General features: G+C 35.9%; 4 protein-coding genes across 4 annotated transcripts; 1 reads left to right on the top strand and 3 right to left on the bottom strand.

The window, feature by feature from the left end:
• Positions 1-8,037: 8,037 nt before the first annotated feature.
• LOC110826422 (uncharacterized) lies at positions 8,038-9,039 on the bottom strand. Its single transcript, XM_022057062.2, has one exon. The coding sequence runs from the start codon at positions 8,870-8,872 to the stop codon at positions 8,408-8,410; it is 465 nt and encodes a 154-aa protein (XP_021912754.1). The 5' UTR covers positions 8,873-9,039; the 3' UTR covers positions 8,038-8,407.
• A 25,395-nt stretch (positions 9,040-34,434) lies between these two features.
• On the top strand, positions 34,435-35,567 carry LOC148253346 (uncharacterized). Its single transcript, XM_088223332.1, has 3 exons — positions 34,435-34,525; positions 35,061-35,173; positions 35,289-35,567. The coding sequence occupies exons 1-3, from the start codon at positions 34,435-34,437 to the stop codon at positions 35,565-35,567; spliced, it is 483 nt and encodes a 160-aa protein (XP_088079458.1).
• Positions 35,568-40,661: 5,094 nt separating this feature from the next.
• On the bottom strand, positions 40,662-45,527 carry CSLD4 (cellulose synthase like D4). The gene is made up of 6 exons (XM_022053966.2): positions 44,666-45,527; positions 44,171-44,563; positions 43,240-44,044; positions 42,761-43,165; positions 42,258-42,595; positions 40,662-41,920 (listed from the first exon to the last, which is right to left on the bottom strand). Exons 1-6 carry the CDS (start codon positions 45,124-45,126, stop codon positions 40,948-40,950), a joined length of 3,375 nt encoding a protein of 1,124 aa, XP_021909658.2. The 5' UTR covers positions 45,127-45,527; the 3' UTR covers positions 40,662-40,947.
• A 9,493-nt stretch (positions 45,528-55,020) lies between these two features.
• On the bottom strand, positions 55,021-56,258 carry LOC110823555 (AT-hook motif nuclear-localized protein 25-like). Its single transcript, XM_022053957.2, has 2 exons — positions 56,125-56,258; positions 55,021-55,953 (listed from the first exon to the last, which is right to left on the bottom strand). Exon 2 carries the CDS (start codon positions 55,918-55,920, stop codon positions 55,153-55,155), a length of 768 nt encoding a protein of 255 aa, XP_021909649.1. The 5' UTR covers positions 55,921-55,953; positions 56,125-56,258; the 3' UTR covers positions 55,021-55,152.
• Between the last annotated feature and the right edge of the window lie 15,831 nt (positions 56,259-72,089).

Here is a 72,089-nt window from a genome sequence, read left to right as displayed (position 1 = left end):
CTTTGGGAATCAAAGTCATACGGGTTTTGTTTAGACCTTTTTTTAACTCAATATTCTAGAAAGCCTTCATCACCATATCATCAATAGAGTTCCCTACCACCTCCCAATGTTGTTAGAAGAAGGCCACAGGTAACCCGTCAGCATCGAGGGCTGTGAGAGGCTTCATGGCAAATAAAGTGGTCTAAATTTCATCTCTGAAAATAGGTTGACTAAGTCTATCAAGTATGGTGGAATTCAAAATAGAAAAATGCCCCCCACCATATATCTAGGAAGCAAGTGATTTTCTCTAGAGTTGAATGCTTTAAAAAAGCTAACTGCCATATGCCTTAACTGTGATCGTCTATAGTCCACTTGCCGATATTATCATAGAGCATTATAACCTTATTCCTATGTCTTTGTTCCATGGTACGAGCATGAAAATATGCGGTGTTCTTATCCCCAAGAGATATGTAGTCATATCGGGACTTTCGCATCTAGAGGAGCTCTTTTTACAAGAAGATATCCTTAAGTTCTTTACGAAGATATGTCTCCAAACTAATGAGGCGCTCAGGTTGTGATCTCTCAAGAGCTTTTTGGATATTGGCAATTCTAGCCAATAGATGTTTTTCTTTTTGAAGATGTGCCCAAAAATAATAGCATTCCATTTACAAGCCTGACGAGAAAAATTTTCAAGTATGTTTTGGAAGGAGTCATATTTATGTCAGCTCTGTTCAACCATATTAACGAAGTCCATATGGGTAAGCTAGGCCGCAAGGAATCTAAAAGATGAAGGGGTCCTTTTGTGAATGGGATTGGTATTAATTTTAATAAGGAGTGGGCAATGGTCAGACTGAAGTTTGGGAAGGTGTTAAATAAATGTTTCTAGGAAGTGATTATGCCAACCTTGCACTCAAAGTGCTTTATCCAGTCTTTGAAGAAGAGCACCTCTCCGCTAAGTGAATTCCTGGCCCACGTAGTTAATTTGGAGGAGGTAGTTATCATGTCTGAAGCTATTAAAGGGAGGGCATCCATTGCTTCTTCCACTCACCATGCCGCTTCTATCAGATCACTCAAGGATGGAATTAAAGTCACCCGCAAGTAGCCACAGAGCCGTGAAGTTTGGTTTGAGTTGAGATAATGCCTCCTATAAGTAATTACTTCCTTGACATTGAGGACTGCTGTAGATAGCAGTAAAAAAGATACTACGCTCCTTAACACCCCAAAGATTCTAATGTGGATAAATTGGTGGTTGTTACCCAGAACCTCTATCTCGATAGAGTTGGTCTAGAGAAGCCAAATACCCTAGAGAACTCGTTACCTTCTACTCTATGAGAGTACTCAAAATCCAAGCCTTTGATAATATTGTCAGCGCGATCACCAGTAACTCTTGGTTCCATCAGTGCAATGAGAGATGGTTTAATTTGTTTAACAAAAGCCTGATGAACACATTTGAAGTATGGGTTAGCCACACCTTGATAGTTCCAAATGAGGAAGTTGGAATCAATAAAAATATACAGAAAAAAAGTTACATATCTGCAAAGAAGAAAAATCTATGAAAAATAGAGAAGACAACACTGACAAACACTTTATTGGTCACTACTTATAGCAACATCCACTAAGAAGGTCTTTACCTCATCCTCGTCCAAAAAATGACTTTTTAGTTCCTCCATAAGGGTTTGGATTGGCACGGGCGACTTACCAGCAAACTCCTATTGACGCTTCTTAAATTTAATATCCTTGCAGGAGGACTTGTGCACTTTGATACCCAAAGAACATTTATTAGCAGCCTTAGGGGCGTTCTGGTTTTTCCCCCTGAGAAGAGATAGTTCCACATCGGCCATTAGCTTCAAATGCAGAGAGTTCTCAGTAGTTTGCCCTTCTCTTTTGTTGATGGAGAGGACAATATGTTTTTGTGATGTTTAAGTTAATGTGAGCTTGAATAATTATTTCATTAGTGAGGCAGGATTGGAGTGGGGTGTTTTTATAAACTTGGGTTTAGCTAGTCAAGGCGTTTAGACCTTTCTTTTTAGAGTCATCAATCGAGCCTTGGGCATTATTCGAAATAAAGCCTTTATTTTGGACTATCCCAATAGATCCAATATTACAAGCAGGCCCAGTGTGCCTTATTTGGTCCTCATGGGTATTAAGCTGATTTGCCCTCTCAATAGCTTTATTATTCCGTCTTTAGTGACCCGAAATCCTCCCTAAATTCATAGAATCTAAATCAGACAGCTCAAGGATTTGACCGTTGTTTCCCATATCCCCTGCCCTAGAATCAGCAATTACGTTAAAACGAGATCTTGTGATTGCCTTTCCTTGGTTAAAAGTAGTTTCCTTAGGAATCAAGCTATTTCTTTTTCTGTTAGGCTTCCTTTCCCAGCAAACCACTTGCATCTAGGGGTCAAACTTTTCTTCTAGTGTCGTCGGCGATGGAGCTTGATTCTCTGTTGCATGTATGTCCTCACCATCCGGCCTTAATTTGTTGCAGGTCTTGTTCAAATAACTTTTTCGAAGGTGGTCGTAGCACCCACATTCAAAATAAATGAGAGGTAATCCCTCATACTCCACTTTCTGTAGTTTTTCGTCAACCCACAATTTTGGCACGAGCGGCTTAGTGAGGTCCAAAGCTATGGCCAGACGAGCAAATTTTCCTCTCTTAAAAACTTTAGTGTTATAGTCAACTTTCATCACTATTCCGACCACCTTAACGATGGCATGCAAGATGCTTTTGTGATAATATTGGATCGGGAGACCCGAAAATCTGACCCAAGCTACCACCGAATTCACCATTATATTATTGATTGAGAAATCTAATGTCCATGGCTGAACTGTGAGGTAATGCTTGTAAATAATCATCAGGATTGTTAAATTTAACAAGCTAATTGTCGTTGTTGAGATTGATTAGCTAGAAGGTTCCGGTCTGCCTCCAAAGGTTTTAGAACCGGTCAGGTAAGGTACGGTAGCTTATGGTCCTTCCCAAGAGTCGGATGATTACGCAGTTCTTCATGGTCTAAGAGATATAATTTTGTATTATGTCAAAAAAAGAAACCATAGGGACACCATCCTTTGTTTTGAGGAAGATATCCTCCCCCTTCACTTAGAAATCCTTGGTCATATTAGCAGAGTTTATGGTGTTGGTAAGTTTGTCCCTAAATGAAATCTTCCCTATCCCTGAGATGTCGGGTTTCTTTTCCCCCCTCTCCTTCTGCATCCATGCTTGTTCCTTTCCAGGGTTAGAGCTCTCCAAATTAATCAAGTTGACCATGTCCTCGTCCCTAGGTAGTTCGTTTCCTCTGCCTTTGTCCTCCGCTAAAAGAGGATCCCCTATCCGTATCTTAATCTTTGTAGTTGACCTGTTATCCTTTGGGAACAACGAAGCTTCACCTTTTTTATATAGCACGATGTCACCAGAAATACTCATGTTTTGACCTGTTATCGCATCAAAATGATAGCTGCTCTATTCACTATTTTTCTTAACTTTACATTAAGGAATTGTTTTCAAAACATGTTTATATGCCTCTAATATTGCTTATCTTATTGAGTATTAGAACTCACCTAAATCTAGCCCCCACAGACATAGATTTTGATGATTTGTTAAGGACCCTTGCTTAGATTCATTCCAGGAGGACTTGTTTGGGAGCAGACCTATGTATTTTGTTTAAACACTTAAGAGGCTAGTATATTTTATATAAGTTATCTCTTTTGATTTGCGTATAAGCATAGATAGCTTAATGCTTCATTGTACAGAGTTTGTATATTGTATTGGGATAAATAGTTATATTGCTACGTATATATTTTACTTTATGTCTGTTCTATTAAATGTTGGTGCCCCGTTGGGCGTTGAGACATCACATAGAGCAAAATAATTAAATTAAAAAAAATTAATCAACGAAGATGCACAAGAGGAATTGATTCCACTTGAATTTTTGGTATATTTAAGTTTTAATTTTACAATCAATTTAATCTAATTAACAATGGTCGAACTATTCTAATATGTTTTCGGTTTCCCTCACAGTATTATCTAGATCTATCAATTAACAACTACCAACGTTTTATAGCAATTACTAATTTGATTCAACTAAATCTATAATAATTTGGTTTCTTCATGTCAACTCGATTATATTACCCCCCGTCTAAATCACAATTAATGTTTAACAATATCTGTTTAATTAATTAAATTTTACTCTCACTACTGTAAAATTATCATCACAAGTCAAACCATGAGTTGACCAATTTCTCAAGAGAATTAAGTTTAATATTTTTAAATTGCAACAAGAAAAAGAATAAAAGTTAAACCTTAAACATACATTCGATTAAGAAAATTTAGCTGGACATGGTAGATTGAGTAACAGTGATTATATTTAAGAGAAATATAATCATGTAATAATCAAGAATAAATTTATAAAACATTTCAAACACTAGCCATCAGGTTTTATCCTAAAAAATCCCTAAAAATTTCTATCCCAAAAATATGCTAATTGAAAAGTTAAATAAATATATTAATTGATTAATTCTTTTTTAGCTCTCTCCTAAAAACTTTTTACCTTCTCGCTTTAGCTTCCGCATCTACTCCTGCGAATTTGCTTTCTTCTTCTTTTCTTCTCTACTTCGATCTCAAAGTCTGGACCTGCTTCCTTTTCAAGTCTATCTCTATTTTGTGCTCGAAGCTTGTTGTATTCTCCACTAGTTCTACAATCTTTTCTACTTCACCCTCTTGCTACTATTTTTTGTCAGTTTTTATCTCTATGTCTGTCTCTCTTTATTAATTTTTACTTCTTTTTGTAGGTGATGAGAGGTAGGTTTTTCGTACAGCTCTTCTCATTTCCTTTTTTCACCTCCCTTTTTCTTTTTAACTGCCTCATTTTTCCTCTTTAAAGGCGTAAATGCCTTTTTCTTTTTTGTAATTTTTGTTTCTTCAAAACAATTTTTAGCTCTCAAACGACATTGTTTTGAATGTTGGTGCTGGCTACTGCTGCGGGTTTGGGCCTGAATGCTCCAAGTTTGGCTTTTAGCCTTCTTCCTCTTTTCTTCTTCTCTTTCTCAGCTTCTTTTTCCTTTTTTCTTTAACAATTCAACGTGCTTAATTATTTAACTCATAAATTGATTTTTAATTCAAAATTCATTTAAATTTATTATAAATTTAAGTAATAAGAATGTGACATCCTAGGTGCAAGTTAAGGTAATTGGGTGTAAGATATATATTCAGAATAACGAGTGCATGATAATATTTACGCAGCGGAATCAAGACCTTAACAAATTCCTTCCAGATACATATATATATATAATTCCAAATAGATATATCACTAAGGCAAGATGTAACGACCCTAGAAATACTCAAAGAAAATATATAATAACTTAAGTGCGGAAGCGAAATAAAAGGTTAAGGTTTACATTCCTTACACAATAACTTAAAAGTACTAAACAACATTATAGAATTCATTCTTTGAAAGAAATACGAGAAATAAGGAAAAAACAGAAAATAGAAAATATCTAGCATCTACTCGCAATCTTTTTGTAGATTAGGTTCTACAACCTAGTCCTCTTGATCTGAAATGGTTAAATAAAAGATGAGTTATACTAGTCCAGTAAGGATATCACACTATATCACCGACACAGAAGTAAAGGTTGATATAAGATCGAAAAATCACTAATGGAGCATTAAATTTACCAAATTCATTTATCAATCATAAAATCATTTCTCGTTCACTTACCATAGTAGAATTTATGAAAACAATCTGTAAGAACAATAATATCATACAAACTAACATTTCATGCATAATCAACCATTATGGTACATATTATAAATCTATACACATCGTCAAATAACCAAACAATAACTGTCACCTTTTCACCAGTCTACTAGTATTCGTGGGGGTTCATAGGACTGCCCCCACTACACGTGAACCCTTTCATTTATTATTCACAATTATGGGCTGTTCCCATACCCCCTCTAGTATGAACGCCAATTTACCAAATCTCAATACCCCATCCGGTATGAGGGTGAAGCAAGTCGTCCCCATGTCCCGTTCGGTATGAGCGCCAAATTATTAAATTTTCATACTCCGTTTGGTATGAGACAATGTTCATGGTAGGATTTTCTATGTATTCGGTCCGTTCATCATCTCTCATAATATCCAATAAGACTACCGTTTTATCTAATCATTTAATCACATAATTTATTTACCGTTTAAACTTCTTCTTTTTTATTCTGTAGTAAACACGTAAAATAAACATTACATGCATTTAAATATATAAAATGAATAAATAAGAGGTTATGTGAGAAAAGAGAGAGAGAGAGAGAGAGAGAGAGAGAGAGAGAGAGAGAGAAGAAAAAGAAGAGAAAAAGAAAAAGAAATAAAGAAAAAAAAGAGGGGCAAAAGCCTTTAAATATATATACACACACACTTAAGTTGAGCGGCAACCAAGAAACTAAAAAAAGGTATGGCCTTCCTTTCTCTCTCATCATCATCATCACATGACATCATCAATATTGTTTCCCTCTTTCTCCTCATGTGTTCGACAGTAAGGAAAAGATAATGTTCTGTTTTTTTTTTTTTTTTTTTTTTTTTTTTTGTTTTGATTTAGGTATCAATAGATTAATCACCTTTCATTTATTTATTTTCGTTAATAATAAATTTTATTCAAAATTTGATCCATAATTTTTCGCCCTATATTAGATGGTTTTTCATGTAAAATATTATCTTTTTTATTTTACAGTTGTTTCTTTACTTATTTTTTTTTGGTCGTGCGTTAATTAGATTAGTATTATTATTATTATTGGTTTTTATTAATTAATTTGAGATTATTTTAATTTATATAATTAATTATAATCTCCTTTGGATCCAACAAAATAAAAATTCAAATAATTGTTGATTAAATATCATTTTGTATTTAAACCTTCACATATCTAGGTAACCCTAAAGTTTAATTAATGAGACTAAAAGTAAGATGATCAACTTAATTGAAGAGTTTAATCAGTTTAACCAGTAAAGTGTTTAATCGATTACTTTAAATTTATAGTAAAATAATTAATAGTTAAATTTGTTATTACTACCAGCTAGAGTTTAAATAAATGTAATTTAAGTCTAAATACTGATAATAAAACAATCATCATCCAACACCTTTTCTCCATCATTCTTACATAGAACATTAAGTCAAATTTTATATTCGTATCATGAGAACGAATTAAACACTATGCACGAATATCTTATCACAATTGTAGTTATAAGTTTTTCATAAATTAATTACCTCCAATCTATTCAAGAAGTAAATAGGGTTTTTTTTGGGGGTCATGTCGGATGCAATAGTGTCTGAGTAGCTCAAATCAATCTAGGATACCATACAAATTCCAAATTATTATTAGGACTAAACGAACCATGTTACAATGTATAATTATAAAAATATGTTTTATCACATTTGCACCGACATTTTGTGAAGTGGGTATCGATGTATAGATGCCAAATTCCACCTTTCAATTATTTTTTAATTTAATTTTTTAAAAAAATTTAAGAAGACCATGATACAATGTGTATAAGAGAAATATATTAAAATGATTAAAAAGGTGGTACAGATTCACTGACAAAAACGCCAATGAGTTGGGATGGTTTAGTCATACATATATATATATATATATATTCATATTTTTAAGCTTAGAGAATTGGCATCACATGGCATCCTGGCTGGCAATGACTGGATTTGCACTTTCCTATTCACCGACGCTTTTTTTAGGAATCCAATTCCCACTAAAATTATTAGCCATCCATTTCTTTGAAAAACAAGTCTCATTGTCATTATTATTATTTGTTACGCTTAATTTATTTCTATTTTGTTTTATTTCTTTGAGAAATTTCTATTTTCTTTTATGAGTTTTTTTTTATTTTTCTTTCTCATTTGAATTCCAATGTGAGCAAGTGGAATATTTATTGTCAATAGGAATTTTCATTCATTTATCATTGCAAAAATATGAAAATGAACAAAGAAAAAGGGTTTTCTATCACCCAATAATAATAAGAAACAAAGATTACTAAATTATTACTAATTTAATTAATTAAAAAAAAATAGAATAATACCATAAGAATGCATTGGCACTTAATGACGTCATCAATATACAAAAAATGAAAATAAATAAACAAATAATTACTTAAAATTCTGATTAATAACAATTCGTAATATATACTAACAAGAGAATCGAGCAGCAAGTAAGCTCGTCTGCAATGATTCAGTTTTATCAACAACACGATCTTTGCCCGTACTTCCTTCATATAGCAGTGGCAGAAATTGCGATATTCAAACATGCATCCAGATCTCCATGAACCACAAATAAACAATTACTTTCACCAAATTACAGAAAAAGAAAACCCCATACACAAAATTTGAATTGCGCCCGCTCTGCTTCATGATTTTTATTCCCATGAGAGGGATATGATAATCAGCCATTGAAGTTCTTGGCGTAATTGAAAGAATCGTACCTGTAAGTTTGAGGAAGACCCACTTGATCAGATCGCATCAGTCTTCTGATCTCAGACCTGACTTTGTAGAACACATGTCTCCAGCTCCCTTTGTTATGGCAGCCAAGAACCCTAGTTTCCTCCTCATTCATCTCGATATCTTTGGCGAAAACAGGTTTTCTAGATAAGATCCAAGACCAACCCAAATCCCACCATTTTCTAATAGAGCTTCCGGCGTACTCTCCCATGGATGAGACAGACTTAGATCTGCGAAATGCCCATGATGCAGCGGGTGAAGAAGAGATGTTTTGGATTCTGAGCGAGAGAGAAGACGGCCTCCTGCGAAGACTTTGTTGATCGGCTGCGTCGTTGTTGGAAACAGGGAGCTGAACGCGGGTAGATGACAAGAAACTTCTCTTCTGAATACTCTCTACAATGGAGCTCATGATTGTAATAACCCAAACAAGAAGAAGAAGAAGAGAGGAGAGGAATTAATGTGAAGGGTTTGGTTGGGTTGAGGAAGAAGAATAAAGAGAAGAAAAAGAAGCAAGAGGTGGAGGTGAGGTGAAATGTAGTGTTCCCAGGCTGTTTTCTTTGTTGATTCATGTTCGATGGCAGGTGGGGCCCATATTTTTCATTTTTCTTTTTCTAGTTTTTATTACAACAAATTTTTAAATAGTAATAATAATACAAATTGCACTTCAAGTAGAAAACAATTAACCGGTGTGGGACCACTTCGTAGCTGTCGGTTGTGAAATGTGTGTCTATTTTATATGGCTCAAAACTTCGAACTCTCTCCCTCATATAATATATATATATATATATATGTTGTTTTTCTAAGTGGTAAAACTAGTCCACCCTCAGCCATGTGTTTTTCGTTGGAGAAGATAAACATTGAGCAATCTCTATAGTCTACACTTCGTATTCATTTTAAACAAGATAAAGAATTATCGAAAAATTTTAAGTTATATTTGAATTGGGTTTGAAAATGACATAAGATGTATTTACAATTTATATATTGTTCAACTATAAAAAGTTATAAATTATGTTGAAATGATATAACTTGAGTATATGTAAAACTTTATGAAAGAATTAGAACTCCCGTCGTACCTAAGTCAATCCAAGAGATAGGGTAAATTAATTTTTTCAAGACAAACATCTTCAAATAAATAAAATAAGCATACAAGAGCAAATTATTCAAATAAAACAAAATTAATTCTTTATAACACTCTGCTCATTATTATGCTAAAATGATTTAAAAATTCTATTTATTTGTTCTAAATTTAAATTAATTTACGTCATTCTTGAAATCTGTAATTTTAATATATTTTTATTTATTTTAATAATTTTACTATTTTTTTAGTTTAATTTATTTTACATTATTTTATTTTATTTCAAAAGGAAAAATTAGAAAAAAATTGAAAAACAGCAAAATGGCAGAAAACCGGCCTGCGGAAAAAAATCCCACAGGAAAATAGGTTTCCCTGCGCGAGTGCTGGGCATTATGCGCGCATATGCGCGCGCAGTTGACGCGGGCCGTGCGCACAACGCCCACGACTCATCCGCACACCAGCACGCATGGGACATGCGCACAGCGCACACGTCCCCTCCATACGCACGCATGCACAGGACGCGCCCACAGCGCGTGCGTCCCATTTGCATGCACGGCGGGGGATTAGGACCAGCGCACGCATCCTGTTACGCTCAGGCAAGCCGCCCGCACGTCACTTCGCACATAGACTGGCGCCGCACAATGTGCACACACTGCCCGCATTACAGGCCTGCACAGACAGGCCCTGTGTGTCTGGGGCCTGTGCGCAGTAGGCCTGTGTGCGCGGCGCCCAGTGCGCCTAGGCCCTACGCGCGTGGCAGTAGGCTTGTGTGCCTGCAGGCTAGCCTGTAGCGCACCGGCTAGGCTCTACCACCTTGGCCAAAGCTTTGCCACTACCTTGGGCAGCATGCTGTTGCCGCCGATGGAGGAAATTTGTGCCCTTGTTTTTCGTGCCAAAAATCTTTTACTTCTCTCTCTTTACCAGATTTCACCACTTGGTGCGAATCCAACGGTTATGAAATTTTACAAATTACCATTCCCCTTCCCATCCTCTTCACACTTCTATTTCTTTCATTTTTCAAAGATTTAGAGAGAAAGGAGAGAGATAGTAAAATAGTGAGAGAAGAAAAAAAAGAAAGAAAAACGGTGAAGGATAAAACATCGAGGTTTTGGTAAGAAATCTAGTATTATTTTCAACGTCTTAAGGAGTATTTTTAGATAAGTAAATTTAATATGATAATTATTTTGTCTCTTTGCATGCCTCTGTATTCAAATGAGTCGAATTGTATGATTTTCAAGCATGCTGTGTGATTTACTGACACTTGGTGAATTTGCATATGATAAATGTAATATGTAGCCTGTTGTTATAAAAAAATAAAAGAAAAGAAAAAAGAAAGGGAAAAGTGGAATGAAGCTTGTATGGTTCGAAGTGTATCTGTATTGACATGCATATTGCATCAAGTGTCTCGTTAGACTTTTTATCTCCAAGGAGTATATGTTTCCCTTGCCCTTCAGGTATCTATTTTTCTATCCCCTATCTGGTTTGGAAAGACGTAAGCGGACTGCTCCCAGTGGATGACGGCATGCCCTCTGACGAGAGTGGTATCGCACTATCTGTAAAGATCAACCGTGGCTAAGTAATATTGTGACTATAGATTATCTGTTAGGACCACTATAGTTGGTACAGTCGTGGTCATAGATCGTACCATGGTTTGGCCAGTCGAAAGTGGGCCCGAGCAAATTGTCGTATCTGTATCTGATCTGATTATTTCACTTGGGCAATTGAAAATCTGTATCTGTATATGTCATCAGAGATGGAAGTTTGTAACGACTTCGCGAAGCATGACATGAAAAATTTGAGTATTTCATGATTTATTTGATTTTCTCTATTATTTGGCATGATATATGTATATTTGATTTTCTATGCTAACGTACTAATTTGATATCCAAATAAATATTTTTTCTAATGATGAATTAGGTAACGAAGACACTAAATGGTAAGATAAAATAATAAACTTTTGAAATTTTACGATGTTAATTTAATACTGTTTTCCTTACTGAACATATGAAACTTACTCTTTCCATCCTCTCCCTTTCAGATGAGGAAGCAAATGAAGAATCACATGCAGACCTACCCTTGAAAGTTTATGAGGATCCCATGGATCCACAAGTATGAGTACATATCTGTTCCTGCACTCTGATGAATTCTAGTAGCATAGTAAAAGAAGTGGCCCTTATGTTTGGTATTTTGTAGCCACTTCTTGTGTAACGCCCAAATTAATTTAATCTTAAATTAAATTAATTATAAATATAATTTTTTAAATTTTTTAATTTTAATTTAATGTAAAAATGAAGGAAATGTGATGGAGGATTTAATTGAAAATAATTTTAGGAAAAATGATAAAAATTTGGGTTCTAGGGGTATTTTTGAAAGAAAAATTAGAAAAAAGGAGTCGAAATATAATTTTGGGAAGTTTTACCACGTCAGACACCGGTCAGAAGCCCTGACCAACCAGGACGCGTCAAGTGGCAGAGACGTTGACGTGGGAGGCCATGCGGGAGGCCACGTGGACGATCTATATGCCCACGACCGAACGATTGAGTTCCGTTCCTACGCGCATGGATGGCCTGGATGCGCTCCTTCCCAAATGCGATCGAACGACCTGATTCACATACGATCGGACGGTCCATATTAGATCCCGATGGATGGCCCAGATTGGATCGTGATGAACGGCCAATGGTTTACTCCCTATTTAATCATAATTGGACAGTCCAGATCAAACGCGATTAATGACCCAGATCAAAAGCGAACGGATATAGATAACCCCCATCCGCACCAAACCCTAACCCTATCCACTAGAACCCCTTACCGGAGAAGATGACCCAGCCACCGGGGAGCCGACTGCCACCACCCGCCGCCGCATTAGAACCCTTTCTGACTGCAAAAAAGGGTAAAAACTTTCTCTTCTGCACGAAATCCAATTTTAAGCTCACCCATACCCAAATTAGAGCAAAAAGACCAGATAATTGGTCGAAAAATACCAGTAAAGCCCGGAGCTGTCGCCGCAGGGAATTTCACAAAACACCTCCGATGAGGCCCTTCTCGATCCCCGTTTTGCGTAATTTTTCCACCGTTTTCTTCTCTACAGGTTGACCAAAGCAAAACACCCAATTTCAACATGAATCGAAGGAGCCGCCGCACTGGAGAGCCCTGCCACCGGTGAGTTTTGATTTTTTGTATTTTTTTTGCCAATCGAGGCCCTTTAACATATTTTCTCGCAGAGATCGATGCAAAATCGGTCAAAAATGGCCGACCTAAGGCGAATCGCCGACGCGGGCGGTGGCGCCGATGCCGAAGCATGGTAGAGCCGCTGTGCTGGAATTCTAAAATTGGTCAAGTGGGCCCTTGGACTGATTTTGGATTTATTTAGAATATTTATAGGTATTATTAACACGTTTTAGTTGTCGAAAAAAATTCAAGGAATCGAGGAACCGTCTGTAGGCACAGTAAACAGTTTAGCTTTTCAAACATCAAATCAAGTAGGGATCTCTCACCCTATTCTCTATCATAGAACTGAAGTTTAAATAAATAATAATGTAGTAGTTTGTGCGATTTTAGTTACGAGTTGCTAATGGAGACGGAACCGAAAATTATCTACTACTGTAATTGTTTTTTTTTATAGTTTACCTGCATGATGGTATCTTATTTATTTATTTTATAACTTTGAACGCATGTATGGTTTATTTTACGTGTTTACTACTGAATCGGAAAAAATAAAGTTTAAACGGTAAAGAAATTGTGTGATTAAATGATTAGATGAAACGACAGTCTTACTGAATATCCTGGGAGATGGTGAACGGATCGGGTACATAGGGAACCCTACCATAAACGTTGTCTCATACCGGACGGGGTACAGAGACTTGATAATTTGGCACTCATACCGGATGAGATATGGGGACGGCCCGCTTCACCCTTATACCGGACTTGGTATTAAGGTTTAGTAAATTGGCGCTCATATCGGACGGGGGTATGGGGACGATCCATAATTGAGAATGATAAATGAAAGGGTTCACATGTAGCAGGGGCATTCCTATGAACCCCCATGGATACTAGTAGGTTGGTGAAAAGGTGACAGTTATTGTTTGGTTATTTGACGATGTGTATAGATTTATAATATGTACCATGATGGCTGATTATGCATGAAATATTGGTCTGTATGATATTATTGTTCTTACATATTATTTTCATAAATTCCACTATGGTAAGTGAACGAGAAATGATTTTATGATTGATAAATAAATTTGCTAAATTTAATGCTTCATTAGTGATTTTTCAATTTTATACCGACCTTTACTTCTGTGTTTGTGATATAGTGTGATATCCTTACTTGGCTAGTGCAACTCATCCTTTATTTAACCATTTCAGATCAAGAGAACCAAGTTTTAGAGCACGATCTGCAAGAAGATTGCAAGTAGATGCTATATATTTTCTATTTTCTGTTTGTTTCCTTATTTCTCGTGTTTCTTTCAAAGAATGAATTTTGTAATGCTGTTTAGTAATTTTAAGTTATTATATAAGGAATGTAACTCTTAACCTTTTATTTCACTTCTGCACTTAAGTTATTATATATTTTCTTTGGGTATTCTCGAGGTCGTTATAGTTGGTATCAGAGCCAGGTTCCTCAGACCCATTCCTTACATCCTTAAAAAATATCAAAAATAATGAATTATTACTCAACCATTTCTTGTAAAATGCAAGTACCGAGAGATGAGGAGAGGTAGACCCCCACTAAATTAAATAGCCCGGGAGGGTTCGCATTGAGAGGATATGGACCAATTATTTGGAATGTTGGAGAGACTTATCGCTGCCCAGCAGGCCCGGGGGGGAAATGGAGGGAGCTACCTGACCCTCATCCGCTGCCACAATTTGAGCCACCCCTGCAGTGGGAGGATCCTGAGCACTTCGGCACGATCTTGCTCCTCCACAGTACCATCTAACACCACCACAGTACAGTCCGGTGCCCTAACCACATCACCGAGCACTACCATAGCATAATCTGGTGCCTCTACCGTATCATCCATTACCACCGTAGGGCCATCTGGTCATGTCGTTTAGACTAACCAATGCTCCAGCCATATTTATGGACTTGATGAACTGAGTTTTCAGATAATTTCTGGATCAGTTTGTCATCGTGTTCATCGATGATATCTTGGTCTATTCAAAGAGTAGAGAGGAACACGCTCACCATATGACTCATGTTTTGCAGGTTATCAGGGAGAAGAATCTGTATGCAAAATTGAGTAAGTGTGGGTTCTGGCTTGAGCAGACTACCTTCTTAGGACACATCATATCAAAGGATAGAGTGTCAGTGAACCTGAAAAAGTTGAAGTAGTGCTCGGATGGGAAAAATTGACATCAGTTAAGGAGATTCGTAGTTTTCTGGGGATGGCGGGTTATTACAGTAGGTTTGTGGAAGAGTTTTCTAGTCTAGCTACTCCCCTGACTCGGCTCACAAAGAAGAATGTCAAGTTTGAGTGGAATGAGAACTGTGAAAGAAGTTTTTTAGATCTAAAGAAGCGGCTGACTACTGCACCTATGTTGGCCTTGCCGAGTGGATCGGGGGATTATACAGTTTACAGTGATGCCTTCTACCTAGGACTGGGTTGTGTTTCGATGCAGCATGGGAAGGTCATGGCCTATGGGTCCAGACAGTTGAAGAGTCATGAGAAAAACTATCCCACCCATGACTTAGAGCTTGCCGCAATCATACACGCCTTGAAGATTTGACGCCATTATTTGTATGGGGAGACCTTTCAGATCTATACCGATCACAAGAGTTTGAAATATATATTCACTCAAAAGGATCTCAACATACGTTAGAGAATGTGGATAAAACTTCTTAAGGACTATGATTGAGACATCTTGTATCACCTGAGTAAGGGCAATGTAGTGGCCGATGCACTCAGTAGAAAAAATGCAAGTACATTAGCCCATTTGATGATTTTAAAATACAGACAGATTGGGGCCACACAAACAGTACAGCTTCAGGACTTGAGGAGAGTCACATGTTTGGCTCACCTAACCGTTCAGCTTGAGTTAATCTAGAGAATAAGAGAAGTTCAGTCTGCCAATTCCACCCTAGTAGCCCTCAAGAGAGATGCAGAACAGGGAGTTAGCTCAAAATTTTGAGTCTCCACCGATGAGTTGCTTAGATTCTAGGACAAGGTGTGTATTTCAGATGATAGTGAGTTAAAGAGGCACATTATGATAGAGACCCATAGCTTAAAGTTTGTCATGCATCCTAGAAGAACTAAAATGTACCAAAGTATGCGACCCCGATTTTGGTAGAACGGGATGAAAAGAAATATAGTTGACTCTATTTCTAAGTGTTTGGTATGTCAGCAGGTCAAGGTAGAGCATCAACGCCCAAACGGGCTACTTCAGCCATTACCGATCCCGGAATGGAAGTGGGAATATATCACCATGGACTTCGTGACAAGATTACCTAAAGCACGCTCAGGACATGATGTCATCTGGGTGATTGTTGACCGGCTCATCAAGTCTTCCTACTTCTTGGCCACCAGGATGACCGATTCCTTAAACAAGTTAGCAAGAATGTATATCCAAAAAATAGTCAGACTACATGGACTTTTCAAGGTCCATAATGTGTTTCATGTGTCCATGCTACGCAAGTACAACCCAGACCCTCTCACATCTTGGCCTATAAGCCTCTTTCACTCTAGGAGGATCTGTCCTACGAAGAAGTATCAGTCGACATTGTGGGCCGAAAGAGCAAATTACTCCGCAACTGGAAAATTCTCTTCGTTAAGGTCATGTGGCAAAATCACACACCGAGAGAGGCCACATAAGTGCTAGAATCAGATTTTATAGCTCAATATCCCAAGCTGTTTGATTGAAAATGAGAGAGACAAATTTGAGGGACCAAATTTCTTTTAAGGGAAAAAAGTTATAACACCCAAATTAATTTAATCTTAAACTAAATTAATTATAAATATAATTTTTTTATTTTTTTATTTTAATTTAGTATAAAAATGAAGAAAATGTGATGGAGGATTTAATTGAAAATAATTTTTGGAAAAAATGTAAAAATTTGGGTTGTGAAAGTATTTTTGAAAAAAATTCGAAAAATAGGGGCAAAAATATAATTTTGGAAAGTTTTACTACGTCAGATGCTCGGTAAGTAGCCCTGACCAACCAGGACGCGCTAAGTGGTAGAGATGCTGACACAGGAGGCCACGCGGGAGGCCGCGTGGGCGATCTGCGTGCCTGCGATCTAACAGCATAGGTCCGTTCCTGCGCACACGAACGGTCTGGATGCGCTCCCTCCCAAACGCGATCGAACGATCAGATTCAAACATGATCAGACGGTCCAAATTAGAACACGATGGACGGCCCATATCGGATCACGATAAACGGTCTAGATTCACTTCTTATTAGTCGCAATCGGACGGTACAGATCAAAAGCGATGGACGACCTAGATAAAAAAAAGATAGATATAAATAACCTCCATCCGCACTAAATCCTTACCCTAGCCGCTAGAACCCCTCACCGGAGAAGACGACCCAGCCACCAGAGAGCCGACTGCCGCAACTCTCTGCCGCACCGGAACCCTTTACAACTGCCAAAAAATGTAAAAACTTCTCTTTTTGCACGAAATTCAATTTTAAACTCACCCATGACCAAATTAGAGTAAAACGACTAGGCAATTGGCTGAAAAACACCGTCGAAGCTCGGCGGCAGCGCCACAGAAAATTTCACAAAATGTCTCTGATAAGGCTCTTCCCGATTCCTGTTTTGCCTAATTTTTACATCGTTGTGATCACCGTTTTCTTCTCTACAGGTTGACCGAAACAAAACATCCAATTGCAACGTGAGCCAGAGGAGCCGCCACACCAGAGAGCCTTGTCGCCGGTGAGTTTTAGTGTTTCGTATTTTTTTGGCCAACCGAGACCTTTTAACGTGTTTTCTTGCAGGGATCGATGCAAAATCAGCCAAATTTGGCCAAAAACGGCTGACTCGAGGCGGACCGCATTCACGGGCGGTGGCACCGTTGCCGAAGCACAACAGAGCCGCTGTACAGGAATTTCAAAATTGGTCGAGTGGGCCCTGAGACTGATTTTGGATTTATTTGGAGTGTTTGTAGGTACCATTAGCGCGTTTCAGTTCTCAGATAAAAATTTAGAGAACCTAAGGACCATCCGTAGGCGTAGTAAACAGTTTAGCTTTTCAGACGTCAAATCAAGTAAGGATCCCTCATCTTATTCTCTATGATAGAAGTGAAGTTTAAATAAATAATAATGTGGTATTTTGTGCGATTTTAGTAAACATGCATAATTAATTACGAGTTGCTAATGGAGCTGGAACCAGAAATTATCTACTGCTGTAATTGATTATTTTTACAGTTTACCTGCATGATGGTATCTTATTTATTCATTTTATGGCTTTAAATGTATGTAATGTTTATTTTACGTGTTTACTGCTGAATAAAAAAAAAGAAGTTTAAACGGTAAATAAATTATGTGATTAAATGATTAGATAAAACAGCAGTCTTATTGGATATTTTGGAAGATGATGGACGGACCGGGTACATAGGGAATCCTACCATGAACATTGTCTCATACCAGACGGGGTATGAAAATTTGATAATTTGGCGCTCATACCGGATGGGGTATGGGGACGGCCCGCTTCACCCTTATACCGGATGGGGACGGCCTGCTCCCACGACATAATTATCCGTAAGTCTACAGCTGCACAGGAAAGAGGCCATGCGTACACAGCACGAAGGGACAAGCCCCCGTGCATTGTGCGCACGAGAAAAAGAAAGGTCCTACAGGTCCCATCATAAACAAGCAAACAGTTCTATTATCCTTTTGTTTCCTAAACGGGATCGTCTCAAATGGGAAAGTGAGTCTATGTTTTCTAAATTGGAACAACCCAAAGAAGAAAGTAACTAGATCCCTAACTACTTTCCTAAATAGAATATTCTAAAGAATGGGTCAAGTTTGTTCAAAAAAAGCTTAAAGCCTAAGTGATACTTTATGGGTTTAAGGAACCACATGTCAAGGAGCAAGGCCGAGCCTTGGTCCAAGAGAAGGGCCAAGTAAGATCAAACGACCCTGAAGAGTAGCAGACATTATGTGCCGCACATGTGAACCTCCTTAAGGCCTAAGTAAACTTCCTTAAGAGTGGTAGACATCATGGGATTATTTTAAAGAATATGTCAAGTTTGTTCAAAGAAAGCTTAAGACCCAAGTGATATTTCATGGGCTTAAGGAACCACATGTCAAGGAGTAAGGCTGAGCCTTAGCCCAAGAGAAGGTCCAAGAAAGGTTGAACGACCTTAAAGAGTGGCAGACATCATGTGTTGCACATTTGAACTTACTTGTTCACGTGTGCAGGCAATTGTATATGCAGGAAGAGGACTTCCCACCTGCGGAATCCTTTCCCATATAAGAGACAAGCTATATAACCCATGGAACAACCTTTGTCACACGTTTGGAGGTACCCTTGTATGGAAGAAGTAGAACACACACACGGAGCTGCACGCATGGAAGCTGCACATGTGCAGAAGGCGTCGCACGTGAGGAGCCACACATGCGGACACATGCACATATGCGAGAAATCTTGGCCGTGTAGGCAAAGCATGTAGACAGACTTAGATGCCGAGAAGGAGTCTTCTTCTTCCTATTTCCACATGTGATTTTTGATAACTAGTTTTCCAACAGAATTTTGCAGCAAATAAAATTCTTAAGGGAGATTAAAACACATGTGAAATATGGTAAAAATGAGGAGTTTTATCTACTAAATATTATATTAATATTCAATTGTTACTTCTTATTCTTAAGATTATTTAAATATTATCTTAGGATTAAAATTTAGAAGAGTATAGATTTAAGTAAGAATTTTAATTAAATTATAATATTTGTATTTAATTAAAACTATTCCGATGAATTTTTTTTATAAAGGTCTCACCTTAGGTTGTAATTGACAATTTAATTCAGTTGATCAATAAAATTTCAGTTTTGTTTCTAAATTAGTTTTACTAATTTTTGAGTGAGGGTTTTTCAAGGAAGGTTTCTTCAACCATCGTTGAGTTAGAGAATCTTGAATTGACTTATCATGTAAGTCGTGATTCCTTTTCAATTCTTTTTTTTTATTGTTCCAGCTACCGTAATAACATTCACTTTATTGATTGTGATTCAAGTAGGAGGATTTAATTTAAGGAATTAAGTTTATGCATGCTAATTGTAATGGGTTAATGATCAAAGTGCTTTTGATTTTGGAGCTTACTTCTTTATTGTTCCAGGCTCTTCCATTTATAGGCGAGGGAAGTCATGAAGATTAGTATCACCGCTAAGAAAATCTCCCAAAAAATCATACAGTTTATTATCTTCATCATCGTGTTAAAAATCCTTTAAAAATCTGAAGCTTATATTCTTATATGTTTCCTTTTTTTTAATGGGATAGAATTACCAATCTTCCCCTCTAGCCCATGGGAAAATATCCACACATCTGCTACTTAATTGCTAATCAATCATACCTTTTTGGTGCAAGATTGATTCTTTTCACAAATCATCACCTTCGTCAATATGTCAGCTGAATTTTCATCAGTATGAATCTTATTCAAAGAACTCATCTCTTACTGCATTGTGTTAATCCACTAAGTTTTTTCTTTGTGAATATAAACATATTGGAAGTTCTCTGGCTCTTTTTTTTTTAGTAATCATGATATACTTAGAATTGGGATATAAGAATGGATGATGTGTTCTAATTGATCTTTTAACAAGTATAGGAAGATGAATATATTTACTTCTTGTAGTCTTCTCTAATGTCTCAAAGTTCAACAAGGACTTGTGTTCATCAAAGATCACATTTATGGACCTAATGACTTTCTTTTTATTGGATCCCATAACTTGTACCCAAACTGATGTGAGCATGGACGCGGACCATAAAGAAAAAGTCCAATCCAAAAAAAAAGGAGGGAAGAGGTCAAAAAAGAGATCTTATGTAACGCCCCATTTTTTTTTCATATTGGACGTACTTAACAAGCAACCAATTCCATAACAAAACGGTCATGCACAAGGAACCACTAACATAATCCATTATCCAATGATCAAGATAGTCCTACAATCATGGGCAAGACATCGCACACAATACAACCATACTCAATATCTATACTACCATCAATTCTACATATTCCATTCAGTCAAAATAAAATGAAACTCTTTATTCTGTACTCTACACACTAGGTTCGGAATCCAACAACTTCGATCCAGACTCCGTCCCTACATCATCTGTAAAAAGGAAACACTAGCACTATCCAATGATCAAGATAATCCTACAATCATAGACAATATATCGCACACAATACAACCATACTCAATATCTATACTACCATCAATTCTACATATTCCATTCAGTCAAAACAAAACGAAACTCTTCACCTTGTACTCTACACATTAGGTTCGGAATCCAACAACTTCGATCCAGACTCCATCCCTACATCATCTGTAAAAAGAGAAAGAGTGAGTTCATTTAACTCAGTACGGTAAAACTCAAAATACATGCGTGAGGTGCAACAATATAAAACCCTATGCCTCTACCAATAGTTCACTACGGAACTCCAATTTTTCCTCCTGCACCTACAACTCTACCTACCCTAGGTGTCCGTTCCCTGACGGCACTCCAGGCGTACCAGTGGTACCATTCACCGCCAAGATTTGGCAACCATTAACACCTATTGACCCCTAGTGGCCACACACGCACACGAGTTTCAATCATTTTCGTCACTAACAACGGCGACCATCATTCACCTATCGACCCCCTGTCAGGCCACATATACACACTCTAATCCTTCTCTCCCGTCACCACCATCGGCGACCGTTCGCCATCTCACGACCTATACCAGGTCACTCACACACACTCTGACCATTCCCTCTCGTCACCGATATCGGCGACCACTAACCATCTCTCGACCTATACCAGGCCACGCACGCACACCATTTTTATTCATTTGATTTTCGTCACCAACATCGGCGACCGTTAGCCATCTCTCGACCCATACCAGGCCACTCACACACACTCTGATCATTCCCTCTCGTCACCGATATCGGCGACCACTAACCATCTCTCGACCTAGACCAGGCCACGCACGCACACCATTTTCATTCACTTGCGTTGCCAACCTCGGCAACCATCGTCTACCTATCGACCCCCGTCGGCCACACACACACACCACTCCTTCTCGTCCATTGTCTCTCTCTCCGCCCGCTGTCTACGACATGTCCTAATTGCCCCAACTCACCCTGTCATTCTTCCCCCAAGGCTCCAGCTACCCCACTCTATTTCCCCAAGCATCTCACTCACCCGGCAGATCCTTCCCTTCTCCAACATTCACTCCCTATCTCTCCCTAACTCTCTCTCTGGCTACAACCTCCCGCCACACCATCATGCCACACCATTCTTCTCACCTCACTCACCCCGCGGGTTCTACCCTTCCGCAGCGTTTCCCCACTGCCTCTACCTATCTCTCTCTCAGACTACGTCCTCACACCACAACATCTCCCTATCTCCTTCTGCGTTGCTCATACAGTCCACTCTCTCCCACACTGTTTTCCCACCCGTACCGTCACCTTCTCTCTCTCTCCTCCCGCGATTCTCACGCGGTCACTTCCTTCGTTCGCGCACCTCTTTTCTCTCTCCCGACCTCCACTCACTCCGCACTCCTATCTCTCTCCCGACCTCCGCCCGTACTGTCACCTTCTCCCTCTCTCCTCCTGCGATCTTCACTCGGTCTGCTTCCTTCCACCTGCCTCACCACATATCCTTACCCAGCCTCTTCCGTATACCCCTACCTCCGTAAGCCGTGGTCACGCACGCCACACATCCAATCATTTCAAATCAAATCAACACACACATTTAGAGTTTGGTACCGTACCTCCCATTTTCATTTTTCCCTCTTTCGGCTGAATCTGCTATCACCGTCCGCAATCTCCTCTTCTCTCCGCTCTGCTTCCTTTCTCCCTCCTTCTGGAACCTTCCTTCCTCTTCTCTCTCTCTCCCGCTCCCTTTCTTCCTCTGCTCTCTTTCTTCCCTCTTTTTTTTCTTTTCTTTTCTTTTCTCCTCTCCTCTCTTCCTTCCCCCGCCCCCTACTTAAATCATCCCAGTTTTTCCTCAAAACGGCGTCGTTTTCCCCCTTGCAAAATGACGTCATTTTTCCTTTTCCAAAATGACACCGTTTTCTCCCCTCTTTTTCTAGTTATTACATCTTATGTCCAGTCCTAAATTTCCACATGTCTCGCTATTAATTTGACCATAATCTCTTTTAATTAAAGAAGAAAACTAAATATATCTTAGTTAGAAAATTAACTTTTAATTTTTAATTTATTTCTATACATCTTCCCTCTTAATTGGCCACAATCTCTTTTAATTAAAAGGAAAGAGTAAATCTATCTTACTTAAGAAATTTATCTTTAATTCTTAATTTTAAATTTATTTCCTATGTAATTGCAAATTAAATTAAGAGATTTTATTTTTCTTTTTATTTACTTGGCTTAGCTTATAAATAGGCCACGAAGTCTTCATTGTAAGGGTTCAGAAATTATCTCAATAATATTAAGAGTGTTTCTTTTCAAGAGAGATTCTTCTACCATTTTTGTTGGGTAAGGAATGGATTTATTTATCAAGGTATGACCTTGTAGCATTTTTCCATTCTATTTATTTCATTTTCAATGACCTTAATTCCTATCATTCGTGATAACGGGTTCAATAGGAAGAATTTTTATAGGATCAATTCTTTTGATGCATTTAAATGAAATTATGTAAGTTTTTTATCACGTTGGTTGATCTTGGATTCCATATCATTTGGTATCAGAGCTTTGCTTCCATCTAAACCTACTATTTTTTACTTTTGCACTTTTAAATTCTTACATTATTTATTTATTATTTAATTTTTATTGTTCATCTATTAAATAAAAAAAGATTATCTCATACATCGATCCAAGCAAGACATAGCGTTAATTAACACTTTCTTGGCTTGATAAAATCGTTGTTGAGTACTGATATTTTTTTTAATCTATTTTTCTTGTAAATTTATTTCCTGTGTACAAAAAAAAAGAAAAGAAGAGGAAAAAAAAAGAAGAGAAAAGAAAAAGGAAAGAAAAGAAGAGAGAAAAGAAAGGAAACAAAAGAAAGAAATCACATCGGGAAAGTACTTACCTTTTTGGTACTCAACCATCCTTTTTTGAAACGATGTAAGAACCACCTCTTCATAAGGCAAAAACTCCTTTTATTATACAATTTATTTTACAACAATGTGTATTCACACTTACATAGTTCATTAAAGGTTACATTTTTTTACATAAAACGTAACCTACATTGGGAAAAGATTGGTAGAAATATCTTTCGGATTTCCCTTTGGGATAATACCGAATCCCTATATCTTCTATAAATCGTCAATTTTTTTTTTACTCTCAGTTTCTTTTATTATTCTAAGCTTTAGTTCTCTGATACATCTAAGCATATAAATTGCATCTTAGAGGTTAGTGTAATTGATAACACACTACATCTTCCTCTATGTGTTATACTCTTACTTCTAGTATTGGTGCAGTATTTTTTCTATAGGACTTCTTGCGATGTCTTAAAATAATACTTGAGAATACTTTGATTCAAAAGGATCTATTCGACACTTACCTTGAGGGTAGGAGATAGAAAGGTAAAAGGCAAAAGTGTGTGAGATTATTAGAGGATAAAAGTCAAGTGAGTGAAATACGAGAAAGATGGTGAAGAAATTATTCTTTTTATAATCCTTTTGCAAGAAATCTTCTTAAAATGTCAAGTGAGCATCAAAGCTTTGCCAACATAATGCTCCTTATGGAGGCTATGCATGTAGAATTGGCACGACTTAGTCAAAAAATAGATAACTTGATTAGTGGTTGAAGTGAAGCAAAACACAGAACCCCTAATACAAGGCGACCTAGAACTTAACATCCTGAAAATAAGGTCGGGTCCTGTAATGATGAGGAAGAAGATAGAATGGAAAGAAAAGAAAAAAAGAGGGATAGTAATATCAGCTCCATCAAGATGAGAATACTGCCTTTCAAGGGTAGGAATGATGCTGAAGCATACTTGGAGTAGGAGAGAAAAGTAAAACTAGTCTTTGATTGTCATAACTACTACGAAGAAAAGAAGACCAAACTAGCAGCAGTAGCATTTGCATCCCATCGCACGTAGACGGGTGTAGTCCGCACGCATCCCATCCTGCGCAGACAGGTGCAGTTCATGCGCATCCCATCCTGAACAAACAGTCGTGGCTCCGTGCGCGCTATGCGCGCGTCGCCTGTGTAGTAGGCTTACGCATTAGGCTTGTGCACATGGGCCTATGGGCAGTAGGCCTGTACGCAGCACCCTGTGAGCTATAGGTCTTGCGCGTGTGGCGGCTAGGCCTACAGCATGTGGCTGACTGGGTCAACGTGCTCCTGCCTCGAGTAGTGCACGCTGCCCCCTTGGGCGCTGTGTGCCGCTTTGGGAGTCATGCACCGCCAGTTAGGCGGCGAGCCGCCATCAGCTTGGGCTGTGTGTCATCGTCACTTGGGCGACATGCCATCGTCATTTGGGTGGCATGCCTCTATTTTTTGCACCGCCATCACGTCACATGTTCGTCCGTCAGTTACATCTGTCAATTGTCACATCACTTCTTTTTTCATTGACTTTCTCTCTCCTCACCAGATTTTGCCACTCGGTGCAAATCTTACGGTCTCTATTTTTTATAAATAGGACCCTTCCTTCACCATTTCTTCATCACTTCCATTCCATTCTTCCATCCTCCAAGAGCTTAGAGAAAGAGTGAGTGATCTAGATAGAGAGGGAAAGGAGAAAAAAAAGAAAAGGTGTAGGAAATTTTAAAGTTTTGGTAAGGAATTTAGTATTTACTTTTAAACATCATAAGGAGCATTTCTAGAGCCAAATTATGAAGCTTGAATTTATGATTTGCATGATTATGTTTAAATGTCTAAGCAAAGTAAATTTTACTTGATAATGCATGTTATATGATCATTTATGAACTTGATAATTTGCATGTGATTTAAATTATATAATTCTTGAGATCAATTACTAAAATGTGAGAATGTGATTAAGCATGAAATGGTATGAGAAATATGCATCTGTATTGACAGTGCCATGTGGATGACAACGTACTCTTTAACGAGAGTGGTGATGCAATATTTCTGTAAGGGTCACCTTTGGCAAAGTACAACTGTGACCATAGTTTTTTTGATAAGACCACTATGGTTGGCACGACCATGGTCATATATCGTGTCATGGTCTGACAAGCAGTAAATATGTTGTGGGTTTAGCAAGCCGCAAATTGCTGTTATACTTGAATTGGTCATTCTATATGGGTAGTCGGAAATCCATATATGCTCTCAGTAGATGGAAGTCGGAATGATTTCGCGAAGAATGATATGAAAACTATGCATATCATGATTTTTTTTATTTTCTCTATTATCAGCATGATTGGTTTGATTGATATGACCATGGTATGATATATTTGATGTTTTCTTATAAACAAATTATTTTCATAATTTAAAAATGGACCCTGACGTTACTTCTGATAATAAGTGTTTGATGACGTAACTGTCCACTTTTAAAATCTTATGATGTTACTTAAATACTGTTTTTTTTATTGAGTATATGAAACTCACTCATTTTCATGCCCCCCTCCAAATGAAGAAGATAGTGAGGAATCAATCACTGACCTACCCCTTGAAGGCTTTGAGGATCCCATGGATCTACAAACCTTGAGTGCATAACTTATCCCGCACTCTGATGAGTCCTTTCACATAGTGAAAGAAGTTGCCATTTTTGTATTTTGATATTTTATATTTTGTTGCCACTTCTACCCTCAGTTATATGTATAATTGGAACTCATATATTTTATAAGGGTTTTGTAATAAATTGCTCCACTGCATATGATTAACTACTATGCACTCGTAATTTGTTTCTGTATCTGGCATTTTTATACCTTAATTAGCATTTGAGATATTATAATGGTGGAATTGATAGTGCTAGTGATTGCGAGAGTGAAGATAATGATAGCATGCCACCACTGGAAGATGTTAAGGAAAGTGTTGAATATCTAGCTCAAGGGGAAGCTTTGGTTATCAAGAGAGTTCTAAATGTCCAAATCAAGTCGGAAGAAAGTAACCAAAGAGATAATATCTTACACACTCGTTAGCCTATAGATGGGAAGGTATGTAGTCTCATTATAGATAGGGGTAGCTACACCAACATTGCTAGTACTATCCTAGTTAATAAACTTGGTTAACATACACGCGTCTTCCTCACCCTTACAAGTTGCAGTGGTTGACTAATTGTAGAGAGATGAAAGTGACTAAGCAGATATTCGTTTCCTTCTCTATTGGATGATACACTGATAAAATACGTTGTGATGTTGTCCCCATGCACAATTAAGCAAATTAGGCTAATATGTTTTTTTTTTTTGCTGAATGCAAATTTGTCTCTCTTGTTTTTAGTAAGAAATAATGAAAATAAAGACAACAAAATAAGCATAGAACAATTTACTCGGTGAACCTTTCTCTATTTGTGTTCACATCATTTGAAATTTGCTCTAAGTCACCTTTTGATGTTCTTTGAGTATCTTGAGTGTTTTTAGCGTTGTTTGCATCAGTTGTGCTCATGGATTTTGAGCTGTCTGGAAACATATGTGACTACTCGTCCATGCTACATAAGGATATAACCCAAACTAACATGGAAAACATCAAAGAATACCTAAAACCTTCCTCTATCGTCAGGAAGGACAAACACTAGAGCAGTGCAGAGTTGATGCTTCAACTCCATAAAAGATTCTTCATATTTTTCGTCCTAATTAAAGACTACTCCCTTCTTGGTAAGGCAAGTCAAAGGGGCCATAATCTTAAAAAATCTTCAATTAAAAGGTCAGTAATAGCCGACCAAACTCAAGAAGCTACAAATCTCAGCGATATTGGTCGACTGGCTCTAAGTCACTACTACCTCAACTTTAGAGGGATCGACAGAAACCCAATCACCAAAAATCTCATGGCTAAGAAAAGATATTCGATTCAACCAAAAGGAACACTTACTAAACTTAGTGTAGAGATGGTGTTCACAAAGAGTGATCATGACACGAGTTAGGTGATCGGTATGCTCCTTCGGGCTCTTTGAGTACACTAGGATATCATCAATGAAGACGATGATGTGTTGATCTAGTGCATGGCGAAAAGCAATATTCATCAAGTCCATAAATGTTGCGGGGCATTGGTCAGTCCAAAGGGCATAACCTTAAACTCAAATTGACCATATCTGTAGTGAAAGGCCATCTTGGAAATGTTCTCTTCCTTCACTCTCAACTAATGGTAGCTGGATCGGAGATCAATCCTCGAAAAAATAGAGGCACCCTGTAACTAGTCGAACAAATCATCTATGCGGGGTAGAGGATACTTACTTTTTTTGGTCACCTAATTGAGTTCACGATAGTCAATGCACATATGGAGGGATCCGTCATTCTTCTTGGCGAACAAGACATGCGTACCCAAAGTGGAATGATTATGGCAAATAAACCTCAGTCCTTGTAGTCTAAAAAATTGGTGCTCCAACTCTGCAAGTTCTGCACGGCTCATGTGAAATGAGGGTTTTAAAATTGACTTGGTACATGAAATAAAGTTAATCAAAAACTATATCTTTCATTCGGGAGATAGGCCTAGTAGTTCCATTAGAAAGATGTTTAGAAAATTGCATATAATAGGGATCAAAAAATTTTTTGGGTAGCAATCCATGTTCCTATCCAACACAAAGTGAGCAAAACAACAAAAAGTTTCGAAAGAAAATACTTCTTTATTTATTTTATATAATTTCTACATAACAAAATAAGTTTACTGCCTAGGTAAACATAGTTTTACAGTTTTAGTTTCATAATCAATAATTGCCCTATATTTTTCTAACAAGTCCATACTTAAGATTATACTTAAGATTATATCTACAGTGAGTTCTTTCCCAGAGGCATTTACTTCATAATTTTTATACACACAAAATACTTTTAATAGTCCCCTAGAGAGTGTCTTTATAGCTAAAATCTCTCCTGAACATTACAGCTTAAGGTCTAGTTTGCAAGAAAAATTAAAAGATATGAAAGAGTGAGTGGTACCTGTATCAATCAAAGCGCGTGCAGTGGAATTATAAATAGAAAGCATACCCTGAATTATAACAGGAGTGGTGGGAGCACTGAGCTCATCTAAGTGGTGAACACGTCCCTGGGCAATTGGCCTGGCGAGGTCCTTGTGCCTCTGTGGGCAATCCTTTACCAAAAAGTGTGTAGTCCATGGTAGCGACCACAATGTCAGCAAGGAGGAGAAGTCCGAATAGGATCTCTAATAGGCGAGGGCAAAGTAGTAGGGGCAGGAACAACACGGGGTCTCATGTTTGAGTAGTCAGGGCCAAGGTCAGGAAATCTCCTCTTTTTCTGTTGTTTCTACTAACTGCAGAAGTGGTGATGCGCTGGTTGTGGACTGAGATAAGGTCTTCGGCCAACTTGGCATTCTCTAACACCTCACCATAGGAACTGGGTGAAGACCCTTCAAGAACTTTTGGGCTTTCCGAGCTTTGGTGGATACCAACAGTGGAGCATACCTTGACAATTGAATAAATTTAGATGAATACTGGCAAATTATCAGATTCCCTTGTCGAAGTTTTATAAACTCCTCTTCTTTCTTATCCCGTACATAATTTGGGAAGAAATTCTCATAAAAAATGTCCATATATATTTCCTAGGTGATGGGAGTCAGAAGTAAATCCTTCTTCACTCGCCACCAGTGAGCCATTTCTCCAGTAAACATAAAAGCAGCCAAGGAAACCTTTTACTCCTCTGTCACATCGTGTGCGGACAGATAGGCGCTGCACACTGTGCGCGCACCGTCTGAGAAGCAGGCCTTCGTGGATAGGCCAATGCTCTTGGGCCTACGCGCAGTAGGCCTGCACGTGGTGCCCCAACACGCAATGGATGAGTAAGGCCACTGTCTCCTCGGGTAGTGTGTCGCCACCCACCTCAAGCAGTGTGCCATCACTGGTGGTGCCACCGCTAGTGGAGGAGGATTTTCTCATTCATTTTCATGCCAAGCATCTTTTACTCTCTCTATTCACCAGATTTTGCCACTTGGCACAAATCCAACGGCTCTAATTTTTTATAAATAAGGGCCTTTCCTCTCATTTTCTCCACACTTCCATTCTTCCACCTTTCAAGAGTTAGAGAGAAAGTGATCTAAAGAGATAATGAGAGGAAAAAAAGAAGAACGGTGTAGAAGAAATTATCAAGGTCTCAATAAAAAATTTAGTATTTCTTTAAACATCTTAATGAGTATTTTTAGACAAAAAAAAAGATTAAATTGATAATTTTGTGATTTTACATGCTTTGTGTTTGTAAGCTTAATAAGTTGAATTGTTCATTATTTCAAGCATGTTATGTGAGTGATAGACACTTGATGATTTGCTTGTAATTAAAATAATATGAAACCAGTAAGGTTATCTAGAAAATAAAAAGAACAAAAAAAGAAAAGAAAATAAAAGTGGAATGAAGCATGAATGGTTTAAAATATGTATCTGTATTAACATGCATAATGCATCAAGTGTCTCTTTAGCCTTTTTATCTCTGAAGGGTATCTGTTCTCCTATCTCCATCTAGGGTATCTGTTTTTCCCTTCTCCCATCTGGTCTGGAAAGACGTAAGAGGACTGCTCCCTGTGGATGAGGTGAACTCTTTAATGAGAGTGGTGACACAAATATCTATTAGGGGTCACTTTTGGCTAAGTACTGTTATGGCCATAGAATATCTGATAGGACCACTATAGTTGGTACGACTGTGGTTATAGATCGTATCATAATTTGGCAAGTCAGAAATGTGCCTGAGCAAATTGTTGTTATTTGTATATGATCTGGTCATTTCACATGCGTCGTCAAAATTCTGTATCTACCTTTAGAGATAGAAGTTGTAATGACTTCGCGAAGTATGACACGAAATCTGAGCATTTCATGATTTATTTAATTTTTTCTATTATTTGGTATGTTGTGTATTTGTTTTGATTATTGGCTATAACGTGATGTTTTTCTTAAATAAATAAATTATTTTTATAAGGTAAGATAGGTCTATTGTGTAACCAAGTGGTAAGTGTTTAGGTTTAAATAATTCACCTTTTAAAACCTTACAATTTTATCTAAATACTGTTTTCCTTACTAAGCATATAGAACTTACTCTTTTCACGCTTCCCCCAGATAAGAAAGATAATGAGGAACCGCCAGCTAACCAACCCATTGAAGTTTATGAGGATCCCATAGAACTGCAAAACTTGAGTGCATGATCATCCTCGTACTCTGATGAGTCCAACAGTATAGTGAAAAAGTGACCCTCTTTTGTATTTTGACATTGTATTTTGTAGCCACTTCTGGTCTCAATTACATGTATGTAATTGGAACTCATATATTTGTAAGGGATTTGTATTAATTTGCTTCGCTGCATATAATTTTTATCATACACTTGTAATTCTATTTCTGTATCTGACAGTCACATGCCTTACTTCGCTGTTTATAATTTTTATCATGCACTTGTAATTCTATTTTTATATCTGACACTCACATGACTTAATTAACATATGGGATGTCATTGATGGTATTAAACCAGAATTTGTGACCAAATCCCTTACAACTGAGGCCGTAGGTAGAAAGACCCTTAGAATACCTAGGAAGAATAAATCCTCTTTTCCAAATTAGACCACCAACTCGTGTCGTTCTTTCTTTTGCAGGAACGATGTGATAAAGATCATCAGTAGAGTGTACTGAGAGACCAAAAGCCTAGGATCCTCAAACTAGAGCTTAATTTGCCGAACTCTTTCGAGCCATCCAAGGATTGACTGCAACTTTATGGTAAAATCAAGTTAACCCTTGTCCACCTCATACCCCAAAATATTGAACAGCTAAGAGGTCTATTTCTCATAACATAGTGAAGTTTAGGAAGCTTAACCCGCCACATTTTGGATCCTACAGATATAAAAGATTTTTTATGTCCTAAACCTAACTGAGGAATAGAAGGTTCCCCTAGCAGCCTTTATGTTAAACGATGAAGCAGAACACTGGTGGCGACTTAAGAAGGAAGCCCTACCTACCCCTACGACTTAAAAGGTTTTTATGGATGCATTCTTTGACAATTTTTTTCTTGCCTATGTCCAAAAAAAGGAGGAGAAATTTCAGGATCTCAACTAAGGAAACCTGACAGTTTTCCAGTATGTAGCCCATTTTGTTCAACTATCTAGGTTCGCCCCTCTAATAGTCACCCCCAAAAGTCGTAAAGGTATAAAGTTTCTAAAAGACATGTATGCCAACATCTATGATCGAGTTGCGATGCTAAGGTCCAGCTCTTATGTGGAGATGCTAAAACATGCCCAGTTGGCCGAAGACCTCATCTTGGCCAGACACCAACATATTGCTTGAGTCCGAACCCAACAATAACAACCCCAACAGCCTAGAAGAAGATTGTCCGACCCAATAAGTTGCCACCACAATAAATGAACCAGAGTTGCTTTTTCCCCTGCCTTGCCTCCACCAACTAGACAATCTACCTGACCTACCCAGCCCTATCAACATTGTGGTCGCTCGCATGGTGACCTACCATGTCAGCGTATCAATCATGTCTATTATCGGTGCAGAAGCACCTAACATCTTATAAAGGACTATCCCCAGTGACTGAAGGACGTGGCCAGACACATAGCATAGGGTTGTGTGTACCACCTAGATGAACTCAGTGCTCTCCCTACTCCCGTTCTTATCCAGGGTATGCTTTCTATTCATGATACTTTTGTCAAGGCTTTAATCAATACAGATGCTACTAACTTTTTTTATTTCCTATATATTCGCTTGTAAACTTGATATTAGGCCAGAACCTTTAGTGAAAATATTAACGGTAGAGACTTCCTTTAGAAGATTATTAGAAGCTCACTTTGTATATAAAGATTGCAAGATAAAGGCTTCGGGAATAGAAGTATTTGTGAACTTGATACTATTATATTTCTCAAGATTTAATGTGATATTAGGAATAAACTAGTAAGAAAAATATAGAGCAATAATTGATTATGAAAGTAAAGTTGTAACCTTACGATCCTCGAAAATGAAATAAAATCTATTGTTAATATTTTTCCTAACAATTAAATAAATAGAAATATGAGTGTTGATCCGGCTATGTGCTCTATGCTGATTATTTGCAACTTTTCGTAAGTTTTTCTCATTGAACTTCCTGAACTACCTCCCTCGTAAGAGGTAGAATTTCTAATTGAACCACTACCCAGAACCTAACCGATCTCGAAGCCCACCTATCGTATGAGTCGTGCTGAGCTCGCAGGGCTAGAAAATCAACTTTCTAAACTGATTGCTTGGAAGTTTATCTGTCCTAGTCATTCTCCTTGGGGCGCTCCAGTATTACCGGGAATTTAACCGAATAACAGTTAAAAGTAAGTACCCCTTAGATTGAATTTACGATTTTTTTGACCAATTACAAGGAGTCACGATCTTCTCTAAGATCAATCTCAGAACAGGATATCACCAGCTGAGAGTCAAAGAGGAAGATATTTCGAATATCATTTTTTGGTGCAGGTACAGTTTATATGAGTTTAGAGTAATGTCATTCGGGTTAACCAATGCCCCTGTAGAGTTTTTTTGGCGCACTAGATCAGTATGTCATCGTATTTATTGACGACATCTTAGTATACTCCAAGAGCTTAGAAGAACATGCAGTACACTTGTCTGAAGTGTTGGAGACCCTTCGCTGGAACCAATTGTATGTTAAACTTAGCAAATACTCATTCTGGTTGGATCAAGTTTCCTTCCTCGGTCAAGTAATTTCATGTGAAGGAGTTTCTGTGGATTCATCCAAGGTTGAAATAGTAATCAACTAGAATCCAGCCACCAATGTGGCTGAAGTACGTAGTTTCCTTGGCTTGACAGGATACTATTAGTGATTCATTGAAGAATTTTCTAAGATTGCTGATCCATTGACTCGACTCACCTGAAAGGATATACTATTTATCTGGAATTATAAATGTGGTGAAAGCTTTATGGAATTGAAGTGTTATGTTACCTCTGCTCTGGTGTTAATACTCCTTGACAACATTAGAAGGTTTAAGGTTTACTATGATGTATCACATTTTAGCTTGGGGTGCATTTTGATGTAGCACTGTAGAGTGATCGCCTATGGATCCCGATAGTTAAAACCGCATGAGTGAAACTACCCTACTCATGATATGGAATTGGCGACCATTATCTTTGCGTTGAAAATATAACGTCATTACTTCTTTGGTCAAACCTTCGAGATTTACACTGACTACAAGAGTTTGAAATATATCTTTTTGCAGAGGGAGTTAAATATGAGACAGAGACATTACATGGATCTTGTAAAGGATTATAACAGCAAGATCATCTATCACCCCGGTAGAGAAAATACAATCACTGATGCACTAAGCTGAAAGGAGTCCACAGTGTTGGCCCAAACCATGGCCTCTAGTTGAAAGTTAATTGATGTTATGCAGTCGCTCCGCCTCAACTACTATGGTAAAAGTACCTATCTCGCTCAAATCCAAGCAGTGTCGGATCTTTTCATGAAGATTTAGAAAGCTCAGTCCACATATCAAGAACTCACCAAGAATCTAGGTGAGTTCTCTTATTTACAAATTTCCTGATTTTAGGATTTCAGATGATGGACTATTTAGATTTCAAAATCGGATTTGGGTTCCTGTCACTATGAGGGTGGATGTTCTCAAAACCGCCCATGCCTCTAAGCTATCTATCCACCCCGAGAGTGCTAAAATGTACCGAGACTTAAAGCATCAATACTGATGACCGAGAATAAAAAAAGATATAGTCGACTATGTCTCTCGATGCCTTACATGTTGGAGGATTAAGACAGAACATTAGAGACCCGGTAGTTTGTTACAAGGCCTTCCAATTCCATAATGGAAGTGAGAACATGCAACCATCGATTTTATCACCGGACTGCCCAAGAATTATTCTAGTAGAAATGCTATTTGGGTAATTATTTATAGACTAATAAAGACTGCTCATTTCTTGCCCATCAGGACCACTGACTCTACTAGCAAATTAGCCCATCTTTATATTGATGAGATCATTCGACTTTATAGCATTCCCTCATCCATTGTGTTCGATTGAGATACTCGGTTTACTTTTCATTTTTGGGACAGGTTTCAGGAAGCTTTAGGGTCTGGATTGTACTTCAACACCACTTATCATCTCCAAACAGATGGCCAGTCAGAATGTACAATCCAAACGTTGGAAGATATGTTGCGTGCTTGTGTTTTTTACTTTGGCGATAACTGATATGAGTATCTTCTCCAATATAAATTTACTTATAATAACAATTATCATTCCAGTATCAGCATGGCTCCGTATGAAGCTTTGTACGGTAGCCCTGCCGTTCTCCCACTTGTTGGAGCGAAATTAGAAACTAACATCATTTGGGACTGGACTTCATCTAAGAGACTGTTAAGAAGGCTACAATCATTCGTAAGAACTTGGCTACTACCCAGAGCTGTCAGAAGACTTACATCGATAATCATAAGCCACCCCTGGAATTCAACGTTGAAGACCAAGTAATGCAGTTTGAAAAAAAATGAAGCTAAGCCCTTGATGTGTGGGACTTTTTCAGATCGTTGCATTGCATTGGACTTGTGGCATACTGCCTTACTATACTCTGAGAGTTTATAGGTTTACATGATGTTTTTTATGTCTCAATGTTCAAAAGTTGACCCTTCTCACATCATTCCTCACGATGAGACACAAGTACAAGCTGATATGACTTATGAGAAATTCTTTGTAGAGATTCTTAAATGGACTGTCATGGTCTTGCGTAACAAGATGATTCCCATGGTAAAGGTAGAATGGCAGCATCATAGACTAGAAGAGGCGACATGGGAGTTGGAAAGCGAGATGAGGAAAAAGTTTCTGGACCTGTTTGAGATAAATTTAAGGATTAAATTTCTCTAAGGTGGGGAGGATGTAACACCCCACTCACCACTGTGCTTAATTTGTATTTTGAAAACCCTAATTATTTGAGCCTTAAGGCCACACAGAACTCATTTATTTTATTATGCATTTTATTATCGTAATTCGTAAATTATGTTAATTTTTATCTATTTTGATTTTATTTAATTTTAATTTAATTATTTAAATTTCAATTTTTTTAAAATAAACGAATTTAAGGAAAAATGGAAAATAGGGGAAAAAATCACGTGAGAAAAATCCTAGGAGAATTAGCTTTTCGCGCGAGCACCCGTGCGCATGTCCATGCATGTCCCATCACGCGCGGTGTGGAGCATAAGTCTGCACGGGTAAGCAAGAACAGTCCACGTGCGTGACATCACGTGCAGACAGGCAGGCACTCACATTATGCGTGCGCCGGTAGTGCAGTAGGCCTGCGTGCCTAGGGCCTGCGCGTTGACTGGTCTTGCTTACGCGTGCTTAGGGCGTAAGCCTTGTGCGTGGTGTCTTAGCACGCCTAAGCCTTGCGCGTGGCGTCCTAGCACGCCTAGGCCCTGTGCACGCACAAGCTAACTCCTGCGCATGGCAAGGTAGCCCGGTGCCAGGAGGCTAGGCCTGCAGCGGGTGCATCGGGCGGGTAAGGCCACTGCCGCCTCGGGCAGTGTCCGCTGCCCACCTTAGGCGGTGTGCAGCCGCTGGTGGTGCGGCTGTCAGTAGAGGGTTTTTTCCTCTATTTTTTGTGTTAAACATCTTTTACTCTCTTTCTTCACTGGATTTTGCCACTTGGTGCAAATCCAATGTCTTCCATTTTCTATAAATAGGGGCCTTTCTGCCCTTTTTTTCCACACTTCCATTCTTCCACCTTTCAAGAGTTAGAGAGAGAAAGAAAGTGATCTAGAGAGAAAAGAAGAACAGTGTAGAAGAAATTATTAAGGTTTTGATAAATAATTTAGTATTTCTTTAAGTATCTTAAGGGGTATTTTTACATAAAAAAGAAAAGATTAAATTGATAATTCTATGATTTTACCTAGTTTGCATGCTTTATGTCTGTAAGCTTAATAAGTTAAATTGTTCATGATTTTAAGATGCTACCTGAGTGATAGACACTTGATGATTTTCATATAATTAAAATAATATGAAACTGGTAAAGTTATCTAGAAAATAAAAAGAACAAAAAAAAGAACAAAAAAAGTGGAATGAAGTATGAATGGTCTGAATTATGTATCTATATTGACATGTATAGCGCATCAAGTGTCTCATTAGGTTTTTAATCCATGAGAGGTATCTGTTCTCTTATCCCCATTTGGGGTATCTATTTTTTCCTTCTCCCATCTAGTATGAAAAGACATAAAAAGACCGCTTCCTGTGGATGACGTCGTACCCTCTAACAAGAGTGGTGACGTAAATATCTATTAGGGGTCACCTTTGGCTAAGTATTATCGTGACCATAGAGTATATGATAGGACCACTATGATTGGTAAGACCGTGGTCATAGATCGTGTCATGGTTAGGCAAGCGAGAGATGTGCTTAAGCAAATTGCCGTTATCTATATCTGATCTGGTCATTTCACATGGGTAGTCAGAATTTTGTATCTGCCTTCAAAGATAGAAATTGTAACGACTTCACGAAGCATGATACAAAAATCTAAGCATTTCATGATTTATTTGATTTTTCCTATTGTTTGGTATGCTGTGTGTTTATTTTGATTGTCGGTTATAATATGATGTTTTTCTTAAATAAATAAATTATTTTCATAAAGCAAGATAGTTCTATGGCATAATCAAATGATAAGTGTTTATGTTTAAATAATTCACCTTTCAAAACCTTACAATGTTATCTAAATATTGTTTTCCTTACTGAGCATATAGAACTCACTCTTTTTATGCCCTTCCCCATATGAGGAAAATAATGAGGAACCAGCAGCTGACCTACCCATTGAAGTTTATGAGGATCCTGTGGATCTGTAAAACTTGAGTGCATGATCGTCCTCGCACTTTAATGAGTCCAATAGTATAGTGAAAGAAGTAACCCTCTTTTGTATTTTGACATTATATTTTGCAGCCACTTCTGGTCTCAGTTATATATATGTAATTGAAACTCATATATTTGTAAGATATTTATATTAATTTGCTCTGCTACATATAATTTTTATCATGCACTCGTAATTCTGTTTCTGTGTTTGATACCCACATACCTTAATTAGCATATGGGATGTCACAAAGTTTCTAAATAAGATTTCTAAAAAGAAGCTTCCTATACTCTAAGATTTTTTCTTAACTCTAGATTGGCTTCAATATAAGGAATTTTTCTGCTTATTCTCTTCTGATACCACTTGTAACATCTCCAATACTAATGATAGCAGAAGGGTGTCAGATACCGATATAGAATACAAGTGCATTTAAATAGAATATATGCAGAAAAAATTTTCACTACAAAATATATAGATTCCCAATTACATATACAATTAAGGCTAGAAGTAGCAACAAAATACAAAATATAAAATACAAAAGGAAGACCACTTCTTCCATCATATAAATGGACTCATTAGAGTGCGGAATCAGAGATGCACTCGTCAACGGTCATGGATCCATGGGATCTAGGCAAGCTTTAAGAGATAACTTAGCAGACAACTCATCACAAACATCCTCTTTGACACATCTAACTGGGCCCAGCATAGAAAGGGTAAGTTCTATGAAATTCAATAAGGCATACAATATTAAATTGACATAACTAAGAATTAAAAGTATAAATGTTTAAGAAGTACCTTTTTCCACTTACCATTTACAACGATCCATGGGAGTATGATTAATGGAAGAAAAATATTTATTTAGAAATAACAAGATCATCAAGACAATGTAATAATACAGATAACACACCAAGAGAGAAAATCAAACAAATCGATATAAGTACAATTATTAAATCTTTAACCATATTCTGCACAAAACCCATTACGATTTTTTATGTACTGGCTAATACGGATTCCCAACTACTATTGTGGTGACACTATCGGTAATTTATGTCTTACTTAACCATAGTAGATTTGTGGCTCGCTATACCATAGTTAATTTATGGCTCGCCACACCATAGTAGATTTATGACTCACCACACCATAACACGACCTATGACCACGGTCGTGTTAACCACTAGGGTCTTAAAGACTATAAACACAAACGTATTTCGCCATAATGGTCCTTAGATTTTCTACGCTCATTCACATCGTCATCCATAGAGAGTGGTCATCTTATGTCTTTCCAAACAAGGTGGGGACAAAAAAAGTAGATAAAATAGTCTAACAGATTAATATATGTTTCATGTATCTATTCATGTTTTCATGCCACGTTAGCAATTTCACATAATCCCTTATTGTTTTAATTGCATTTCAATTCTTATCCATGAAATAACAATTATGCCTTTATACAATGCATGTATTTAAAACACAGTCATAATTAATAATTCATCACACCCTCAAAATCATATCACAAGTCATGCAATAAAATCAATATTATCTTTTATATTTTTCTAGAGATGTCTTTTAAAATGTGTAAGAAAATACTGAATCCCTTACTGATTACCGACGACTCTTTGTAAGCTAGTTTCCCTTTCCTTCTCTTTTCTTTCTTTCTCTCTCTAATTTTCTCTCTCTAAAATTTCGATCTTGAGGGTGAAAATGGGTGGGAAGAAGGGTGGATAAGGCCCTTATTTATAGAAAAAATAATAATTTGATTTGTAATCAGTGTCACAATTTTGTGAAGAGAGATAAAATGATGACATCATCATTACATCATCCAAGTTAGCTTGCCAAAGAAGAGGCACGACTCCCAAGAGCTCGAGGCAGCGCATGCATTATCCAACTCTATCGTGCGACAGGTTAGGCCTAGCGTGCGTGCAAGCTACTATGCGTGCCTGGACAACGATTGACAAGCACGTAGGGTGGGGTCTGCGCGCGCACAAGCCGTCCTTCACTGTTGCGTTGCACAAGCGCATACGGAGCCTCGTGCCTGACACAACACATCTGCGTTTGGGATCCACGCGCTGGGTGTGCGCTGAGCCGCGCGCTCGACGTGTGCATCTGTGTGTGAGATTCCTGCAACATTCCACTCCCCTTTTTTTTGTTTTAATATTATAAAATAAAATAATATAATATAATTTTTGATAATATTTGAAAATAAGAAAAAGTAATAGAAATTCAAAATAAAATAATATTACTTATGTAATAAAATGAAGTATTAATACCACATGAAGCGCGAAGTTGCGAGGTGTCGTACATTTCCACTTTAATATATTGTACATGCGTCTTTTACTACCATATCAAAAATACCGCCATATGGGGTTTCTAATTTTCTCTTTGTAGTGGTGGTTTTGCAATAGCACAATTTTGGCAACAATTTTCAAAATTGCCATTAAAAAACAGTAGAATTAATTCAATTTATCTAATATATTTTTTAACTAATTTCTAATTTTATATTAAATATTCCAATAAGGACCTTTAATATATTCAAATCTTTTAAATTCATGCTTTTAAAAGATAACAAAGATATATCATCATATCTGTAAAAAAGCTATATATGAAAAAAATATATTAATAATTGTGTCATACTCAATAATATCTTACAAACATATGTATATACAAATTAATTTATATAAATGCATAATTTGATATATCTTTCATTTTCAAAACATACTATAAATATACATATACAAGTCAGTTCCTATCAATTTATAATGTTAGTTTATCTTTTATTGATGGACTATCATTCTAATTAACTTGTTAATAAACTAAAAATATATATATATATATATATATGTTATTACTTCAAGTAAAATCTAATATAAAACTATTAAAAATAGATTTGATTAACTTTACTTCAAAATACATCTAACTTGGTGCTAAGTATAAAGGTGGGAAGATAAAGTTTGGATTACTTGCAAAACATACCAAAAGTTGGTTTTTAGATCGGGGAGTTCTTCTTTCATTGTTTTCATTCTTCAAACTGATAATCATCGTATCGTTAATTTGACGAGCTCTATCAACATCATCTTGTAACCCATTGAATCCAGAACCAATAGAAGTTTGGGCCACATAAGAAAATGAAAACCAGTTCAGTCAACCTGGATATTTTACTTTCTTAAAAGGAAAATTATACAATTTAACTCCTTAAATTAAAAATCTTATCATGTTTTTACATACGTTGGAATATTTAATATATATGAACATGTAATATTTTGGACCTTCTAGGCAATAACTCCCCTGACCTTCCTAGTCTTCAATTCTGATGATCATCATAAAGTTAGAAAGTAGGCATGATCATCATGAAGAAGAAAATATAAAAATGTTCTGGACTTTTCTGTGCCTCGTCATCAAAGATAAGCATTAGTGTTTTTGGCTCATGGAAACGTGAAACCTCCACCTCCAACCCCATCAGCCTGTGCTGCACCTCCTACTGGTGGGTTAATAGCAATCCAGAGCAATGAAAGTGTAATGGCAATAAGACCAGACCAAACAAAAACAATGGTGGGTGTCTTACTCCTCCTCCCCATCAAACCCTTTGCAAAAGGATATAAATGAGCCAACACCCAGAAACTAAAAAAAGCTCCTCCCACAAATTTACTCCACTGTGGAGATGTCTGGTAAACTGTCCTAGAAAAAGCCACAGCAATAGCTATTATATTAATCATGGCGATAACAATTGGAGGGATCATTAATGAAGACCACTTTACGATATACAAGTCTGCATATATATCATCGTTGTCTTCTCCTGTGGACTTTGAAGTCAATGTGAAGGAAATTTCAATCCCAGCAATGACTTTGAGAATACCTTGCACAACTGCATATAAGTGAGCGCTTGTTCCAGAGATAAGCCACCATTGTTCATTTCTCCACCATTCTTCCAGTCCTATACCAGACCATTTGACCTCCAGTAATGCTAACCCAATAAGGCAAATAGTGATTGTTAGTAGGTAAACTAAAAATGAAATGCTTAGGGTTTTCACAATGAAGTGACCGGAGAGAAGTGAAAGCGCAGGTAGAAAGCAATAGACGATGAGAAATAAGGAGGTGAAAGGGTAGATTCCGACGTTGAGATAAGCCAGACGTTGAAGTAACTTCAAGCGTTTCGAAGCAAGCAAAGCGTTGTTTCTTGAAAAAAATATTTCCACAGAGCCTGTTGCCCATCTGAGCACTTGGTGAAGACGATCGGTCAGATTAATCGGAGCTGAGCCACGGAAGGCATCACGTTTGGTGATGCAATAAACTGATCGCCAACCGCGGTTGTGCATACGGTAACCCGTCACCACATCTTCTGTCACAGAACCGTAAATCCAGCCCACTCTATCACCCCATTCAGTCTTGTCTTCGTACCTGTTAATGAAAAATTATAATTTATTTTATTTATTAATTTAAAATTAAATAAAATTTATTTTTTAAATAAATTTAATTTATAATTTTTTTTAAAAAATATTTAATTTATATTTATTTTTTAAATATCATATAATTAGTAATAATTTATTTTTAAGAGATTAACTATCATGTTTATTTTTTAAATATAATTTATTTATATATAATAGTATTTTAAAACATATTAAATTATTAATTTTGTGGAGTCAATGAAAACAGTAGCTACTAAATTTTGGGAAAAGTTTTTAGCAAAATTGGATATTTCTTTTACTTTCTTGTTCTTGAATTAAAGCGTACTAACCAACAAGAAATGACAGAAACAGCTTCAGCGACTGTAGTGGCGTCAAGGGGATCACGGGGGACCCTGAGAGCTCCAGGAGGTCGTCCATACTTAACTGCAGGATGATCTGCTAAAGGGCGACCTTGGAACTCTGCAATGGGTATAGATTCAGCTAGCATTGTTGAATTTCCAAATCGCTTAGGTAGCTGATTCACATCAAGATCAGGATCGAAGTCGCTAGTCGTCAGTGCTTCTGTCTCTGCGTCTTTTCTTTGCAGTAGCTTGTCTGGATTTGGTGGGTCAAACCCGTATAGTGCAAAACGTCTGAACATGCAGCCAGTTCCCACATAAACTGGACCCTGATGAGAAAACCATGTTTTGTTTCAAGCTATTATTATCAAATTAAGTTACAGCAGATGAAGTATATATATTAGATTTTTACCATCCACTCCTCTACAAAAGTTAGGAGTTCTATATATCACCTATTAATGAATATACGAATTTCTGTTAAAAAAAGGTTATACCTGTACACCATCAAGGGCTCGCATGTTGCCATCAAAGAAAACAGTATTGTTATTGGCATATCTATCAGAAGGGTCAATGCCTTCAAATCTTTGTGGGAATTGAATATAGCAGATATCTTCCCCACCTCTATCCATCATAAAGCACATTCCTTCACGAACAGCTTTGCAGTTGAAAATGTAGTGATCACAGTCAAGATTGAGAATGAATGGGCCATTGGATAATATTGCCGAAGCTCGAACCAGACAATTCATGGCACCAGCTTTCTTGTTATGATCATAACCTGGACGTTTCTCTCGCGAGACATATACAAACATGGGCAACCGGGTATCTACTTCCGAAAGATCTATGAGCTTCTCATCAGCAGTTCCCAGCAAGGGATCAGTGCTTGGTGGCTTCAACATCACCTGTACGTCAATCATTTGATTCATCAAACTTAAATTAATAGCTTGAAACGTAAATTATAATAAGGATGTTGCACCTGGAGAATTCCAGCATGATCGCCTTTTGAATGATCGCGAGTAGGACTAGCCCATGTTCCAGGCCAGTGAGTGCCATCCGCCATCCACGTAGCCTTGTTGACCTTCATTGGATCCATTGGATCAGCACCACTCTCTCTCATGTGCTTTAACATCTTCATTTCCTCTCTTGCGTTGAAGGCATCTGATCTTCTCCTAATTGAATCAGGAAGGCCATTGATTCTAACCTTGAACTCATCATACTCCCTCTTTATCCTTCTCCTGTCCTTCACAAAATCAGACCTGCTCTTGTTCTTGGTCGGGTCTACCTTCAAGCTGAAATATGTGTCAGGGTTCCTTGGTTCAATATCATGCTTCCGACAAAATGGAACCCACAAATCCGCAAAGCTGGCAGCCTCAGCCATTGCCTCGAATGTTAGTAGAGCACCACCATCATCAGAAACATAACATGCCACCTTCTCTACAGGGTAATCAACTGCTAGAATAGAAAGAATCGTATTTGCAGTGACAAGTGGAGGTTCTTTCTCAGGATCAGCTGTCGATACAAACAAATCAACTCCAGGGAGATCAGATCTCCCAGTAGGATTGGACGGTGATGGCAAATCGAATTTATCGCGTAGAAGCGGAAGATCTGTAGATCGGTTAACTGGGCAGAGCTTAGGAATTTGATCGAGGATCCAAGAGAAAGCAAACCATACCTCACACACCACTGACATAAGCCACAACCATACGGCTTCATCATTTGGATTTCTAAGTCTCCAAGCCAAGAAGAAGCATAACACAACCAACCGGATAACAATCAGCAACCTGGGATAAACACTATCAGTTATTGAAGATACATACATATATATATATATATAAATTGTCAACTTTCAATTTCAATTTCATGTTTCATAAACATAAAGTTGAATCTTCGTGAGTCCATTTTCATGCCTGTAAGGGCTGATGACGGCAGCTGGTATTGGAAGTCTCCTACTGAGAGGTCTCCAAGGCTTATCTGCGTTGTCCATGATTGTTCCTTGCAACCCATCACTCCCATCATCATCATACATATCATCTTGAGGTCGAAAAGCATTACCATAGCCGTAAGTTCCTTTAGTCTCAAACAGCCACCTGTTGTGATCAAAATCCCCAGTTTGGTTCCTCTTCATCATGGACATGTTATTGTTATCCCCTTTACCTGGAGCCGGCAATGGCAGAGCGCCACCAGAAAAATCATTAACATCATCATCATCAAAATCTCCAACTTTGTATGGCTCTTTGCAACCTGGACACAAACCAGTGTCTTTCTGTGCATCAAGATAGCAATCTCTGCAAATCTTGAACCTGGCCAAACCATGTTCATAATTTGTAACTACATTATCATTTCATCAATTACATGCTACTTTTACTTTTAAAATTATATGTCTATATATATGTATTTCATACCTGCATTCACAAGGGATTACATCTTTTCCTCTCTCATCCTTCATTACCTTGCCATCACAAGCAGGCATAGCACATGATGAGCCCTTGGCTCCAGCCATCTGAGGATGAGTTACCTCTGAGTCAATCACCTTATCCATGAGATGAGCCCGTGTTACACTATTGAATCCACCGGTAAAGAGAGAATTAGAAACATATTGCTCTTCAGCTTTGGTGGCGATATTCGTGTCCATGGGTTGATTGTCCGGTGTGGGAGGAATATGTACTGTATAATTTGTATAATCTCCAGATAACTCTCCAGACATGTCAATATCTTCCCTCGACAAACTAACATACCTCCCACTTGATGTTCGCCTTGCAAATTTCACAGTTTGGCCACTGGAGTTTCGAGCAGGTTGAGAATTATTAGAACCTCCAGGGTTGCGTATTCCTTTCTTAGATGGTTGAGAGTTTAGGGAAGCCATTGTCTGATTTCCTAGATCTTCTAAATGTTCTTTCTAGCTCGGCCCGGTATCAAGTCTTCATAGGTTTCCTAATTGACTTTATTATACAATATTTACATCTAGAAAGCAAGACTGCATCATCACAATGGAATATGGCGTAGCCTTCAATTCGGTTTTCAAGGAGATAATCATTTGTATAGTTGGAGAGTTTGGCCTTCTAATTCATTTCAGAACTTTTTGATAGCATAATGGTGGTTTGGAAGGCGACAATGAAAAAATAGAGTAACTGGTAAAAAAGTTAGAATTTTGATTGGAGAGAGAGAGAGAGAGAGAGAGAGAGAGCAAGATAGAGTTATGGAAGAAGGGTTACAAAGATGGAATTGATGGTGAGAGACAAAGTCCAAGATCAGGCTTTTTTTGGTGGATTGTTTTGCGAGTTTGAAGGGGAGATATATATATATATATATACACACATATATATCCTTTTTTGAGAGGAGAGATGAGAGCATTATTTTAAGAGCAAATTATTAATACCATTTAGCTTTTTTTAAATAAAAAATAAAAATAAAAAATAATTTCATAGCTTTATATTGACGGAAATGTTGGAGATATAACAGAAAATATGAATTCAATAGATTGTTCTTACAATTCCATAAATAGACAACCACAACTTTCTTTCTTCATTACTTTTATTCTTAATAAAACTCCATTCTTTTCCCAAAGGTATTCAACTTCTTTTTCTGATTTTTTGTTTTCCCATTCCTAAATTCTCACAAAAAGAAGAAAAAGCTCATTTGTAGTATTGATAAATTAATTAGTCATGGTATCATTACTATAATGTTACGGACTAAAATATTGTAAATACTAAAAAGAACATTAATTTTAATCCTAGGTATTATATTATTTCTTAAACTGATCATATTCACTAAAACACTTAAACCGTAATTACATATATAATGTATTACACATAAGGTTTAAAGGAGTCTCTTGAAGAAGGAAAGAAGAGAAAAGGAGATTGGCGATACAAATATTAATATTATTTATTTTTCTTGCATTGGTAAATATTATTCATAATTTAGGCATAAATTGTCTTAAGATTCTTTAGTTTGTCTATAATAATTTTATCAATAAGTAAATTAAAAATTATATATCACCAAAAGGTTCTTGATGATACCTCCTAATTGAGATGTTTGGTGAGGGAGAATAGATTTTAAACGTATGTATTGCAAGTTTCTCATTTGAGGCACCCAAAAACATCTTTTTGACTAAGGTGATTTTTAGATATTTTATAATCATTCTAACAAACTTTAAAACAACACTAAAATCACATTCACGTTTGTTTATTTTAATTGAGAGATGCCAAAATAAAAAATTGGAGATAATTTCAAAAAAATTTCATATCAAATTTAGGAGAGTGTAGTCCTTCACATATGTTTTTTGTTTTATTTCTGGATATTTGATAGACATTCAAATAAGTTTTAAAATAAGACAAATATTACATTCAGGTTATTCTGATTGAGAGATATTATGATGAAAATTTTACAGTTTAATCATATTATTTTAAAACAATTTTAAATCAAGAAGCATATCCATTTCTCAAGTCTAGGAGATTGCAGTTCTTCACACTTGATGTTTGGGAGATTCTTTGGATGTTTTGTAGTCATTTGAATGTTTAAAACAACACTAATATGACATTCAGATTTATTCTGAGTGAGAAATACTGAGATAAAAAAAATTAGAGGTTTGATCATATTAATTTAAAATTTTTTTCAAATCAAGGAGCATATCCTTTTTTCAAGTCTAAGAGAGTGCAGTTCTTACACCTGACCTCGTGTGGTGGTTCTTAGATATTTAATAGTCGTTCGACTAAGTTTTAAAAAATGACCAAGATTACATCTATATTTATTTTTATCAAAAGATACTAAAATAAAAAATTAGAGATTTGATTATATTAATCTAGAAGAATTTTCAAGTTTAGAAGCATCTCTTTCTTAAATTGAAGGGAGTGCAAGTTCTTCATAGCTTATCTTCTGATGGTTCTTGAATAGTAGACAATTCTTCAAATAAATTTTAAAACAGCACTAAAATTATATTCATGTTTATTCTAATTAACAGATACTTATATGAAATATTAAAAGTTTAATTATACTAATATAGAAAATTTATATTTAGAAATAGATCCATTTCTTAGGTTTAAGAGATTGCGCTTCTTCACACATGACCTTCTCAATCTTTCATTAAAAAATATTATTTTACCTTTTCAGTTATTTTTTGTAATTTTTTGGACAAGTATTTTTATATAAAAATTGTCAATTTCATGAACTTATTGTTGAGGAAGTGCTAGATTTTTGTGCTTTTAGAAGCTCAAAAATTAGTCCTTTAATGTTCTATGTGAATTTCATAATTTGTGATGGGTAGGTAAAATGGTCTTCTATTTATTAATTCTTAATTATTTTTTTGTTCTTCCGAATTTACCCTTTTTAATTACAATTTTTCCCACAACAATCATATTTATTTATTCACAAAAGGACAAAATAGTACTCTTAACCAACGCAAAAATTAATTTCTAATAATTTTGAATTCATAAATTGACCTTTTTTACTAAATAAACAAATAACTATAATGTAACATTCCATAAGTGAACAAATCCAATTTCAATTTGAGGCAATATATCTTAAAGCAATTTGTTGACATTTATATTGTAAAGTTTTCTAGCATCAGCGTTTCAGCATTAGTTTTCAACACCCTAGCATTACCTCCACGTTTTTGCGTCTCCAAGTTTCTTTATTCCATCACCCCAATACCCACACCTTACATAGGGGCCTTGAGCTTTCGAAATTTTTCCTGTTCTGTTTAAAACATCTTGAGAATGGTATTTTAAGTCGAACCTTGTAATAGAAATATAATTAAACCAAATCAATACAGAAATTCATTGGAAACTAGCCAAAATCAATTAAATTCAAGTCCAATTAGTCGGACATAAAGTTGAGTTACAAAAATCTCTCACACTTAAGCATTTATAAATGCTCAAGTAACGAAAAAATACATGACATTATCGATCTCTTAATCAAATATAACTTGAGCTTCATCACATAATATACTATAGTCTATTGGATTTTTTATTAACAAGTGGGCTTAATGTAGATCTTGGTATGCATAACAGACTATTAATTTATTGAATCCGTTTAAAAACAATCAATTACGGTTAAATGGTTATGACCCTTAATGGATCGAGTTCAAGTATGGGCTTATAATATGTGCAAATACCATATTTGTAATTTCTCATTTTATCATGGGTAAAATAAAAAATGACAAAAGTTAACGATATAAAAAGATGGTTATGATCTCCAAATTATATGTATAGTTTTATTTTTCTTGTTATCCCATCAACATAAAAAGAAAGACTAAAAAAAAATTACGTGTCGACTTTGAAGATCTACTGCAGAACACAAAGATCTCTTTCGCTATAGATTCAGGTACACTTCTGTGTTTATTCTCTTTGATTCAATATGATATTTGTTTACAGTTTTTGGATCTGTTTGATTTAAATTTTAACAAGTGGTATCAGATCCATCTCGTATTGAATATTTAAGATTCAAGTTTTTGGTTTCCAGATTTGAATATATATGATTTTTATTTTAATTTTTGAATAAATTTTTAAAGAAAAATTTTGGATTCAAAACCAAATTTAAATTTAAAACAAATTTTTTTTTTTTAATTTTGATTTTTTGGATTCAGCCGCACGATCGCGCGACAACGTACAGAATGTAAAAACAAGGGGTAGCTAAAGCTGCGTAGGCCATTGGGTCACGTTTCGACTGGCCATCACAACAGGACCAGAACTGTCTTGTGGTTACATCGGCCAAGCAACTGCGACCTTCTGGTCGTGGTGTGCAAAGAGGATGTGGTGGCCATAGTCGCTGCATGAAAGGAGGGCACCCTTCATGCACAAAGAATAAGAAGAAAAAAAAAAGGTTTTACGGTTTCTTATGTTTTGGGTTTTGGGCTGTGGGCCCAATTTAGTTTTTATTTTTTTTCTTTTCTTTTTTTGGGCAATGGGCTACGACCCATAACAAACTATAAACAAGGAAGAAAGAAAGGAAGGGAGCGGAGGCCTACGTGCGCATGGGCCCAAAGCCCATACGAGTTTGGGTTGGGCCTAACCCAGTCCAAACTCGACCCGATCTAGACCCAACCCCGTCAATACTCCACCCGGTCAAATTTTGACATTGATCGATCAATAGTCAACATTGACTTTAACCAATCAACGGTTTGTCAAAAAAAAAAATTTAAGGGGTCTATTTTCAGGATAATTTGCGTTACTTTTTATGGATCTTTTTCTTCCTTATACAAAATAAATTCGATATAATTTTGAATTTAAATATTGGTGTATGTATATGAATTTTGAAATGAATTGATTTATACAATATGTCACCAAAGTGACCTATCTTGTGTTAAGTTGATTTATTTTAGAATGCAAACGACTGTATGAATGTAATTTATGTGAATGTTAATCGGCTCAAAAGAAAGTTAATGTTTAACATAATTACATTCCAATTTAAGGTAATAAATACATGATAATTATTCAGTTTTTCATATAAACCATAAATAGGGTCAAAGGCAGATTTATTGTTTGGTGTGTGTTCTTATTGTTAGTATTTAATTACTATTACAAGATATCACTTATAAGTTAATGTTCTGTCTAAAGATAAAGTGTTAATGGAGTATCTGATATCTTGAGATTGGATTTGCCTATATTTAAATTCATTATTATTGTTTGTTGTTTAAGGTTTTGTGCGAGTATTGATTGACTGGATGTTGTTTGTTCTCTGTTCAGCTTCCTTTTCTGTTAAAAGTATCATTGTAAATATTAATTTCATCCCAATGTTGAACAACACAAACTTCAAGACATAAAAAAAGTATTTGCCTTGTTCTTGGAGTTATAGATCTGGATTGGGCTTTATGGGTCGATCCACCTGCTCCATTTACTTCTGTCAGTACCCTTGAAGAAAAGAGGGAGTTTGAAATATGAGATTGATCAAACCATATGACTTTATTGGTAATGCGATAGTCCGTTCTAGCATTTTTTAGGAGCACTATGTCCAATGAGGTCACTTCAGCTAAAGATTTCCTTGCATCTATCGAGCAACATTTCGTTAAGAGTAATAAGATCGAAGCTTGTACACTTTTGACAAACCTTGTTTCCATGAGATATAAAGAGAAAAGAAATGTAAGAGAGTACATAATGTAAATGTCTCACACATGTTAAGCTCAAGGCACTCAGACTAGACTTATCAGAAGAATTACTAGTGTACTTTGTTTTGATCTCTCTTCCTCTACAATTTAATCATTTTAAGGTGAACTACAACTGCTAAAAGGAATCTTGGACTCTCAATGAGCTCATCTCATATTGTGTTCAAGAGGAGGAAATGTTAAAGTATGAGAAGACAGAGAATATTCATTTAGCTACGATCTCAAAGGATAAGAATAATAAGAATAAAAAAAACAAATAAAAGTGTTGTGGTTCCAGTACAATAGAAGAAGCAACAAAAGACACAAAATGAAAGTGTCCGCCTCTTTTATAAAGCTTCAGGTCATCAAAAGAAGCAATGCATCAACTATCATGTGTGGCACACAAAGAAAGGTATGTTTCTTAACTTTATTTGTTTTGAGGTTAATTTAACGTTTACACCTAGACATACGTAGTGGATAGATTCTGGTGCCACTACTCATATCAATGTGTCCATACAGGGTTGACTCTGTTGTTGCAAGCCTTGTGAAGGTGCCAGATTCATTTATGTCAGTGATGGCAAACCAGTGGAGGTGGAAACAATTGGCATATTTAGATTATTATTAAGAATTGGATATTATTTGGATTTAGAAGAGACATATGTTGTACCGTCATTTAGATAGAATTTGATTTCTATTTCTGTCTTGGATAAATTTGGTTATTCTTGTTCTTTTGGAAATAAAATATTTAATCTTTTTTATGATTCAAATATGGTTCATACTAGTTCTTTATCAACTTATGATAATATTTATTTGCTAGATGCAATTGCTTCTCATAATGAATCCTTGCATGTGGGTACAAGAGGTGTCAAACGTAAATTAACCTATGAGAATTCTATTGCATTGTGGCATAAGAGATTATATCATATCTCCTAAGGGAGAATAGAAAGACTTGTGTTGAACAAAATTATTGATCCCCTTAACTTTACATTTTTAGACAGATATGTCAATTCTATCAAGGAGAAACAGACAAACATTAGGAGATTGGGTGTCAACAGGGCTATGGACATATTAGAGCTGATTCATACAGATATTTGTGGATCACTCCCTACGGCTTCTTAGAGTGGTCAACAATACTTTATAACGTTTATAGATGACTATTCAAGATATGACTATCTTTATCTCATTCATGAGAAATCACAGTCCTTGGATGTGTTCAAAAGTTTTAAGGCAGAAATTGAGAACTAACTCAACATAAGAACTAAGGTGGTTAGATCTGATCGTGGTGGTAAATACTATGGTAGATATGACAGATAAGATGAATAACATCCATGACTGTTTGCTAAATTCCTAGAGGAATGCAGTATCATCCCACAGTACATCATGTCGGGTTCGCTTAGCATGAATGGTGTTGCTGAAAGGCAAAACTAAATACTTAAGGATATGGTGAGGAATATGATTAGTCATTCTACCTTGCCTGGATCACACTAGGGAGAAGCATTAAAGACCGCAACATATTTACTCAATAAATTTCAACTAAAGTAATTATAAAGACCCTTTTATGAGTTTCTTTGGACGGGCAAAATGCCCAATTGGAGACATTTGCACATTTGGGGATGTCTAGCTGTAGCCAAACCTTGTATGCCACATGAAAAGAAACTAGATTTTAGAACTGTTAGTTGCTATTTTGTTGGCTCTTTTGAAAGATTTAGGGATTACAAGTTTTATGATCCTACAACTAAGACAATTTTTGAGACAGAAAATGCCCAGTTCTTGGAGGATGTTGAGTTTGCAGGGGGAGAGAGAGTTCGGGACCTTATCTTTGAATAGGAATATATTGATATTCCCTCAATTTCTCTTGAAAATGATCATGATTAGATTTTCATATCCTACACTATTTAAGAAACAAATCCAGATAAAGACAATGTTACAGTACCACTCGTTCATACTCAAGAAACTGTTCAAGAAGAGTTTGCTATTTATCACGAGAGGGATTCTATCTGTGTGGCTAAAATTCAGCAAATGTATTTAGTGAACCTTACATCATGGATAGATGATTTGTGTACGCCCAATCCAAAGGTGGATGAGATTCTGTTCATGTTATGTGGCCAATTTGACGAAGTACTGCTGTGGCATTTCATACTCGTGATCTGTGTATATGTGTGCCTATCTGTGTTGGCAATAAGGTCCTGTCTACCCTCCCTGATAGTAGTTGGAAGCGGTATCATGTGATAAAATAAAAAGTGATCTAGAATCATAAAATTTATTTTTGCCATGTATCAAGGAGAGGGGTGTGTGTGTCTAAAATTCTACGGTATGAGTGTGGGTGAATCCTACGTTACAGATAGATATGATTGTGTGTTATGTGGTCACCTTGACGAAGTTCTACCGTGACATAATGTGTATTTATTTGAATTCCCATCCGTAATTATAGTGGAGATCCCTTCTACCCTCATTGATATAGGTTTAAAAGTGGCACCACACTCTGAAAATTTCTCTTAAGTAATAAGTGTATAGTGAATTCCATATATGAAAGTGTATCCATGAAAGTGATAAGTGTAAAACGAATTCTTTATATGAATGTGTATAAGTGAAGTGACGTGTAAATTAAAAATCAGTGATAAAGTGAAAATTTGGTAAATTGTGTATCTAATCTAGTATAAAAGTGTGCATCTAAATATTCGTATATGAAAATGTGTATATTAAGTGACAAGGGTAAATCTCATAAGAGTTCAAAAGACAAAAAAAAATATGATACGAAAACATACGAAAAAGATATCTCCAAAATAAGATATGAAATCTAATATAAAGATGTGAAAATGATGTAAGTTCAAAATTAGGAAAATTAAAGTTCGAAATTTTGTGTGAAATTCGAAAAGGCTCATATTGAAAAGGTTTTATTTTGTCATGCATGTGTGTAACCGTAAAATTAGTTTGCACTTAGTTTAAGGGTTTCTTTATTTTCTTTTAAAGATAACATTATTGCATTACAAACGAATTGCATTTTGTAAATTTGAAATAAATAAATTTTTAGGGTTTTCACGTAAGACCTTAATAATTTTTTTGTTTGAAAATTTAGGTTTTATTAAATTTACTCTTATTTGTAAAATATTTTTATATTTTCTGTTAGATTACTATTTTATTCTTACTGAATATGTGAATCTTACCCTAATATATACACCTATTTTATATTAGCGTGTAGATCGATATAAAATTGATCAGAAGAATAGTTAGGGAAATCTTAGATTTGAGGAATCAATTAAAGACAACGTAAAATATGTGGTCCAAGTGGCGCAAGAATTTAACTCATATATAGATTGTAAATTATTTTATAAAAAGGGATATTTGTAATATTCAAATTAACAATATGTAAATCGCTACACTTTGTAGAACATATTAAAACAATATTTTAATTTTCATGTGCCGATGTTTGTTACCCTAATGGGAGTGCAGGAGACGGTGTTTGTGTATAATTATTAAAATTGAGTGAGAGTAGTTTTAAAATTTAATGTACAAATTTGTAGTAAAAATTATAAATATTATAGTTTTACGTTTTTTTAATTTATTTTTTGATAAGAATACTTTTTAATCTGTCTTTTTAATTATAGAAATATTTTTAAAACGCAAAAACTCAGAGCGAAAGGCAAGCCACTCACTTGCCCACTTTAGGTCATCTACTCTAACTCTAAACTTGATTCAAGATATCCCCGACAAAAAGATGTTTCAATCTTATGTATACATTTCTTCAGTTCATAGCTTCGTAACTTTATATCACCTCCTTTATTGACCAACTTAGGCGTTGGAATCAGCATGCTAAATACCCTACTGGCTATTTATCTTTTACAAGACTTGGGAAAATTTTAATGTTTCAAAATCACTTTTTATTCTTTAATTAGACTTCAAATGCGATTCATTCAACAATGCCAAGGATTTAAAAAAGAATTTATTTACTGATTGATTTAAGTGATTTATCAAGTTAAGTGAAGAAAGAAGAGAATATACAAATATATATATATATAAATGGTTCTGTTTAGTAGAAAAAATTCTGAAAAAAAAAAAATGAATATATCCAAATAACGGAAATAGTTCTGGAAAAATTATGACATTAATGATTGATTAGCCATTATAATCGCGTAATTAAAATATTGAGTTACAAATTGATATTTTGAAGATTGTGTAATTGGTTGAATCAGTCAAATACTTCACATAAATTTGGTGGAAATTAGGAAGTATGCCCAACAAAGACCAGGCAATGTCAGTCACATATTGACTCTCTGCGTGTAAGTATTCTATATTTACAGTTGTGTAAATTGCTTCACTTAAATGACATTGAGAGAGACATAACACGAGGAAGATATATATATATATATATACACACATACATACATGTTCCAACGTTTCTTCCACACAGAATTTTACACTCCAAAACAGGAAGTTGGCATACATGTGAGTAGGGAAAAAAATGGTATTGTATATAGATTTTAAGAATCCAAGTCCTTTAAAATAATAATTTAAAAATAACAAAAATTTAAATTTAATTTAACTTCAAAACATAAAAACAATGATATACAATTATTTAATTTGGAAATACCAAATAAGATTGATTTAGTTTATTATTATTATTGAATAATTTATAATTTTTAAAATTTTATAAAACATAAAAATTGAATATACCAACAAAATAGATTTAAAGAAACCGCAAAATCTTTTCATTCCAATTACCATCAAATCTTAACAAACAACAAAGAAACAATTCTACAACGATAGTAAAACAAGAAGAACACAAGCTTAAATCTAAAATGGCGGCCTTGCTGTATCCTAAACGCTGGTAAAGCCCCAACCCAAAATATCTCCTGCCCCACCTGGGAACGGATAGCTCTCCAAATTATGCGAAACACCCCTTGCCCCGCCGCCGCCTCCGTCGCCACCGATTTTCTCTCCATTCCCTGTCAGTCCCGACGACTGCGAAGCTGTTGGCTGCACCGCCGTCGCACTCTTTTCCACTTCCAACGGTAACCTATCATACGCAGCGTTTTGAAACGACGTCGCCATCAAAACCACCGGACCAGAAGCCATCAATGGACCCGCCACCATTCCGCCCACCACCTGTCCTTGACCGCCCGCCAGATATACACTCAACCCACCAGCTCCCGCCGGCGCCGGCGGCGGTAATGCCGTTCCCGATAAAGACACAATCTCGAATCTTCCGGGCAGTGTCACCGGCCCACTCCCGGCTAGCTGCCGGAGCACGACGTTGGTTACAGCTCCTGTGCCGCTAAGTACGCAGACGCCTTGGCCGCGGCGGGTGGCGTAGTTGGAGACTGATTCTACCACATCGGAACCGTTGGAAATTTCCAGGATGTGGCATCTGAGCGCGTTGGGGGTGTCTTGAGTGATAATCACTGGTGGTTTTGTCTTGTTCTTGGAACCCTGCGGACGTCCACGTGGTCTTCGTCCAAAGGTTGGTGTTGCAGAGACGGAAGTAGTGGTGGATGGTGCGTCATCGTTTGAATTTTGAGGATGCAGCTGCACTGGATCTGATCCCAGAAGTTGGTGGACGTAGTGGCGAGTTTCCAAATCAGACATTGATAGAGAGATTATGAAGTTGGAATCTGATGTCTGTGATTATTTATCAGTAAAACCCTAATTCAGTTTGATGTGATATGTGTATATATATATATATTGTCTGCAAAAGATCTTGTATATTATAGGGATGAAATACAGAGGTATTAGAAGAAAATCAAAGAAGAATTGACTAATTTTCAGAATCTAAGGGCTACTGCAACTTACTTCTGAAGCTTATTAATACTGACAAAAGTGTTTTTGTTCTGTAAGCTTGTACCAAGATGTAGATCTTTGCAAGAACAAACAGAGAAGAGAGAGAGAAATAGGGAGAGCTACTTAGAAGTGAATAATATATAGGATTAATATTAAAACAAAGCTTTATTTATATATTTTTTAGGAAGTATTTATATTATTATTTTCTATTAAAAAATTAGTTCTCTTAAAATATTTTTTTTTTAAATATATAAGAATATGATAAATTTATTGCACCTTTTAATACATGAATTTTTTTAATTTAATTTAATTTTAGTGATTTAAAAAATTATATTCTGTATATTATTTTTTTAATATTTCAACTTTTTATTTCCTCTTATACGAGCCGGAGTCCAAAAGAGCGACACGCAACTATGAAGCAATCTCGACGAAGACTAAAAATATTCTGTATAATATATATAAAAGTTGCTTTTGAAAATTATATAGTCGTGTACGTCATACTTTCGGCCACCTTCTTTGAAATATAGGTTATGTTCCATGATGAATTAATGCAATAGGAAATAAGTTAGACCAGCTGGGAGCTGTCAGAACATTGGGACCTGCTTCCCTTTTCCAGAGTATGTGCATACATACACATCCACATGTATATGGGTGCTGTACTTTGGGTTTGCTCTTTTCAATTCCAAATTTACTCACTAAAATTAGAATTATATATTATTTTTCATTCTCTAGCTTTTTTTAATTAACCTTTTTAATCATTGATTATTTACCTATAAATTATTATCATGATATATTATAAATTATGAACAATATAACCTATATTTTTTTTTTTTTTACCAAAAAATATTATTTTAAAAAATAATAGCAATTTTTTTGAATTAAAAAATAAAATATTAATTCAATAGCAAACCTCATGCTCTTCTATAAGTTAAAAATAATACGATGTATGAATTAAAAACATATAATATAAAAATAATATAATTGACTTGCATCCTATTTTATTTGAATGTTGAACGAAACAAATTGAGAAATTTGACTAAATATCATCTATTGGATTTAAACTTATATAAAATCTTCATCACTCATGTAATAAATAAATGAAATATATATATATATATATTATTCATGAACAACTAGTTCACTATAATCAAGTTACAAGATTACTTTTTTTTATTTCTGTATGCATTCTTTTAATATTCACAACCTAAATACTTTAGGAATTGTGATGACTTTTCTATCCAATATTTCTTATCATTTATTTACATATCAAGAAAATTAATTTAAAAATTATAACTGATGAAACTTTAACATTATCTAAGAGTTTCTTTTTTCTTTTTTTTTTTTTGTAAAAATAATTTGTAATGACTAACCTTGATTAGGTTAGAATTCACTAGTAAAGAGTGCAAGTTATGGGTCCGGTCAATCTTTAATATGAACATCTCCTACTCATTCATATTGAGCAAAGGCTTTTAAGGATTTTCTTTTTAGTTTGTTTCCACACATATACTCATGTAAGTAATTGATTATGTGGACATGTAAGAAATAATACATGAAAAATAGTATAACATTATTATTATTATTATTATTATCAAGGCTAACAAGGTACACCACCCAAAAGTAATTCATAGTTTTTTAAAATATCAATGTTCACCAAAGTGAGCACTCTTGAATTCTTTTAAATGAGGAATTCTTAAATATGAGACACGCAGATGACTTTTCTATAATAATTAGTATAAACTTAATTAAATAAATTATCAGACAATTATATATTAAAAAAGTCTTTCATGAGTACTCAGGTCAATTCAAGTTGGCTTAATCTCTTTACTAGACATGATCCAAGCAGTTTATTACTTCATGCTAATATCATAATGATGTGTGTCCTTACTATTGTCATGATAGTGATGCGAGACAAAATTCAATAAAAAAATTTAAGAAAAAAAGAATCATTGTTGATCCTTTTAAAAGTAAGATTAAATATTAATTATTAGATCGTCTTGTCATTAAAAATTTTTGAGTGAAAAAATATAAGGTAGAAAAATATAAGAGTCCAGTTATAGTTCGAGTGTGTGATTTTATTGTACAAAAAAAAAATTAATATTTATATATGGTTAAGAGGGGAGATGAATTTTAAATATTATTAGAAATAGGATAAAGTTGAAATTGGTTCCTTTAACTCTAGCCTCCTATGTTCACATGGTTTTGAGAGTAAGATAACCATGATTTACAAAAGCTTCAAATTAAAATCACGTTTTATGCTCTAATTTTGTTACATAAGATTTAATTACTATGAAATTTACCCAACTAACTTAGATTAATAAAAATTTATTTCACATGTAAATTTTTGTATTTAGTTGCATATATCAATTCAATTTTTTATTTTACTTTTACACTTTGTCCCACTTTTCTAAAACACATAAAATAAGAATTAAAAAAATATTAAATTAAATAGAATTTCAAAATCAAACCAAGATTGGATTGTGGTAATTTACATTTATACTTCCCTTTTTTGCTTCTTAAATGTAATTACAAATTTAGGTTTCTTCAATTATTACTTAAGTTAAAATTTACTAACTTAACTTAATTTAAATAATCTAAATCCAAACTCTAGATGTTCTAAAACTTAATATTTTTCTAATCAAACTTGGAAGTGATTAGAATTTTCACCATCAAAGAAAAAAAAAAAAATTGGTGAGAAATCTAAAACAAAAGGAACAATTTTGGGGAGAGGGTTAAATTAACCTCTTCCTGAAAATAACGCCATTTTGGAGGAAGGATTATTTAATGATTTCCCCGAAACGGCATCGTTTTAGGGAAGAAATTGCTAGCTGGGTTTTACTTGAGCCCAGTCCGCATGAAAAAAAGGAGAAAAGAAGGCCTCGTTTTTAAGAGAAAACAAAAAAGAGAAGAAAAAAAGGAAGAAAAGAAAGGAAAAGGGGAAGGGAAAGTAGGCTGGACTTCTCCTCTCTTTAGGGTTGAGATTTTCTGACTTGGGTGGGGGGGGTTTAGCTAATTAGCCTTTTTTTTTTTAAAAGAAAAAAAAAAATTAGACCAATTTAGATTCTAAATTAAATTAAAATATAGATTTGAGAAGCGAAATAAATATTATCTATTCTTTTTTATACATGTCTAATTACATATTATATTATATTATATATATAGACATTGAAAGCTTCCTTGGAAAATTTTGGAAACAAAGCTTTAAACTTCCCATTATTTACATATTATATAATAAACAAATTTTATTGTAATTTTTTTTATATTTTTTTATTGTATTTATTTACTATTATAATTTGATTTTTTGTTACTTTTTTTTTGCATCTTTTTAAATAATAGAATAAAATATTAAAAAATTAAAGACATTTTTAATTAAAAACTCGCCAATAAAATTAGAGCCTGACAGTTGCCCCTATTTGTTTGAACTTTTGTACAAAATGTCAAATAAAAATTAAAATTACTTTAGTTTTACTAAAATCTTTGTGGAAAAATGAACCATCTTTTCTTTTTGAAATTAAAAGATAATGTAAATTGAAAAATTATCTTAACTTTTTAAGCATCGAAGTTGAATAAATAATTTAAAATTCATCTTAATTTTTTGAGATATTGAAAGTGAATACAATTTTGATGAATTGAAGGTGAATTCAATTTGGGCGAAATGTCACATTTTTTACTTTTGAGGCATCGAAGGTGAATGCATCAATTGAAAGTTACTTTGCCTTGCCTTCATAGATAATGAAGGTGAATGCATCAATTGAAAGTTACTTTGCCTTTTTAGTAGGTATTGGAGGTGAATGTGATTTTCATGAAATGTCACTTTCTATTTTTGGACATTGAAGGTGAATATAATTTTGATGAAATATCATCTTGCTCTTTCAAGCATTGACAATGAATGTAGACATTCAAAAATCACCTTATCTTTTAGACATTGAAAATAGATTCATGAATTAAGAAGTCATTTTACCTCTTCAAATATTGAAGTTGAATACAAAATTAAAAAAGGCATTTTACTTTTTTTAGGCATTATATGTGGCTGTACAATGAAATAATATCTCATTTGGTAATGAAAAATAATTGGATGGACTTATCTTTTAAAAGTGTGACATTAATAAACCATTTTTCTTGGGGGAAAGTGAGATCAAATATTTCTTCGATTCTTATATCTAAGTTACTCATATCAATAGACACGGAGATGAAAATAACATAAAAAAACTCGCTTTTGCGCCTCCTTTAAGGATTGGTCTTGTAATACCCCGCCTATCACTGTGCTAAAATGATTAGAAAATTCTATTTACTTGGGTTTTTGATAACTTTAAACTTAAATTAATTTACGCTGTATAACATTTCTCGATATTCATAATTTAAATCTATTTTTATTTTTATTTATTTTATTTATTTTATTTTCATTTATTTTATTTAAAAATATTTCGTTTTATTTTAAAAATATTTCAAAGGAAAAATTTAGAAAAAAATCAGAAAATGGTGAAATGGGCGAAAACCAATTCGCAGGAAAAATCCCTCGAGGAAACTGTTTGCCTACGCAGGTGCAGGGCATTGTGCGCGCGCGCACGCTCCATCCGCATGCTAGCACCCATGGGACTCGCGCACAATGCGTATGTCCCCTCCGCGTGCACAGAACGGGGCCAGGACCTGCACGCGCATCCAAGAATCTTTTTCTCCTTTCTCTTTATCGAATTTTGCCACTTGGTGCGAATCCAACAGTTTCGAAATTCTATAAATTTTCCTTCCCCTTCCTTTCCTCTCCACACTTCCATTTCTTCCATTTTTCAAGATTTAGAGAGAGAGAGTAAAATAGTGAGAGAAGAAGAAGAAGAAAGAAAAACAGAGAAAAAGAAAATATTAAAGTTTAAATAAAGAATTTAATATTACTTTCGACGTCTTAAGGAGCATTTTTAGATAAGCAAATTTAATATGATTATTATTTTGTCTATTTTGCATGCCTCTATGTTCAAATGAGCTGAATTGTTCTGATTTTCAAGCATGTTATGTGAATTACTAATACTTGATGAATTTGTATATAATATATATAATATGTAGTCCGTAATAACAAAAGTTAAAATAAAAAAGAAGAGAAAAGTGGATTGAAGCCTGTATGGTTTGAAATGTATCTGTATTGACATGTATATTGCATTAAGTGTCTCGTTATATTTTTTGTCTCTGAGTGGTATTTATTTGCCTTGCCCTTCGGGATATTTGTTTTTTTCTCCCCTATCTGGTTTGGAAAGATATAAGAGGACCGCTATCAGTAGATGACAACGTACCCTCTCACAAGAGTGGTATCACAATGTAGGGGTCACTCGTGGCTAAATAATGTCATGACTATAGATATATGTTAGGACTATTATGGTTAATACGGTCGTGGTCATAGATTATTCCATGGTTTGGCTAGCCGGAAGTGGCCTTGAGCAAATTATCGTATCTGTATCTGATCTGGTTATTCCACTTGGGTAGTTTGAAATCTATATCTGCCCTCAGAGATGGAAGTTTGTAATGATTTCGTGAAGCATGATACGAAATATCTGTGTATTTCATTATTTATTTGATTTTCTCTATTATTTGGCATGATATATGTATATTTAATTTTTTGTGCTAACGTACTATTTTGATATTCAAATAAATAATTTTTCTTAATGATGAGTTAGGTGTAAACGAGAAAGCTAGACAGTAAGATAAAATAATAAACTTTTGAAATATTAGAATGTTAATTTAATACTGTTTTCCTTACTGAGCATATACAAATCACTTTTTTCATCCCTCTATATGAGGAAGAAAATGAGGAACTGCAGGTAGACCTACTCTTGAAAGTTTATAAGGATCACGTGGATCCACAAGTTTGAGTACATGATTGTTTTCGCACTTTGATAAATTCTAGTAGCATAGTGAAAGAAGTGACCCTTATGTTTTGTATTTTGTTGCCACTTCTAGCCTCAATGATGTATGTATTTAAAACATTATATATATTTATAAGGGATTTATTAAGGTTTGATTCCGCTGCATAAATATTATCATGCACTTGTTATTCTGAATCTGTATCTGACACTCATTTGCCTTAATTGGCACCTGGGATGTTGCAAGTGGTATTGGAGGCAGGTTTTCGCAGAGCAAATCTCTTGCACTGAGGCTTAGGATAGATAAACCTTTTTAAAGTATTTAGGGAATAAAAATATACTCTTTTCAAAAAACTAAACCTCTAACTCGTTTCTTCCTTTCTTTTGTAGGAATGACGCGGGGAAGACCATCTGTAAAACGTACTAAACGAAATGAAGCCCCAGATCATCCAACCAAGGCTGAATTTACAAAACTTTTTCGAGCCATTCAAGGATTAACTAAAGCCATATGACAAAACCAGGCCAACCCTTATCCACCCCCTAGCCCTAAATTTCGAAACACAGATCGGTCTATCTCCTATAATATAGTAGAGTTTAGGAAACTTAACCCCCACACTTTGAAGGTGGCCCTGATCCTTTAGTAGCCAAAGCCTAGATCTTATAAATAGAAAAGCTCTTTTCTGTACTAGCCCTGATCGAAGAACAAAAAGTCCCTATTGTAGCCTTCATGTTAAACAGGAAAGCCAAACACTGGTGGCGACTTAAAAAAGTAATCATGCGTAGCCCTACTACCTGGAAAGTTTTCATGGATGCTTTCTTTGATAACTTCTTCCCTGCTTATGTTTGGAAAAAGAAAGAGGAGGAATTTCAGGACCTCCGTCAAAGAAACTTGTCTATAACCCAATATGTGGCCCAATTTGTTCAACTATCTGCGTTTGCCCCTTTGATGGTCACCTTCGAAAGTCGAAAAGTTAAAAAGTTTCTCAAAGGCCTTCGTACCGACATTTATGACCGAGTTGCGATGCTGAGACCCACATCCTATACAGAGGTCCTTGAACATGCCCAGTTGGCTGAAGATCTTATCTCTGCTAAGCACCAATGCTTTACCCAAGTTCGTACCCAACAACAACCCCAACAGTTTAGAAAAAGGTTGTCTGACCCAGTAAGTAACCCTCCTAAAAAATGAACCAGAATTGTCGTTCCTCCTGCCTTGCCCCCACCTACAACTCCACCTATTTAAGCAAACCAATCTTGTTAACATTGTGGTCCCTTGCATGGTAACCTACCTTGTTGGCGTGTCAATAACGCCTGCTATCGCTGCAGAAGCACCTAGCACCTTATAAAAGACTACCATCAGCGACCGAAGGATGTAGCCTGACCTATAACACAAGGTCGAGTGTACCAGTTAGATGAATCTAAAGTCCTTCCTGCTCTTATTCTCATTCAGGGTATGCTTTCTGTTTATAATACTCTTACCAAGGCTTTGATTTATACTGGTGCAACTCACTCTTTTATTTTCTGTGCATTTACTTGTAACTTAGAATTTAGACCAGAAGTTTTAAGAAAAATGTTAGAAGTGGAAACTCTCTCTAAAGGACTACTAGAGGCTCATTGCATATCTAAGGATTGTAGGATAAAAACTTCATGGATTAAAGTATGTGTAAACCTGATACTATTAGATTTTGTAGAATTTGATGTAATATTAGGAATGGATTGGTTGGAAAAGTATAAAGCTATAATAAACTGTGAAAGTAAAATTATAACCTTACGAACCCCGAAAAAGAAATAAAAGTTGTTGTTATCATTTTTTTTCTAACAAATGAATAAACAGGAATATGGATGTTTATCCTGCTGTGTGTTCCATACCCATTTTTTACAATTTTCTTGATGTCTTTCTCCTCGAACTCCCTGGTCTACCTCTCCCACGTGAGATAGAGTTCTTGATTGAATTATCGCTTGGAACCCAACTGATCTCGAAGGCCGTGTATCACATAAGTTGCACTGAGCTAACAAAGCTAGAATATCAGCTTTCTTATTTTATCACCCGAAAATTTATTTGCCCTAGCCATTCTCCTTGGGGCGCTCCTGTATTATTTGTAAAAAAAAAGATGGTACCCTCTGACTCTGCATGGACTATAGAGAATTAAACCGAGTGACCGTTAAAAGCAAATACCCTTTACCTTGAGTTGATAATCTCTTCGATCAACTACAAGGAGCCACGATCTTCTCTAAGATCGATCTCAGAATCGGGTACTACCAGTTAAGGGTTAGAGAGGAAGATATTTCAAAAATTGCCTTTTTGTGTTTATATGGATTGTACGAGTTCAGGGTGATGCAGTTCGGATTGACCAAATGCCCCAGCAGCTTTTATGGACTTAATGAACTGAGTTTTCTAACACGCACTAGATCGATACATCATCATCTTTATTGATGACATTATAGTGTATTCCAAAAACCACAGGGAACACATGGTGCATTTGGTTGAAGTGTTGGAGACTTTTCACCAAAACCAACTATGTGTGAAACGAAGCAAGTGCTCCTTTTGGCTGGATCGAGTTTCTTTTCTCGGTCATGTAATCTCAAGTAAAGGAGTTTCTATAGACCCATTTAAGTTGGAATCAGTAACCAGCTGGAGTCTGCCTGTCAATGTGGCTAAGTTGCGTAGTTTCCTTAACTTAGCAAGCTACTACTAACGATTCATTGATGGATTCACCAAGATTGCTACCCCCATGACTCGACTCACCATAAAGGGTGTACCATTCGTTTGGAATTATGCATGCAGTGAAAGCTTCATGGAACTAAAGCACCGTCTCACCTCTGTCCTTGAGTTGATCCTCCCAGACAATGAGGGGAGATTCCAAGTTTACTGTGATGCATCTCATATTGGTTTGGGGTATGTCTTGATGCTATATGGTAAAGTAGTCACCTTTAGATCCTAACAGCTCAAAGTTCATGAGCAGAACTACCCTACCCACGATCTGGAGCTAGCAGCCATTATCTTTGCCCTGAAGATATGACGACATTACCTGTATGGTTAAACTTTTGAAACCTACACTAACTATAAGAGTCTCAAATATATCTTTTCGTAACGGGAGTTAAACATGAGGCAAAGGCGTCAGATAGATCTTCTGAAGGATTTTGATTGTCAAATCATTTATCATCCCAGGAGAGAGAATATAGTCACTGATGCTATAAGTCGATAAGAGCTTGTTGTTCTAGCCCAAACCATGGCCTCCAGTTAAAAAATGATGGACACTGTGCAATCACTTTGTCTTAACTATTATGGCAAAGGTACTTACCTTGCCCAGATCTGAGCCCTGTTGGATCTCTTTATGAAGATTTAGGAAGTACAGGCCGTGGACTCGAAACTCATCAAGAACCTGGGTAAGTTCAATTCGAACAAATTTCCTAATTTCAGGATCTCTGATGATGGATTGTTCAGATTACAGAACTAAATTTGGGTCCCCGATGCAGTACGCACCAATATACTCAAGACTGCCCATGCTTCCAAGTTATCCATTCATCTCAGAAGTACCAAGATGTACTGGAACTTGAAATGACAATATTGGTGCCAAGAATGAAAAAGAATATAGTTAACTACGTCTCCCGATGCCTTGTCAACGGATAAAGGCAGAACATCAAAGACCTAGTGGCTTACTATAGGGTCTTCCGATTTTCGAATGGAAATAGGAGCACGTGACTATAAATTTTGTCACCAGATTGCTTAGGACCTGTTCTGGTCAAAATGTCATATGGGTGCCATTGTGGATAGGCTAACCAAGACTGCCTATTCGAACCACGGACTCCACCAGTAAGTTAGCCTGCTTATATGTGAACGAGATTGTTCGACTTTATGGAGTTCCCTCATCCATTGTAGCCGACCGCGACCCTCGGTTCACCTCTCACTTTTGGGACAGCTTCCAACAAGCTTTGGGGTCTGGGTCACAACTTATCATCCCAGACAGATGGTTAATCTGAGTGTACGATCCAGATATTGGAAGATATGTCATGTTTGCGTTCTCGACTTTGGTGATAACTGGTATGACTATCTTCCTCTTTGTGAATTTACTTATAATAACAGTTATCATTCTAGCATCGATATGGCCCTGTATGAAGCTTTGTATGGAAGGTTTTGTCATTCTCTTACTTGTTGGAGTGAAGTCGGGAACCAGCGCCACTTAAGACTAGACTTCATTCAGGAGACCATAAAGAAGGTCGCAATCATCCGCAAGAATTTGACAACTGCCCAAAGTCGCCAAAAGAGCGACGCCAATAATCATAGGTGACCTTTAGAGTTTGCCGTGGGAGATCAAGTTTTCCTTAAAGTCTACCCTTACAAAGGTAAGATGCAGTTTGGAAAGAGAGAGAAGTTGAGCCCTCGTTATGTGGGACCTTTTTCTATCATCAAGCGCGTTGGACCCATGGCTTACCGCCGTACTTTATCTCCAGAGTTCACAGGTTTACATGATGTCTTTCATGTCTCAATGCTCAAGAAGTACCACCCTGATCCTTCTCATGTTATTCCTCGTGATGAGGTAGAGGTATAGGCCGATCTGTCCTATGAGGAGGTTCTTGTGAAAATTCTCGGGTGGACCGATAAGTTCTTGCGTAACAAGATGATTCTCATGGTGAAGGTACGTTGGCAGCATCATACCTCGGAAGAAACAACATGGGAATTGGAGAATGAAATGAGGAAAAAGTATCCAGACTTATTCGAGACAAATTTGAGGACTAAATTTTTTTAGGTGGGAGGAATGTAATGCCTTACCTATCACTGTGCTACAATGATTGAAAAACTCTATTTATTTGGGCCTTTGGCCGCTTTAAACTTAAATTGATTTACGTTGTTTAACATTTCTCGAGATTTGATCTATTTTTATTTTTATTTATTTTATTATTTTTATTTTTATTTTATTTTATTATTTTTATTTTTATTTTATTTTATTTTAAAATATTTTATTTTATTTTAAAAATATTTCAAAGGAAAAATTTAGAAAAAAAATCAAAAAATGGTGAAACAGGAGAAAATTAGCTCGCAGGAAAAATCCTGCGAGGAAACTATTTGCCCGTGCGAGTGTTGGTCACTGTGTGCGCATAGTGGTCTCGGGGCATGCGCACAGTGCGCACCGCACATCCACACGCTAGAATGCATGGGACGTGCGCACAACGTGCATGTCCCCTCCGCATGCACGCATGGGAAGTGCACACAGCGCGCATGTCCCCTCTGCACGCATGCACGAGACATCCGCACAATGCACACATCTGCTCTACATGCACGACACAGGGTCAGGACCTACGCGCGCGTCCTGTCGCACGCAGGCGGGCCGTCCGCACATCACATCGCGCATGGACTGAAACCGCACACTGTGCGCATACTGTTTGCACAGCAGGCCTCCGCAAATAGGCCATGTACGTAGTAGGCTGCGTGCGTGGTGCCTAGTACACCTGGGACCTATGCGCGCAGCAGGCCTGTGCGCCTATAGGCTAGCCGGCCAGGTACTGCCACCTTGGGCAATGGACCGCCGTTGCAGGTGGAGGGTATTTTTCTCCCTCGTTTTTTATGCCAAGAATCTTTTTCTTCTCTCTCTTCACTAAATTTTGCCACTTGGTACAAATCCAATGATTCTAAAATTCTATAAATTGCTCTTCCCCTTCTTTTCCTCTCCACACTTCCATTTCTTCTATTTTTCAAGATTTAGAGAAAGAGAGAGAGCGAGAGAAAGAGAGAGAGACAGTAAAATAATGAGAGAAGAAGAGGAAGAAAAGAAAACAGAGAAGAAAAAATATCAAGGTTTTAGTAAGGAATTTAGTATTACTTTCAATGTCTTAAGAAGTATTTTTAGATAAACAAATTTAATATGATTATTATTTTGTCAGTTTTGCACACCTCTGTGTTCAAATAAATCAAATTATTCTGATTTTCAAGCATGCTATATGAATTGCTGATACTTGATGAATTTGCATGTAATATATGTAATATGTAGTCTGTAATAGCAAAAGTAAAAAAGAAAAAAAAAGAGAAAAGTGGAATGAAGACTGTATGGTCCGAAATGTATATGTCTTGACATGCATATTGCATCAAGTGTCTCGTTAGGCTTTTTATCTCTGAGGGATATCTGTTATTCTTGCCATTTAGGATATCTGTTTCCCTCTCCCCTTTCTCGTCTAGAAAGATGTAAGAGGACCGCTCCTAGTGGTTGATGACGTGCCCTCTAGCGAGAATGATATCGCACTAGCTGTAGAGGTCACTCGTGGCTAAGTAATGTCATGACTATAGGTATTTGTTAGGACCATTATGGCTAGTACGGTCGTGGTCATAGATCGTTCCATAGTTTGGCCCGCTGGAAGTGGCTCTGAGCAAGTTGTCGGATCTGTATCTGATATGGTCATTCCACTTGGGTAGTTTGAAATCTATATCTGCCCTCAGAGATGGAAGTTTGTAACGACTTCGTGAAGCATGACACGAAATATCTGTGCATTTCATAATTTATTTGATTTTCTCAATTATTTGGCATGATATATGTATATTTGATTTTTTATACTAACTTAATATTTTGATATTCAAATAAACGATTTTTCCAAATGATGAATTAGGTAAACGAGGAAGCTAAATAGTAAGATGTAATAATAAACTTTTAAAATCTTACAATGTTAATTTAATACTGTTTTCCTTACTGAGCATATGGAACTCACTCTTTCCATCCCCCCATATGAGAAAGAAAATGAGGAACTGCAGGCAAACCTACCATTAGAAGTCTATGAGGATCCCGTGGATCCACAAGTTTGAGTGCATGACTGTTCCCGCACTCTGATGAATTCCAGTAGCATAGTGAAAAAAGTGACCCTTATGTTTTGTATTTTATTGCCACTTCTAACCTCAGTGATGTATGTATTTAGAATATTATATATATTTGTAAGGGATTTGTTAAGGTTTAATTCTGTTGTATAAATATTATCATGCACTTGTTATTTTGAATCTGTATCTGACACCCATTTGCCTGAATTGGCACCTAGGATGTCACAGGTCCTTAACTCGTCTCCTTTGTTCTGATTAGCTTATTACAAATTTCTTTTGATTCGAGATAGGCCATTTTTTAGGTGTTCAACCTCTCTTTCTTATCCCCTAGGGGTATATTGTTTTTTGTAGGTTTTTAGCTATTTCCCCTCGTGTTGTTTTTTTTTCTTTTCTTTTTTTCATTTTTTTATTTGTTTTCTCCTGAAGATAATTCACTTGACGCATAGTATGTATATCCTTGATCCTTCTCTATGTAAAAAGAACAAAAAAGTGTCTTTGTGAGCATGTTTAACCATTATTAGATAATAAGCAAAATACTTTTAAAATGTTGTGTTTGTTAGGATATGATGATGGTTCTAGAGATGTTAAAGGTCTTGTAAATCTAGGGGATAGGTGGTTTCTGCAGAATGTGTGGGTCCTATCCTTTCAGTCTTGCTAAAGAACATCCTTTATTGGTTTTAACCACAATTATGATGCCATCTAGCATTATCTATTAAGATCTTTTTAAGAACTTCACAACATTTCTGTAAACCTCCATTCCTAATTATTGCTTGGGGTAGACCGCCCTTTCAGGTTTTCAACCTACCTTTATCTTTAGTAGATTGTACTTTTTAAAATTTTTAGTTTATTTTTGTTTTCCCCTAATTTTATTTTTCTTTTCTTTATCTTTTTTTTTTTAATTTTTCCTCTTTTGTGATGCATATTTTTAAAAGTAGCTTGATGTTGAACTTTAATATCTCATTAATTATAATTGCTTTTTATAACATCAGGATTTATAGGTTGTTTTAAATCTTTCCCGTCCATTTTTGTTAAGATAAATGCCTTTTCCATGGAAGATTTTTTAACCAAGTATTATTATTCATAATTGGGTGCAAATCTTTCCTTTGGGTCAGGTTGCATCAGGTTAATCATTTTAGTGCCAATCACTAGTTTCGAATGATTTGAGACGAATTTTTTGTTGTATGGTTGAGTCATCCTTTTCTGATAACATTATCTTTGACATAATGCAATCATTCTTTTCTCATTTAATAAAGTTAATAAATTATATATGTTTTTCAGCCACTCTGCTTCATTAAGCTTGACCTCTATTAGAACATGTAATGAGGGTATTGCAACGTCTATGGTCAGCGCTACTTCCATTCCATAGACAAGGGAATAAGTTGTCTTTGTTGACGTCTTTTTAGAGGTATGATATGTATGAAAGACAAAAGGAATCATATTGTACCAATCTTTATATGTTTGAGTTATCTTTACCAAAATTTTCTTGATGCTCTTCTTTGCTCCTTTCACATCTCCATTCATCTTTGGCATGTATGAGGAAGTATTATGATGCTAGATTTGGAATTCTTTACACTCATCTTTAATAAAGTATTAAATTTAGATTTCCAACATTATTAGTTATAAGTTTGATGTAGAACCTAGGATCAACAACGAAATCCAAAATTCTGCATATACATCAGCAACCAGAAACTCAAAATTCTAAATAAACCATCCCTACTTTACCCGCACTCAACAAAGGAGTAAAAACCAAGTTAACTAAAAAAAATAATAAAGAAGTAGAATTGAAAAGATGTCACGAGACTTACCTCAATAAGTGATTCCAATTCCAAGCACAAAAAGTCAGTCGAAGACCTACTCACTCACTCTTGTAAGCTTGAAAGCTTATAAAAAGATTTCCTGTGATTCTTTCTAGTTTGGAATGAGTCAATCATCCACTTTGGTATCTTATTGAACAAAAATGGTGACATTGTTCCTCTATTTATCAAGAATTTCGATTTTTGAGAAGTATTATGATCATCCAATAAGAAAGGTTTCAATTTTTTCAGATGAACGATTTGAAGACCTATTGATTCTAACAACTGATTGCAGAGTTGATCGTTCGGACCTTTCAATTCATAGATGTGGATCTCAGACCTATTAATGGGGATATTCTCGAAACTCACAAAGAAAAAAGGAAGTGAGTTACAATTATGAAAATGGAATATCTTAATTAATTGTGGCTGATTTAGGATAAGAAATTTTCCTAAGCTAGTTTTCTTTTTCTCAAGTGTTTTCATTTTTTCGCACAATTTGACATTTAAGGAGTTTTCCTTTTTCTCAAGGTAGCTTGCAATTTAGGAGCAATTTCCCTCATTGGTTGATCTTTTAATTATGAATATTTCTAATATGATTAGGAAATAAAATCCCATGGAAATTTTTCTTTTTCATGTCTTGCAGAATTTTTTTCTTTTCTTACTTATTTCCTTCTTGTACTTGGGGTGAATGGTATATACTATTATACCTTTGGGTTAATGGTCTTATTATCTTTTTTCCTTGGGTTTTTTTAGTAGGTCCAAGCTCATTTTTCTCATTGATCCACACTTGGATAAAGAGTTAAAAGACTTGTTGTAATCTTTTAGCTCTTCCCCTTGTAATGTGCCCACTTGACATTGAGATATCATTTCTGCCAATTTGATCCATGTCCATGCTCACATCATCCTCTCCCTCTTTAAAACGATTTGTCCTCGAATATGGACATGCATAAAAAAAAGAAAGGTCATAAACATTAAAGGTAGCAGATACATTGTAGTTACTTGGGAGATCAATTTTGTTGGCGTTGTCATTGATATACTCTAAAACTTGAAAAAATCTATCTCCTCGGGAGTCCAACTTAGATTTTTGCTGATTGGAAAATCTTTCCTTTCGCATATGAACCCATACCCAATCGTCGGGTTGGAAAACTACTCGTTTCCTTCCTTTATTGTTGTGTCGTATATAGGATTCATTCTTTTTTTGGATATGTTGCTTGGGCTTCTCATGTATGGCTTTAACAAGTTCTACTCTCTACTAACCACCAGTATCCTTAATTTCCTACAAAGGTAAAGGTATGAGGTCTAACAGAGTTACAAGAATAAAGCAAAAAATAATCTTAAAAGGTGAAAACCTTGTAGAAGTATGAATGCTCCTATTATATGCAAATTCTACCATAGGCAAACAATCCTCCCATGTTTTCAAAATTTGGCCAATTTCAGCTCTTAACAAGGATCCTAACGTCCTATTAACGACCTCAGTTTGGGAGTGACATATAGTAGAGAATAACAAGTTTATCCCTAATTTACCCCACATAACTCTCCAAAAGT

Source organism: Carica papaya, chromosome 6, assembly GCF_054855325.1.
Source record: "Carica papaya isolate Zhongbai chromosome 6, ASM5485532v1, whole genome shotgun sequence".
Lineage (NCBI taxonomy): Eukaryota > Viridiplantae > Streptophyta > Magnoliopsida > Brassicales > Caricaceae > Carica > Carica papaya.
Note: the sequence above shows the minus strand (reverse complement) of the source record. Positions and strands in the feature narration are given on the sequence as shown.

Excerpts from the sequence above, each read along its gene's own strand:
- LOC148253346 (XM_088223332.1), top strand. The coding sequence starts at position 34,435 with ATGTCTCTCGATGCCTTACATGTTGGAGGATTAAGACAGAACATTAGA. Across the intron at positions 34,526-35,060 it reads CTTCCAATTCCATAATGGAA|AGACTGTTAAGAAGGCTACA; the intron begins GTGAGAACATGC and ends ACTTCATCTAAG. Across the intron at positions 35,174-35,288 it reads AATTCAACGTTGAAGACCAA|GTTTACATGATGTTTTTTAT; the intron begins GTAATGCAGTTT and ends GAGAGTTTATAG.
- LOC110826422 (XM_022057062.2), bottom strand. The coding sequence starts at position 8,872 with ATGAGCTCCATTGTAGAGAGTATTCAGAAGAGAAGTTTCTTGTCATCT.
- CSLD4 (XM_022053966.2), bottom strand. The coding sequence starts at position 45,126 with ATGGCTTCCCTAAACTCTCAACCATCTAAGAAAGGAATACGCAACCCT. Across the intron at positions 44,045-44,170 it reads GCCGTCATCAGCCCTTACAG|GTTGCTGATTGTTATCCGGT; the intron begins GCATGAAAATGG and ends TGTTTATCCCAG. Across the intron at positions 43,166-43,239 it reads ATCATGCTGGAATTCTCCAG|GTGATGTTGAAGCCACCAAG; the intron begins GTGCAACATCCT and ends ATTGACGTACAG.
- LOC110823555 (XM_022053957.2), bottom strand. The coding sequence starts at position 55,920 with ATGTCTGATTTGGAAACTCGCCACTACGTCCACCAACTTCTGGGATCA.